We start from the raw sequence: 72,089 nt of genomic DNA, 5'->3' as shown, positions 1-72,089 counted from the left end.
CCAGGTGGAACCTCGAAGGCTTGTTATTCAAGGCTGGAAAGGGGATGAAGGTATGGAGATCAACTAAGGTAGGGAGATCAACATTGATGGGTTTAGTCAATGTTCCAACTAGCAGAAATCAGGAAATCAGTGAGATCCGCAAGAGTCGAAGGCTTTTTCTAAGGCAGGCTGGCTCTCTGCCGTGCTTCACACTTCCTGCCATGTGGAGGTGGCCCTGAGCTCATAGGTGTTGATTGAAGACAGAAGGACCTCAGGAGCCTGCAGGTGTCTCTAAGGGAGAAAATGGTCCATTTTACCTCTTGCATTGTTTTATCTCACCAGTAGAAATATCTCAGTGTTGACTGAGAGCAAATTGAGTAAGGAGGAGATGCAATCTTTTTATTTCCAACCCAGATGATGATAACGAGCTTCACCACATTCTAATTACTGATTTCTGCCTAGAGGAACATCTCGGCTTTTCCAATTAACAATAATTTAATATGTTATTGCTTATCCTTTGTTCTTTTTCTTTGAGCTCATCCAATTACTGCATACTGCTTTTGTTTTCGTAGTGCTAAACACTAACTTTATTATTTTTTCTTATGAGATTTTTTCTTAGATCTTGTCCTAATTATAAAGTATTTCCAGTTGTATTTAAAATCATGGTTAAATGCTTCATTTGGGGGGTATATAACAAAAGAGTGGATGAAGTATCAGCTTTTTGTTACTGGGGAAATAATGCAAGTAACAAAAAAAAGTTTTGAAATTTTTAAACAGCCCATTTTTATCTATTTAAACTATTATCAGCTCAAGGTATATGCAATTTAAACTAAATTGTATCTTCTTTGCAAATCAATGTCTTCGGAAGCAACCCCCTTGTTTGATTGTATAATCAGTCCAGGAGTCATTCTGCACTTTCTAGCCTTTCACACAGTGTGGGGCTCAAACCATCCTAGGAACACAGTGGTTTTGTGGTATTCCTAAAATATTTTAGAAGGAAACCAACCACGGGCACAAGATTTCCCCAGATGCTACTCTACCAATTTTTATTGAGTAGTAACTATCTGCTAGGCATTGTAATTAGTGTCTTCCAAACAGTGCTTGCAGGCTATACCTCATAATTAACTGTGTCACAATGTTTTACAGTTCAATGCAACTATAAACTTCCTGAAGACAGAAAACATATCATGCCTTTGGTTTCCCCTATAATAGCAAGCAAAAAAAAAAAAAAAAATAGGGTCAGTGTGGGTTTCCAAAAGTAAATGGATTGATATGTTTAAGTGACATTTCTCATTCAATGCACTGGCTGCATTTGTGCTACATGAATCTGTCCGAGTACAAAATCCAATAAAATTAATCTTTTTAACCCAGTCGATCATCTACAACTGCACTGAGACCATGCTTTGTCCCTTCTGTGGGCTCTTAGATAGGCTTACTGATCTGTTGATGGGAGAAAAATAGAAGTGTAAATTAGACACATTTCTAACAGTTTTTCCAGTCTCTATTAAAAAGTTCCATAGCCTTGTGGCCAAAGGACAATTTTCATGACCACTCTAGTAAGAGAACTCATCATCTTTATTTCACTGACTTCATTTATAGCATTTCTAGTCTAATAGAAGAAATGATGTAACTTCTGAACCATTTATTAGTAGAAGAATACACTTTTAATCAGATTGTATACTTTGAAAAATGTTAAACATATTGGAATATCCCAATTACCCTTCCCAAGGGATTGGGCAGTTTGCCCCACTGCAATAAATCTTTGCCTTGTACAAATAAATTATTAGCAGTATGGCTGTGAACACTGTCATCCCATTCAAATATGCTAAAAAGCTCTTCGGTTGATTTGTGCTTCTGTAAGAGAATGTGTTGTAAATGTTGATCTAACTACAGCTGTGAGAATGTGGAATAGACAGAGGGTAGTAGAATAAATTTTGAACTTAAAATAGGAAGAACCGGTGCTAGGCCTAACCCCATCATTACTGGGTAACACTGGGCAAGTCATTGTACCTCTCTCAGGCTTTGACTTGTCCCCTGTAAAATGAGGATAATGCTGCCTGCCCTCCCACCTCTCAAGGCTGTGAGGATTTACAAGCTTTGTAAGCAGCGGAGCACAGTACAAATTTAAGGGATGATAGCCATGGCACAACAAACAAATTCCTTTACCTTGAGCTTTTCTTTATGAACAGAGCATAAATTTTCCTGGGAGAAATTCTAGTTTCTAAATAAATAAAACTTACAGCTCTACTGACTAAAATGTGTTCTTCTTTTCTTTTTTCTTTTTATTGAAGAAGTGTTGATTTACAATGTTGTGTTGTTAGTTTCAGGTGTACAGAAAGTGATTCCGTTATATATATGTATTCTTTTTCAGATTCTTTTCCATTATAGGTTATTACAGAATACTGAGTATAGTTCCCTGTGCTCTACAGTAGGTCCTTGTTGGTTATCTATTTTATATACAGTAGTGTGTATATGTTAATCCCAAACTCCTAATTTATCTCTCCCCTGCCCTTTCCCCTTTGGTAACCATAAGTTTGTTTTCTATGTCAGTGGGTCTTTTTCTGAAAAATGTGTTCTTTGCATGGAAACATTGTCCAGCTGTCTCTAGAAATGTGTCTCTACCCCCTCTCTCTGACTTAGCTACCTTATTTCCAACTACTGCTCTCACCATGCAAATCCTCTCCATTCTTTCAGGCCCATTTAAAGCCTAGGTCTTCAGTGTTGATTCCACACCACATTGATTTCTTCCTACAATGAGCTCCCAGAGATCTTATTATGGTCTAAACCACGTGATTAATGCCAGGTCCTCTAGCAATCCTTCCCTGACCACCTCTACCAGGTCTAGGTTATGGGCCCTTTCTCTGTGTTCCCAGAGGCCCCTGGGCAAACCTCTTTTCTAGCACCTGTCACACTTCACGTTTTAAAGAGCATTATGCAATATATCTGACATGAAATTGAACAAAATGATATTTTGATTATTTATTTACTCATCATGCAGCTTAAGAAATAATGGCATCATCAATATGCTGAAGCCTCCTAGGCACCCCTCCCAAACTGCGTCACCCTCCCTAACTCTCAGAGGTGGCTACTTCTTTGAACTGATGTCCATTATTCCGTGCAATTCTATATCACTTAACGACAGCTAGATGTAGAACTATACACCATATAGTATTATTTGGCATATTTTAAAAACCTTGTATGGAATTATACTGGAATGATCTTTCTGTGATGTTTGTTTCTGCTCAATATTGTTTGTGAGATCTCTCCATGTTGTATCCTTGAGTAGACAACAACGTAGTCATCAGTTCTTCTAATTGGTAGACTATTTTTTCAAAAAATATTTTAAGATAATTATGCTATGAACTTCCTTAAACTTGTTTTTTGCTGCATGTGTATCTATTTTTCTGTAGAGCATATACATAGAAGTGAAACTGTTGAGTCATAAGGTATATATGAGGTAAGCTTTAATAAATATTGACAAATCACGCTCGAAAGTGGTTGTGTGAATTCACACTCCCATCAGAATTGTATGGGATTTGCCCTCAGTCTACATACTCTCCAACACTTCGTGTGGTTAGACTTGTAAAATCTGATGGATTTTGTGCCACTCCAGATCCACACTTCATTCTTTTCTATCCTGCAGCGTGATCCAGGGGGTGGAACTCTATGCGTGACCGCAAAGGGTTCCCTTGTCTTTGACTTCTATTTGGTTTCACATGGGGAACATCAGAAGGAAATTGAATGGAAGGTAGAATTTTCATTCCTTCAGTCCTCTCTCTGGGAGTCATCACATCACGAGCCAGAATTATACCTTCATAGCTTCTATTGAAGTGACATTTTCCTTACTGATTTGTAGGATTTCTTTACATATTCTGGATACTAATCCTGCTTTCAGTTATGTACACTGCAAATATTTTCTCCCAATGTGTGGTATGTCTTTTTACTTAAAAAATATTTTTGGGCTAATTTTTTTTACAGTGGTTCTATTTATCAAGTTGTTCCCTTTATAGTATATGTTTTCCTTGTCTTCTTAAAAAACTATTTCTCTACTCTAAAGTCATTAAGATATTGTCCTAAATTTTCTTCTAGAAGATTAATAAAAGTTTTGCTTTTCACATTAGACTTTTAAGCCACCTAGAACTGATTTTTGTATATACTATGGAACAGAAATGCACATTTACTTAATTTTCATGTGGGTAGCCAATTTTTCTAGAACAAAGTATTGAACTGCTATTCTTTTCCTACTATGAAACATTTCATGTTTCTGTTTCATGCTACCTTTCTCTTTATCACTCCAGGTTTAGTATATGTGCTGACAAAGTGAGCATTCCCATTTCACTTTATTATCTGGTTCTGTGACTATCTCCCTGTAATAATTTTCTATTGCTGCTATAACAAATTACCACAAACTTGAAGCTTTAAAACAACACAGATGTATTCTCTGAACTGTACGTTCTGGAAGCCAGAAGAAGTCTAAAATCAATTTCACTAGGCTGAAACCAAGGTGTCAGCAGGGCCAAGCTCCCTCTGGAGGTTCTAGGGGACAATCCATTTCCTTTCCTTTTCCAGCCTTTAGAGGCCTTCTGAATTCCATAAATTCATTGGCTCATGACCCCTTCCTTCATGTTTCAAAGCCCAATAACTTCAAATATCTCTCTCTCTGCTGAGCTTGTCACATCGTCTTCTCTGTTCTGTAGTAGAATCTGCCTCTGCCTCCCTCTTGTAAGGACGTTTGTAGTTATATTCAGGGCCCATCTGGACAAACCAAGATAATCTCCCCATCTCAAGATTCTTAATCACATCTGCAAAGCCCCTGTTACTATATAAGGTAACATTCACAGGTTCCACGGATTAGGACCTGGATATCTCTGGGGGCCATTATTCAGCCAATCACACTCTCCATGAATCCTATGAGCTTCTTGAAGGCCTATACCCTTATTGGTCTTTAAACTCCTAGTGCATCAAAAGTAGCAAACGTTCAGCACACATTTTCTGAATAAATAAAATTTTGTTTCATCTCCATACTTTTATTGTAAACTCCTTCAAGGAAGACTTTGTATCTTTAGCTTCTTTCATACCTTCCAATGTGTCTACAATAGCACAGATCTCTAATAAATTCAATACTCTTCTGAGGCAATATGATAGAGTAGAAACAGATCTAGAATCCAGTCCTGGTTGTATCACTTATAAACAAGGAATTTTAAGGCAAATTCATTTTTCCTTCTCTGGAATTCTCTTTCTTCATTGATAAAATAAGATGAGGAAAGAGTAAGCCTAGATGGTGAGGGCCCAAGCCCCCCACTTCTAATTCATTCAGAGCATTTCTGCTTTTATCTGTTTTATATAACTACTGAACATTTTTATACAAAATTTTGTTTGAAAAAATAAAAGGTTCTCTTCCTTTAAACCCTTTTGAAAATTACTGTCCTCATCACAGTCTACCATGGGAATACTGAAACTCAGGTGTACTCTTTGTCTCCTGGATTTATTTTCTGAAACCACTGCCTTGAAACCATTGTGTTGAAAAGACCACTAGGACAACTTGTGCCCTCGTCCTGGTGGTTGCTAACGTCGTCTCTTGTCTTAACATACAGATCCAACTGTGTAAGCTCTAAGATACCAAATGAATATGTGATCAGACACATATTTCCTACAGGAAAACCAAGATCTAAATCTGCTACACAGACTGATCGAATTGCAAACCACAGCGATCACTTGGGGAGAAGGGATAGAGGAACACCGAGTCAATCGATAGGCCAGGGAATTTACTGTATTCAGTGTAGGGGGGTATACAAAATGCTCCTTGAAAGTGAGAATGGTGTCTTATTCATATTCATCCGCACACATTTATACTGAACAGATGACACAGTATCTGCCCCCAAGGGACTTATATCTTAGTATCTTGCATCCTATGCACAACTTTAATCTACCTCCATCAGTAAGACTGCTAAGCTGATTAGATTGACTGTAGGCCAATATTTGCAGTTACTCGGATATGACTTACATTGTTTCTCTCTAAACTTCATCACAGAGCCCCTAGAGCACACTGCCATATATCCCAGAGATGCTCAATAAAATTACTGATAAGGAAGATCTTAGTTTTGTTGTTTTGGGGTTTTTTTGTTTTTGTTTTTGTTTTGCGGTACACGGGCCTCTCACTGCTGTGGCCTTTCCCGTTGCGGAGCACAGGCTCCCGACGCACAGGCTCAGCGGCCATGGCTCACAGGCCCAGCCGCTCCGCGCACGGCATGTGGGATCTTCCCGGACAGGGGCACGAACCCGTATCCCCTGCATCGGCAGGTGGACTCTCAACCACTGCGCCACCAGGAAAGCCCGATCTTAGTTTTTTTTCATGTATTTCCATAGCTTTTCTGAAAAATAAAATAAAATCCCAGCCTCATTTTGTTATATGAGAAAGGATCATGTTTATATATTCTGATAACTTACTATCTGTGTGACCTTAATCAGTCCCTTTCTACCCCTGTGCATCATTTTTTCCCATCGGAAAAAATAAAATGAGAATATTCAGACTAAATGATCTCTGAATTCCTCTTCAGACTCAAGGCTTTACTATCTATTATTACAGGAGTAAATGTATCATTTTAACCCACTGAATTGGTTTTCTTAGCTGTCTGCACCATTCAATAACTATTTATTTAATGCTTACTAGGTGCAAGAATTTCACTCAGAAAGAAAAAAGAGCAGCAGGAAAGTGTTGATTCTGTTGGTGACTGATAATATTATTCATTGGCACAAATTGTGGGGTTTCTGAATTTTGTTTTCAAGTCAACCAAGAGTAACCATGGCAAAATAGGTTAAGTTGACTATTGCCCTATGTTGAAGTGTCAAAGTCTTAAATTCCTCCTCTGCAGCAAAGGTAGGGAAATAAGAAACATGCCACTCTTTTCTGAAGCTCAATTAGTTAAAATTAATGCAGGAAGCTGGGTTATTTCAATCGACGTTTCAGAAATTCTGTGACAGATCATTTAAGGGTGGAAGTGCGATCCAACTACTACTGACAAAATTAGATTACTATTTTTTAACGCCCCGTTACAGCCATACAACTTAAAATCAATAGTCTGGGTTCTTGAGGAATGTGGTAATCAAGAAGAGATTAATATTGTAAGTTTTGTTATAAAAGTGAAGTCTGGTCAATTTTTTAAATGATTTAAATCAGGAAAGAATTTATATTTTAATTGCATCATAAATAGTATAAGAAAAGATGGATGGAAAAATCACATGATGTGTGAAAAAAAATGAAAAATAAACCAGGCATCATAAAAAAGAATTTTTTAAAAGGTAGAAAAATTTAGAAACACCACTCAAAAAAATCACTTGACATGTAAGTGAAATTAGTTACATTTGAACTGGTTATTTGTTTTTCTCTTGATTCTATCATTGTGTTATAGTGACTTTTTTCATTAGAAGATATATATTGGCAGTGTTTGTTAACAAGTTGCTTCCTAGATAAAGCTATTTATTTGAATATTTCTTATCAGTTTCTTAGTATGACATGTTAGGAGTGATGACACTCTGCATGCTTTTCATGCAAAGAATTTTCTGAACATTTCCTACACAGGTCAAGTCCCTAATCCTTCCTTAGCTCTTCTTTACTCTCAATTCAAACTTTACAGAGAAGACTCAAGAAGATCAAAGCCATCTTTGGTGAGTTTCCTTGAGGTCCTTCCCTTCTATTTCTGAAGTCCTCTCTCTGTTCACTTACTCCCTCATTTTCTTTTTGTATTTTAGAGAAAGAAACATCTCCCCACTATTTTAAGTCAAATTCATCCCTACAGTTTCTTTGATTCCATTACTCTCCACTGGTTCTTTCCTCCAAACATACTCATCTCTGCTCTTCTGTATTCACTTCCTGTACTTCCATCTCTAGCACTCATCTTTCATCTAGGCTCCAGATCTAACCTTACCAACTGCTAGGTGGACATTTTCAGGTAAATGTTCCTTAGACTCTGTAAACTCAATGCTATTTTATTTTATTTTATTTTCCGCTAATACTGGCTTAGAACTTGTGCTTTTTTTAAAAAATTGGAGTGTAGTTGCTTTACACTGCTGTGTACAGCAAAGTGAATCAGTTATACATATACATATATCCCCACTTTTTTGGATTCCCTTCCTGTTTAGGTCACCACAGAGCACTGAGTAGAGTTCCCTGTGCTATACAGTAGGTTCTTATTAGTTATCTACTTTATACATAGCATGAATAGTTACTATAATTGCTCTCATTTTGCAAATTGGTTAAAAATACCTGAGGTCACACAACCTAGAGGGGTGGGATAGGGAGGGTGGGAGGGAGACACAAGAGGGAGGGGATATGGGGATATATGTATACATATAGTTGATTCACTTTGTTATACAGCAGAAACTAACACACCATTGTAAAGCGATTATACTCCAATAAAGATGTTTAAAAAAAAACAAAAACTCAAGGCCAGTTCAGCTCCTCCATGAAGACTTTTTCATCCTTCTGTTTGAAATCATTCCTTCTTGCTTTGCAATCCCTTCAAGTTCCACTTGTTCCTACGAGGTTTTCGTTCCAGTTGCTATGTTCCTACAAATCCTGGCATAGCATAGGCGCCTGTTTGAAGTGAATTGAATCAATGCATAATTGGTACAATACACTGAGCTATGATTATGGTAATATGTTATACCATGAGAAATCAGTTTCTCTTAGTAAAAAATGATTATCAGTTGCTTATTCCATATGGTTTAACCTAATACTTAGCTCTCTAGTTGAATTTTCTACTATTAGTTCTTTTTTCTGGAAATGAATTTTTACAGTATAGATGGGTCGTGATTCAGTCTGAGTCCATGGTTCTCATAGTTAGAACAGAAAATGTCAGTTAGATCTTCTTATTTGTATTCCTGCCTTTTCAGCAGTCTCATTTTATTCCCTAGCTCATGTCACCTAAGTCACAGCACTAAGGTCATGTACACTCAAGGCTAACAGCTAAACACAGTGTATGGCTGGAAAAAGGTCAGCACAGGCACTTAATGGAAAGCAGTCATTCTGGCCAAAAATAGTATGGCCAAACACCCTGAGTCATTGGAAAAGTTTAATTTTGCTTCAGCTGATCTGGTTCCACCAAGAAGATCCTACCACATTTTTGCTGCACTTACAAATGAACTGAATTCAAATTCCCTTCTTTAAATTCATGGTGATCTGTTCATAGGAATTACTAAGACCTTTTCACACATGCAAATTGAATACACTTGTAACCTCTCTATAATTCCCTCTACTCTGAGGAGCCCACCAAGGTAAATGATTTCCCAGAAATAGGTGGCTTCTCAGGATGCCAGTCAGTACATTTGAGTTACACTTTGCATTTCCCCAACTATCAAATATGTTCTTTAGAAGTCAACAATCAGTGGAAAGGATATAGTTTTATTCTCCTATATTTAAAGTATTCTATTTTTATTATTCTGGTCAATTAATCTCTTTGATGGTTATAATCCATTTTTAACTATATCTCAGATGTTACATTGTTCTGGTCATTTTACATAGTAGCAAATTATGTTTTTGTTTTGTTTTGTTTTTTGGTTTTTGGTGTTTTTTTTGCGGTACGCGGGCCTCTCACTGTTGTGGCCTCGCCCGTTACGGAGCACAGGCTCCGGACGCGCAGGCTCAGCGGCCATGGCTCACAGGCGCAGCCACTCCGCGGCATGTGGGATCTTCCCAGACCGGGGCACAAACCCGTGTCCCCTGCATTGGCAGGCGAACTCTCAACCACTGCACCACCAGGGAAGCTCAGTAGCAAATTATGGAAAGGATAGAATGATTCTTTAAACTTGACTGGCTAATGTCCAATTAATTCTATACAAATGTTCAATACATTATAATTTGGAAATATATCGAGTTTTCTTATGTCATATATCCTTAAATACAATCAAGCATCTAATCATTGCCCCTTTGGAATCAATAAGGAAAGAAGTAGGTGCCTTGCCAGCTCAAATTCTGAAATAATTTCTAGGTTTAACCTATGTATCTGAGCCATCATGACACCCTTAAAAACTCTTTTCTCATTCATTGCCAAAGCTACCCGTGCACTGAAAAGAGGCTTAGTAAATTTCCCTAAGTTCTTCCTTCTACTCTCCATCATCCATTTTGCTCTGGTGCTACATTGCAGGTCCCTATCCCACTTCTTCACTCCTGGATTCTACCCATCTGCCCTACTGTCTTGTTTAGAATCCTTGTTTGAATTGTATGTTTTTCTGGCTTCAATTTGGATACTGTCATTCAGCACCCTATACACCACCAGCCAGATCCCTATGCCCTTGGGATTACAGCCCAGGTACAACACCCCAGGCTTCAGCTTGTCCAAGAACAAAGTTCAGACACTCTGCCTGATCTAATATTGACAATTCTGCAGCCACAAAACCAAACCCACATACCAAATGCTTTTGAAAGTTTTCAAAATCCAGGAGTCAAGGCCAATGCATTTTGATAACTATATTAAAGATGTTAAAAAAACAAAAAAAAGAACAAGGGAGAAAGGAGCCAATCAACAAACTGATTTGGAGTCAGTGGATGTAAGTTTGAGTCCCTGCTCAGCCATATACTATAGCTGATGACACTGGACAAGTTCATAGTTTCTAGGGGCTTCTCTTCCTCATCTGTAAAATAGGGTAACACCTTTCCTGCCAATTTCTTAGAGCTGTCGTAAGGACTAAACAAGGTAACAGAAGCGGAAATGCTTTTCAAGCAAAGGAAAATTATCCTTACTGAAATAAGGACAAATAAGTAACATTTTGAAAGGCATAAAGCCTTTGACACTTTACAAAGTGGCCAAGAAAATAATTATCTAAAACATAAAGGTATCCCAGCAAATTCTAGTTTCCTGTGGCTCCTGGAGCGTCCTAGAAAAGTTAATAATTCATGCTAACTGGCTCTTGCCATTTTTTTACTTACAATTTCTCCCATTACTCCAGCACTCTTGTTTATTACATGCAGAAATGGCTGCCTTTATATTTCATGTATTCTTTCCAATATCAAGACGAATACAGCACGGTGACATGAATAATAGCCAATCTGCCACAGCATACGCTACAGCTCATAACATGATTCAGTGATGCAGTTTTGGTCGTGCAATGTTCCTTGATTTGAAGTTCTGGAGGTCTATGGTTTCCCTCCATATTAACTTTGAGCATGTCCTGTCAGTATTCTAAAGCACGGTGGCTTTGGACTGAAGGGATGCTCTATTTTAAGGGACAAGGACTCTTAACATTTAGTATAGAACATTTAGTCCGTAGACTAATTCAATCCTTTTCTTAGTTTTCATGCCCTTGTTTATATCAGAAATAACTTCCACACCACAGCTTACATAAATATTGGCTTCACAAAATCTTCCATTGCTTTTCCTTAATTTTCTTTTCCTAAAGAGTAAGGCTCAGTTAGTAGAGCTACCACCAAAAGCGTTTTAATTGAATGAGCAGTCTATAAAGTAATCAGTGGTCATGCTGAGGGCAGTCCCATTTATGGCTTGTCTGCTTGCTTGTAATTTAAAAAAAAAAAAACAACAGCACTTTCTGGGAGATTCTTTCTTCAAGTCTCTGAGATATTCTCTTTGTTCTAGGACATCAACCATTTTCACATCCCCATACCTGTAAAGTCACGTATCTATAGAAGAGTCAATTCTCTATTTTTAGCGGTGCTAATGGTCAATTTTCACACAATAGAGCAACCTGACCAAACAGTGACCTGAAACAGCATGTTGAGACAGATGACATGCAGACTTTCTGTTACAATCCAAAATACTGGCTGTTAAAAGCTATATGTGGTAACAGTCAAATCCGGGCTGTTTAAAGATGGCAACCACAGCACAACTTTGGGAGAGTTATTTTCAGCTCAGCTTCAGATAGACATTGAATTCTTGCTCTGGGACAATGGAGCGAGCTCTTTTATGAGCCAAGGTTGACATTTCAACTGATTGATACATATTTCTTGAGCCCTTGCCATGGCTGTCAAAGTGACTGAATTGTTTGATTGAGTCAGAAGGCAAAAGCCAGGTTTTAAAGCACAAATTAAATTTATGAAGTGAAAAACTAAAATGAAAATGCCTGGGCGAACAAAGCTGAGATACCTTAAAAATTCCCCCAAACAGTGTGTCCAAAGAGCAGGCTGAAGGACAGCCAGCCACAGCAAGGGGCAGCGAGAGTCATGGTGCATATGGTCTCCAAAAGGGATGGGGAGATGTGGGCAGATCGCCAGGCATTCTGTCTGTTTTCTCCCGCAGCCACTGGCTCTCTTAGAGGGGAAAAATGGATACCTCTATTCTCTTTGGCAGGCAGGCATTAATCAACTGGTAAATATGAAATGCCTACCGTGTATAGTATTCTCTAGGTGCTGTAAGAAGGGGATACAAAGAAATATGTAATACGAGCTCCAGGCTCTAGCTGCTTAGTTAGGGAGTGAAGATACCTCTGCATAACAATCCTACACTAAAAGTTTGTGCCATGTGCCAAATGAGAGGTATACCTTATGAAGGTTATGGAAGTGTGTAGTTCTCCATCTGTTTGGACCATTTCCACCTTCCTTCCCTGACTTCACAAGCTAAGGCAAGTCCTTTCAGTGTAGGCTCTCCCAGAACCTCCACTTTCCTTCCTAGTCCTTTTTTGGAGTAACTCTGTGATTATTTTGTTTCTTGCCACCTCCTTCTATAACTGTAATTAACATGAAAGACCAGGGCATTTTCCTGCTCAACGTTTTCCTGTATCTTCAGTATTTAGCACATTGCTTAGTTTCCCTCTCATGTAATGTAGCATGTTTTTTGATATTTATTTTTAGTTAACTTTAGTTGAATATGATTTACATACAATAAGCTAAATTCATTCAACGTACAGGTTTTGATAGATGCATACAGCCACAACCAGGATACAGGCCATTTGCATCACCTCCAAAAGTTCTCTTGAGCCTCTTTGCAATCCACCACTACCTCTGATCCTGGCTGCAGGCAACCACTAATGCTTTTGTCCACACTTTTTAGAATTTCTACAAAATTTCATTTTCTAGAATTTCGAGAGTTTCATATACATGGAATTATACAGCATGTACCCTTGTATCAAGCTTCTTTCATTCAGCATAATGATTTTTTAAAATAAATTTATTTATTTATTTTTGGCTGCGTTGGGTCTTTGTTGCTGCGTGCAGGCTTTCTCTAGTTGCAGCGAGCAGGGGCGACTCTTCGTTGCGGTGTGCGGGCTTCTCATTGCGGTGACTTCTCTTGTGGAGCACAGGCTCTAGGTGCGTGGGCCTCAGTAGTTGCAGCACACAGGCTCAGTAGTTGCAGCTCACGGGCTCTAGAACACAGGCTCAGTAGTTGTGGCACACGGGCTTAGTTGTTCCGCAGCACGTGGGATCTTCCCGGACCAGGGATTGAACCTGTGTTCCCTGCATTGGCAGGCGGATTCTTAACCACTGTGCCAACAGGGAAGTCCCCAGCATAGTGATTTTGAGAATCCTTCATGTTATTGTGCTGCCACAATAATTTTTATGCATCTTACAACAGTATTTTCTGACAAAGAATGCATTTCTGTTTTATTATCATGTTTCCCTCATATATTATTTCAGTCATTTTATCATGGCAAATGAACAAGTGTGTTCCAAGTAGTGTGTGAAATTTTGTAGTTTGTTAATAAGTGAGAATCCTCAACAAAGGCTGCACATTTTCATCGTTAAATGAACTTGGGTAAAGTATTGGAACGAGGATCACATGATTTTATACATTTGAAACTCTGGAGTTAACTTTTTTTTTTGGCTCTTTGTCATGTCTATGAGATGGTCATTGTTTTCACCTTGTAATATAGCTAAGCGCTTGTACCAGGACTAGGAAATGTGTCAGATCTGCCAATTATTTGTCAATCATTTCTGCTTATGTTATTTATATAAGCCCCAAAGCTGAGTTTCCTTGAAGGAATATTTTTAAGTGACTTATCAATTTTTCAAAAAGTTTCTTTATTTCCAGCTAGATTTTTGAAAATCCACAAGTTGACTTTTCCGGGCTCACGGAAACTGTAATTAGTTGGAATCAGGAGAAAGTGAAAGGATGAGCAAGGGCATCACCTTAAGGCCCTTTGTGGGGTGGAATGCCCCGCTTTCCTTGGGACACCTTGCCTCCCTTATGCAGTAGATGGTCATGTAAATACCAAGGGAGGGTGCCAGTATATATGCATGTATTCAATGTCAATAGTTTTTTCTTTATTACTATTTGAGCTAAAATATATAAATAGAACATCCCTCATTTTGAAGACCATTGCTAGGCAGTGGAGAGTTATTGAGACTTGGTGAGCAGAGGAGTGACATAATAAAAACGGGTATTATCATTATATTAACTCAGTGCTACTATACAGAACGTGTTGCAAAGAGTAGTGACTGGTGGCAAGAGGAATAGTTAGAGGTTGTGTTTGTTTTTACTTCCATTTATTTATTTATTTTGGCTGCATAGGGTCTTTGTTGCTGTGCAGTCTTTCTCTAATTGCAGCGAGCAGGGGCTACTCTTCGTTGCGGTGCGCGGGCTTCTCATTGCGGTGGCTTCTCTTGTTGCCGAGCACGGGCTCTAGGGCGCATGGGCTTCAGTCGTTGTGGCATGCAGGCTCAGTAGTTGTCCCTTGTAATAGCAGGCAGATTCTTAACCACTGCACTACCAGGGAAGTCCCTTCCATTTATTTTTTAGTTAATATATTTAAGTAATATACACTCAAAGGACAATATATAAAGGAATAAAGAGGATAAAGTCCTCTTCCTCTCAACTTTCAGACCAACTCCTTAGCTAACTGTTAATAGTTTCTTGTGCATCATTCTGGATGGTTTCTATGTGGATGCAACATATGCACGCGTGCCTAGACTTGTCTATTTGCGTAAATGTGATTAACCGTTCACACTATTGTGAACATTGATTTTTCATTTAACAATATACCTTAGACATCTTCCCACACATGTAAACAGAGAACCACCTGATTCCTTTTCAGGGCTACTGAGTATTCCACTACATGGATATGCCATGGTTTGTAAACCAGCTCTCTTTTTTTCCCCTATTTTTATCCTTATTAGAAAAAACTCCAGTGGCCATATGTGTACATATGTCTTGCATAGGGTTATTTTTAGAAGCAAAATTTGCTGAGTAGAAGCACATATCGGTTCCTATTGTTGCATAACACACTGCTCAGTCAAACACTAGCTGTTTGTTCGTTCATGATTTCCTGGGTTGGCAGCTTGGACAGGGCTCAGGGGGCGTGGCTCATCTCTGCTCCCCACGATGCCAGATGGACCCACTCACGCATTTTCAGTCTGTTTGTGGGTTGTCTGCTCCTAGATGTCCCTCTCCCCTGTCAGGGGCCTCAGCATTAAGGACTGGGATGCCTGGACCCCTCTTTCTCACCTCATGATCTCTCTCTCCGTGTGGTGTCTCATCCTCAGAATTCGCCCGGGATGATTTACGAGGTTGTAGTGATACAAGCGAGTGAGAACAGAAGCTGAAAAGCTTCTTAAGGCCTAGAGTTGGAAGTCACACAATTTTTTTAATACATTTATTTATTTATTTATTTGTTTGTTTGTTTTTGGCTGCACTGGGTCTTCGTTGCTGTGCGCGGGCATTCTCTAGTTGCAGCGAGCAGGGGCTACTCTTCGTTGCGGTGCACGGGCTTCTCATTGCGGTGGCTTCTCTTATTGTGGAGCACGGGCTCTAGGTGCGTGGGCTTCAGTAGTTGTGGCACGCGGGCTCTAGAGCACAGGCTCAGTACTTGCGGTGCACGGGCTTAGTTGCTCCACGGCATGTGGGATCTTCCTGGACCAGAGCTCAAACCCATGTCCCCTGCATTGGCAGGCAGATTCTTAACCACTGCACCACTAGGGAAGTCCGGAAGTCACACAATATTAATTCTACCACATTCTATTGGTCAGAGAAAACTCATAGCATCCCAGACTAAAGGAGTGGGAAGATAAGTCACCTTTTGATGGAAGTTGCAACAATGTTACACGACAATGACAGCTGTGTATAGAGATGGAAAAAGATGTTTAACCATCATTGTAAACAATTTTTGTAAACAATGCTCCCCAAAGAATGTGGACATTTTAATTTTGATGTATCTTTTCAATTAGGAGAATATTGTAATATTCAGATCACTGTAGAATAATAATGCAAGAATGATACAAGACACATTGTAAAGGAACTCACTAACTGATTAGATATGAGGTGCTAGGCAAGAACAGAAGATTCTTTTAATGTTGTTCAGAACTAGGTCTCTAACGTCATTGACCAAGTTTAGAATATTAGGACTGGGGGAGACCATAGGACTAATTTGTTCCAACCCCATCTAATGTTGAGATTCCCTCTTCAAACACATTCCTAACGTACTTGAGCACCTCCATTTGTAGGCACATCTCTGTCTCCTAGGATAGCCCATTCCTTTTTTGAAGAGTCCTGCTAAATGGGTCTCTCCTGATTTGAGCCAAATATTGCTTCCCTCCTCAGTCCTGCTGTTAATCTGTAGAGGCCAGAGAATGATTGCATTCATCCTTTGCCATAAGGGCTTCAACAACTGAAGTTCACTACTGTGTCCTCCTTTAGTCTTTTCTTCTCTTGATTAAACTTGCCCAGGTCCTTCTCCCATTTCCCATATCACGTAACTTCCAGAATTGTCATCCTCTCTAAGGATAGCAGAATTTGGATATGTTCCTCATCGTCAATCTCTCTCAAACTACAGTGTCCAGAACAGAACACAGTTCACAAGGATGGCCTGACTAGCATATAACAAAGCAGACCAATTAACTCTTTTTCTTGGACATGTCATTTTGGTTAATAAAACCAAGGCTGCACTAGCTTTTTGGGAAGCTACATCTTATACTTTACTCATTTCTACTTTCAGTACTTTCAGTTTCTTTTTTTCCAAGTATACTCCTTTCAGTACTGTGCCAGGAGTCACTTGAAAAATCCTATCCTTCCAAGCCAGGAGCTTTTTGCTAATTTTCCATGGACAATCCTTTATTTTTAAAAAAAATAGGTTTAATAAACTCTCATTCATATTCCTACAGAGTGATATTACCAGTACTTGGCCATTCTTTTCCCAAATGATAATTTATGCATTGCACGCTTTACAAGGGAAGGGAACAAAACATGAGGTACTCTGCAAAAAATGCTATATCTTGCTTTCTGTCCTGAGGAAATACGTATGCTGGCTATTTTGTAATTTTTAAGTATAGAGGAAGCCCACTTCTCGCTGTCCCAAATGAGAACGGAAAACTCCGATTAGACGTTAAGACTAAGATGAAATAAACAGGTGATGCCAACGGAGCTTGGTTCTTCTGAGAGAGTGAAGAAGGGTGGGGTTTATACTTTTCAGCAAGAAACATTATAAATAGGATTGAAAAACCATTACAGGTCAAAACTAATTGCTCTTTAATATTATCTCTATTATCTTTTGTTGAAAAATTCTTTTTTTTTTTGAGTTCAAAATCTTTCACTTGCTCCCTTATGAAAATAATCAGTTGATCAATTCAGAGCCTGGAAAGGAGAAGTATTCCCTCATCTTTGACTAAGAATTCCCCTAAAATAAGAACAGGCTTTTTCTCAACATAAATATAAAGTTTTATATTTATTTATATATCTTAAAGATCACTCATAATCCTACCACCTGAAGCTAAACAGTCTAATATATTGGAGTAAGTTGTTCTAGTTATTTTTTTTCGCTCTGTGTGTGTGTGTGTGTGTGTGTGTGTGTGTGTGACAAACTCAGAAGTGTGTGCTACAGGCCAAGGGCAAAAAAACACGTTATCTCACATGTGCTTCTGACTGATTATTAGAGACTACTCATGGACTAAAGCGGATTCTAAGGCAAGGACACCGTGAGGATTAATAATGGCTGCCTTCTTTCCTTCATTCTTTCATCCTTTGTTTCTTTTTAAAAAAATTTTTTTTTGATTACAGAAAATTTCAAACATAAAACAGAATAAGCAAAATAATGGGAAACCCCATGTACCCATTACCTAGCTTCCACAACTATCAACATTCTGCCATTTTTGTTTCATCTATATCTCCCGCCCAATTCCCAAGCTACTTGATTATTACATTTGGTAAGAATGGCATATGTTAAAATGTACGTATTTCAACTGCACAATTTTGAAAAATGGATACATCCATGTAATCTACACCCATGTCCAGAGTTCCCTTTGCAATCAATCCTGCCCCTCCTCCATGGGCAACCAGAATTCTGACTCATCTAGAACTTCATATACATATCCAAATACATATACATAAACTTATACACAGACATAAACATATACATGTACATAAACATATACATATACAGTATGTTCTCTTTTGTGTCTGGGTTCTTCATTCAGCATAGTACCTGTGAGATCCATCCATGTGATTGTGTGTTTCAGAAGTTCGTTTTGGTTTTTGCTGAATGTATGAAGATACAATGGTTTGTTTATCCATTTTTCTGAGCTATTTCCAGTTTGGGCTCTTATGAATAAAAGTGATGTAAACATTCTGGTGCACATTGTGTGTGTGCTTGTGTGTGTGGGTGGGTAGATATAATTTTATTTTTCTTGAATAAATACCCAGAAGAAGAATGGCTGGGTCACAAAGCAGGAGTATGTTAGTTTTATAAGAAACGGTCAGACTTTTTTCCAAAGTGGTTGTAACCTTTTCCCACATCACCAACAATGTAGGAAAGTTCTAGTTGTTCTACATTCTCACACACATTACGTATTATCAACCATTCCAGAGAGTATGTTAGTGTTACATGCTGGTCCAGTCATTAGGATGACCTAACACCCACACTTCTAGGTTAAGGTCGCAATGTCTATGGTGTCACGAGGGCTGCTTCCTGACCAGCTAGCGGCTGCGTTATGGAGACAGAGTTGGCGGGAATAAGCACCGGTGACGGTGTCTTGGAAGGCTCAGGACAGCTGAACGATCAAGCTAGGTCTACAGAGCAAACCATCATGCTGGAAATAGAAGCTGTCAGAACTCTTGTGGGCTTAGGAAGCATACACCCTCCTGCCGCACGGAAACCAAGCCGCACTTCCCTGAGAGCCACGTGGACCACCGCGCGCACGAAAAGCGCTCTGCCCAGCACCTGAGCTTGTCCACGCAGGTTCTCCTCTCTGCCATTCTCTAATACATGAGCTCCAGCCACCAGCAACGGCAGGATTTGGAGGGCAGTGGCCGACAACTCGCAGCTCAGTCACCTCTTTGAAGATGACACCAATTCTCAGGTTCGTGAAATGTTGTATCGCAGGAAGGACAGCTGGTGCCTGGGCCCCAGCGCCCGGAAGGAGTCCCACATGGCCTCATCCAGCGCCAAAACCTCTCACGGCAGAAGAAGCCCTGTGCTGCTAACACCTGTCCAGGTTATTCAAGAATTTAAATCCGTGGGCGTGCTTGTGGCTCCTGTCACCTGTAATCCTACTAACTTGAAGGTGTGTGTGAGGCATCCAAGAAAAGATGATTCCACAGAGAGCTGGAGGGATAGAGGATGTGGTCAGTGGGGTGGGGGGGCTTGAATCAGGGGTTCCAGAGGAGCGGTTTCCAATGGTAACGGTGAGGGGAGTGACCCCGGCGGGGGGACTACCGGGTTGAGGTGGTGGGGAAAGAGGACTCCCTCATTGGCTCTGAGAAAGTAAGGGCTTGACACCAGGAAGTCGGCTGCGTGCATTGTAGGCACAGTTGACTTCCCAGAGTGATGGTGGTAGCTGAGGCGGAGCTGAACATGACTAGGCTACAGAAGGCTCCATTCGTAGTGGGCAAATGTCTACAGGTCAGAAGGGAACAGCAATGGGGACGGGGAGCAGAGGGCTGCACAGCAATTGGCATGAACTTGGGGCAGAGACTTACACAGGAAGATTGAGGAGTGATGGAAGAAATATTGGTTTGGCCAAAAAGTTTGTTTGGGTTTTTCTGTAACATCTATGGTCATGCTGATTTCATTGATTATTTATACCCTGCCTCATTCCCAAAAAAGGACTCGAAGCAGGGATTATTGGTTAGATAGTGCCATGATTCTTTCTGTGGAATATATCCTTCGGTCCTCTCTTGTGAAAACATAAATAGGAATATTACATATAAGCCACTCTCTGGCCTTAAGGCATGCAATTCAAGCAGTTCTTAATGATTATTAAATATTAATGAATGGATTTATTTCTTTTTCAAACTTTTTGCGTGCTGTCTGTCTTGCGGGGTTTTAGTTCCCTGACCAGGGATTGAACCTGGTCATGGTGGTGAAAGAGCCGAGTACTAACCACTGGACCGCCAGGGAACTCTCCATGAATAGATTTATTTGTTAATGTATTCCATTGTAAATACAATGATTAATCTCATTCTCAGATGAAACACCAATAAGTCTAATGATCTTATATTTGATAGAGCACCATAGAATTATCAGTAGTTGAATAACTGTTTTAATAAGTATATTCTACGTAAATTCTGTTCCAAGTGGTGAACTCAAAAGAAAATACATAGGAGGGGTGGGGGAAGGAAGCATTGGGAGTTTGGGGTTAGCGGAAGCCAACTATTATATAGAGACTGCATAAACAACGAGGTCCTACTGTATAGCCCAGGGAGCCATATACAATATCCTGTGATAAACCGTAATGGAAAAGAATATAAAAAAGAATGCATGTATATGTATAACTGAATCACTTTGCTGTTCAGCAGAAATTAACACAACATTGTAAATCAACTATACTTCAATTAAAGAAAAAGAAAATACAATTCTTAGAAACACTTTCATGCCCTGTATTAAGTTAAAAATAGCTGTCACATTACATGGTGTGGAAATCTGAGATTCATTTTTATGAACAGTAACTATTCACCCTCCCCTGTGAGTGTCAACATTTGAGGTTTTCACTTGACCATCGGATGCTCAAAGACAACCCTCTGCTGCTTCTGGGCCTTTTCATAGAGGGCTGGTAAGCGGCTGTCCAGATAACCTGAATAACAGAATTAGATGGGCTGGGTTCAAGATAGCAGTTCACCACTTACTGGCCATGTGATCTTGGACATCCATTTATTCCCTCTAAACATGTTTCCTCATCTGTAAAATGGGAATAATAAGAGCTCCGTCATCTTTGGGTTTTCACAAGGATTAAGGCAATGTTTGCCTGTAAACTGCAGTTTAGCACAGTGCCTAGCACAGAGTACCCTTAACGAGTAGCCACATGCAGCTTCTTCCATAAATACTAGACGTTTAGGCGTGCTTCCCTAAGGTGCAGCTGGGTCCAGTTCTCACATGATGACTGGATGCTTGGGCCACTGGCTCTGAAAACCATACCCTGCTAAACGTCGTGGAGAGACAAAGGAGTGCGATGAAGGTAAGTCAGAGTTAGAACAGAGAACTAGACGGTCCAGACACAGGTTTCCTCTTGTCTCCCCACTGCCTGGTGATCTACTCTCTCTCTCTGCTTTCCACCACTTGTCCAAGCAGAAGGACCCATCTTGGCCTTTGCCTGCTACACAGCAGTCTCCTGAGAATAAAAGAAATAGTATTAGGATTGGCTTTACAGCTTTTTGCAATATGTGCTTGTTATAGAGCCAAGAAACCTTTCTTGCCACATAATTTCATTAAACACCATACTCACAGATCACTCATTGTCCAGATGTTCACACCACAAACTTGTGATTCGTTATAGGCACCCATGAAGCCCTCCTAGCATTAGCCAAGCCCAACCCTTACTCTGCTCTTCGTTGCAGTTGACAAGCAGGCCTGTGCCCAATAACTGCCTGTGGAGATTCACCTTCAAGACTGCTACCACCACCCCATCCCAAAATGAAGTATCTGTTTGTCCAGGGCATTGGTTTCTCATATTATGGTGCCCTTCAGCCTACAGTGAATGCCTCTATGGTGGGTAATGCCAGGAAATTAATCATTATACTAAGAGCATAGCATGTTGGCTAAATAGCTAATTTTTTAAAACTGCTTTTTTGACCTATAGTTGTTGCTTGTAGCACAAAACATAATCTCCTGGATATGTCACTGAGCAACACAACAAAGGATATTAATGGTGTCAAGAAGCCATAGCTGGTGGGTAAACCATGTCAAGGTTAGCGATTCTCTGTGGCCAGGTCATCAGTCCTTACAGTCCATGAAGCGGCCAAGAAGTACTCCTGTAAGGAGGCAGGCTTCTGAGGTCTTTCAGACACCCTTTGATTTCTGTGGTGAAGCTTGGAAGCCGAGCATTTAGGAGCTCATGTTGGAAAGCCCTCTGGGGAGTCACATAGGTGTGGGAGAATCAGCAATACTACCATGCCTTTAAAGAATTATGTTTCAGGGCTTCCCTGGTGGCGCAGTGGTTGAGAGTCCGCCTGCCGATGCTAGGGGACGCGTGTTCGTGCCCCGGTCCGGGAAGATCCCACATGCCGCGGAGCGGCTGGACCCGTGAGCCATGGCCGCTGAGCCTGCGCGTCCGGAGCCTGTGCTCCGCAACGGGAGAGGCCGCAACAGTGAGAGGCCCGCGTACCGCAAAAAAAAAAAAAAAAAGAATTATGTTTCAGCTATGCTTGTGGTTTTTACAGGAAACCTGGAGACCATGACAAACATAGCATCTGGCCTAGAGCCTGCCTATTCATTTCCTAAATGGTATCTTGTGAGGAGGAGAACTTTTTAATTTTTATGAAATATAATTTTTCAATATTTAATCTTACTTTCTGTTAATATGGTGAATTATGTAGAATATTTTTACCTTATATTGCTAGGATAATTCCACTCAGTCATGAAGTATTTTATATTTTACATATTGCTAGATACAATTGCTAATACTTGATACAATATTTTTGGATTTGTGCTTCCCTTATTGGAATGCCTTTGACAAGTTTTAGTATCAGGGTTATTCTATTTTCTGAAAGACCTTGTGTAAAATTGTTATTATTTCTTTTTGAGATGTTCAATAGAATTTACCAGTGAAATAATTTGAGCCTGGGGTTTTGTTTGCATAGATGTTTCTAATAATAATTTCAATTACTTTGACACATATAAGGCTATTCAGATTTTCTATTTCATCTTGTATCAGTTTTGACCGTTTTGTTTTTCAAGTGCATTTTATCTCGTTTGTCTAATGTATTGGCATACTATTTCCCTTTTGACATCTGTAGAATCTATAGGGATATCTGCTCCTTCATTCCTAATACTGGTTGTTTGGTTTTATTCTCTCTCTCTCTTTTTTTTTTTTTGGTCTGTCTTGCTAGGGTTTCATTGATTTTATTAACCTCTTAAAAAAACCAACGTTTGACTTAGTACAATTTTTATGTTGTTTTTATATTTTTCATTTCATTGATGTCTGCTCTTATCTTGATAATTTCCTTTCTACTAACTTTGGATTCAGTTTGGTATTATTTTTTCTAGGATCATAAGATAGAAATGTAACAATTATTTTTACCCATTCTTTTTCTGTAATATAAGCATTTATTATGAATCAATTCCAAGCATGCTTTAGCTGCCAATAACAAAGTTTGCTATTTCGTATTTCCATTTTCTTTCCATTTGAAATATTATCTACCTTCCCTTTTGATTTATTTGTGCCATGAGTTATTTAGAAATATGTCGTTTTATTTCCAAATAATTAGGGCTTCTCTAGCTTTATTATTGTAATTGATATCTAATGTACTTTCATTGCAATCAGAAAAGTAAACTCTCAAAACAAACTTCTGAAATGTATTAAAACTTGATTTATGTCCTTGTATATGGTCTATGTTGGTGTACATTCCATACGTATGTAAAAAGAAAGGAGGATGTATATTCTGCAGTTGTTTGGTGTTGTATTTTATAAATGCCAGTTTGGTTAAAGTGGTTGATAGTGTTCTACAAATCTTCTGTATGCTTACTTATTTTCTGTCTAGCTCTATCAGTTATTGAGATGGGGTGTTTACCTCTGATTATGTTTGTGTGTTTATCTTTTTCTCTCTTTAATATAGACAAATTTGTTTCATTGACATTTTTGGCTGTGTTTTAGGCACACGTAGAGTTAGAATTTTTATGTCCTCCTAATGTATTGTTTATTATCATTAAGAAATGCCCCTCTTTCTCTCTAATAAAACTATTTATTTTGAACTGTATTTAGTATAGTCACTCTGGATTTCTTATAGTATTATTTATATATTATTTTCCATCTTTTAGCTTTCAACCTATTTGTGAATGTTCATTTAAAGTTCATTTTTTGTAGATATAGGTAGGTCCACCTGTTGTTTTGTCTGTTTAAACTATATTTTTTACATTTCGCCCCAGCTTTATTGAGATATTATTGTCATATAATGTACATAAGTTCAAGGTTTACAACATGATTTGATACACATATATATTACAAAATTATTACCACCATAAGGTAACACCTCCATCCCCTCATATAACTACCACTTCTTTTCTGTGGGGAGAATATTTAAGATCTACTCTCTTAACAATTTTCAAATATATAATACAGTATTGTTAATTATAGTCACCATGCTGTGTATCAGATCTCCAGAACTTAGTCATATTTTATTTAGTTGGGAGTTTGTACATTTGACCAACATCTCTCCATTTTCCCTACCCCCCAGCCCCTGCAAACACCACTCTACTCTCTATGAGTTCAGCTTTTTCAGATTCTGCATATAAGTAAGAATATACAGTATTTGTCTTTCTCTGTCTGACTTATTTAATGTAGCATAATGCCCTCAAGATTCATCCATGTTGTCGCAAAGAGCAGGATTTCCTTCTTTTTTGTGGCCGAATAATATTCTAGTGTGTGTGTGTGTGTGTTATTTTCCTTATCAATTCATCCATCAGTGGACATTTAGGTTGTTTCCATGTCTTAGCTATTGTGAATAATGCTGCAATGAATGTGGTATGGATATTTCTTTGAGACAGTGTTTTCATTTCCTTCAGATGTACACCCAGAAGTGTGATTGCTGAATCACATCGTATTTCTATTTTTAGTTTTCTGAGGAACCTCCATACCATACCAATTTCCATTCCCACCAACAGTGCAAGAGGGTTCCCTTTCCTCCACACCCTCATCACACTTATCTCTTGTCTTTTTGACAACAGCCATTCTGACTGGTGTGAGGTGACATCTCATTGTGGGTTTGATTTGCATTTCCCTGATGATTAGTGATGTTGAGCAACTTTTCATGTACCAGTTGGCCATTCATATATCTTTAGAAAAACATCTATTCAAGTCCTTTGCCCATTTTTGAATCAGATTGGTTAGGTTTTTGGTTTTGGGTTTTTGCTTTTTTTTTTTTGCTATTGAATTGTATGAGTCCGTTGCATATTTTAGATATTAACCCCCATCAGAGAGATGGCTTGCAAATATTTTCTCCCATTCTATAGGTTGCCTTTTTATTTTTCTGATTTCTTTTGTTGTACAGAGCTCTTTAGTTTGATATCATCCCACTTGTTCATTTTTGCATTTGTTGCTTGCACTTTTGGTGTCATATCTAAAAAATCTTTGCCAAGACCAATGTTAAGGAGCCTTTAAGCCTCATTAAAGTGTCCTTTACTCAAGATTTACTGTATCTCCTCTGCTATGGTGCTATCTTCCTGACAACTCTACCGTATGCCCTTTGTGAGATGAAGTTTTTCACTCTGGCTGGTGAGAACACAGAATACTCCCATCCCTATGGGAGCTTTGGAAATTGTTCAGCCTAATGGTTTACAGTGATTCTATTTCCTGTGCCTGGTAGTTTCCTCTCATGCATGCACAGGAGTAATAAGCCTAAGACTCAAGGGAACACTTCTGCAGACCTCTGGAGTTTTCCCTCTGCAGCTTTCTCCTCTCTGGTACTCTGTCCCATGATTACCAGCTGCTTAGGCCTCCCTGAATCTTGTTCTTTGACTTTTCAAATTCAGGCCGTGTTTGGGTTCCCCCTCACTCTGCGCTGTAGCTTGAAAACACCTCCCAGCAATAAGTTGGGGCAACTGGGGGGAGCACCTCATTTATTTCTTTTCTCTTTATGATAATAGTCCTGTGCTTCCTGTTGTCCAGCCTGAAAACAATTGATTCATTTATTTATCCAGTTTTATAGTTGCTTAAGCCAGGAGAGTAAATCTGATCCTGATCACTCTACTGTGGATGACTGTAGAACTCTGTGACAAATTTCATGGCTTCTTATTTCGTGTTGATCTTTTTTTTTAATTTTTTTTTTTTGCGGTACACAGACCTCTCACTGTTGTGGCCTCTCCCACTGCAGAGCACAGGCTCAGCGGCCATGGCTCACGGGCCCAGCCGCTCCACGGCACGTGGGATCCTCCCAGACCGGGGCACGAACCCATGTCCCCTGCAACGGCAGGCGGACTCTCAACCACTGCACCACCAGGGAAGCCCTCGTGTTGATCTTTTAAAGCTTTTCTTTTCTTTCTTTAAGTACAGCAAGCGTAGCTCTTTTATATTTGATTACACATTGTTCCAATTTCCCAGGTCTTTGTGGATTATGATTTTTCTATTGTTGTATAACAAGTTACTACAAATTTAGTCACTTAAATCAACAACCAATTACCAGCTCACAGTTCTGCCTGTCAGAAATTCAGGCAGAATTCTTTGCTTGGGGTTTCACACATCTAAAATTCAGGATTTGGGCTGGCTGCGTGCTCATGTGTAGCTGAGAGTCTTCTTCCAAGCTGACATTGTTGTGACAGAATTAAATTTCTTGCAGTTGTAGGACTGAGTTCGCAGTTTCCGTGTTGACTGTCAGCTGGGGGGCGCTCTTGTTCCCAGATACTGTCTGCATCCCCTGCCACGTGGCCTTCTCCATCTTCAGAGCCAGCAACAGAGATTCTCCCTTGTGCCAAATCCCTCTCATGCTTCAAATCTCTTCATCAGAAAGAGTCCAGTAAATTATCCTCTGTAGGCCTGATTAAGTCAGGCCCACTGAGGATAATCTCCTTATCTTAAAGTCAGCTGATTTGAGACCTTAATTATGTCTGCAAAATCCCACTACAGCAGCACCTAGATTAATGTTTGATTGAATAACTAGGGCAGGAATCTTGGGGACTTAGAATTTTGCCTACCGCATTTGGTATGTTTCTATTGCCTATAGTTTCACTTGATTCTTGCTCATGGTGTCCTGTTTCCTAATGTATCTAGTTCTAGTTGCCTGTTTACTTGATATTTTATTAGAAGCTTTATTAACAGGAATTATATGAGGCCTAGAATGATAGCTTCCTCCTCCAGAGGACTTTTTGTTTGCTTACAGGAGGGGCCTGTGGGCATTACTTTTCCAGGAACACCTTAATACAAATTTAAGGTGTGTGTTTGTCCAGACCACCCAAGACCATTCGTGGTCTGGTTTACTTCTGGTTCACCTCTACCCTGAGGATATAACCCTTTGGTGTGGCAACTTAAGAGTGGCTGGTAATTTATTCAGTCTTTTCCCCGCTACGAGGACCCTGGGATTTGATCACTGTCCTCCTCATGCCAGGATGTTGCCCAAAATGCAGGGCTGCTTTTTCAGGTCAGTTTCACAGTTGTTTCTCTCACAGTGGAAAATACACTCAGAGCCAATGTGGCTCTGAGTGTTGGGATTCCCTCTTCGTTCTCCTCCTAGATTTTGGTTATTTCTCTAGTTCTTTTGTGCTTTAATAATATGTTTTATATTGCATCTAACTTGTTTTAGATGTACTCTATAGAAGATTATTCTGATTGTCTAGCTGCCAGTTTTAGAAGTGGATGCTATCTCCATTGTTTTCTAGTTTTAATGTTATTTTTAAGGAACTTGATGCCATTTTGATTCCTGTTCCCTTGTATGTGACCAGTTATTTTTTTCTCCATGGAACATTTTAGGACCCAGCTCTGGTTTTGTATAATTTCATGATGATGTGCCTAGTATGGGTAATTTTTCCCTTTGTGCTGAGCACTTAGTGGGTTCTTTTGATCTGGAAACTCATATCCTTCAGTTCCAGGAAGTTGTCTAATATACTTTGTAATTTCCTTGTCTATGATTTTACTATTCTCCCTTTCTAAAACTTTAAGTAATTGGATGTTTGGCTTCTTGTAATGATCCTCTAGTTTTCTTGTCTTTATTCCCTTGTATTCCCTTTATTCCCCTTTTCTCTTTTTCTTCTATTTCACTGAGATTTGCTCAAATTTATCTTCCAATCTTTCATTAAATTTTCACATCAGCAATTACATATTTAATTTCTGAGAGCTCTACCTTGTTTTCAGAATATTCCTTTAAAATACCATCCTGTTTGGGGCTTCCCTGTTGGCGCAGTGGTTGAGAGTCCGTCTGCCTATGCAGGGGACACGGTTTCGTGCCCCAGTCCATGAAGATCCCATGTGCCGTGGAGCGGCTGGCCCCGTGAGCCATGGCCGCTGAGCCTGCGCGTCCGGAGCCTGTGCTCCGCAACGGGAGAGGCCACAACAGTAAGAGGCCGCAAAAACAAACAAACAAACAAAAAAAACCATCCTGTTTATGCTCAGTGATGGGATTTTCTCTGATTATCAGGGGATATAAATTACAATGTCATTTAAAGTTTTCTTTTATTCAATGCATTATCTCTATTTCCTCCAAGTTCTTTACTTTTATTCATTCTGAACTCTGTTGTTAATAGTCTTTGCTTGAATGTGTAGTGATTATTTGCTATCCATTCATATTTATTAGTGAGTTACTAAAAATCTCACTGGAATTTCTACATTTGGGGACCAAGACTTTCTGTATGTGAAATGACCATGAATCAGGAACCTGACTCTTGGTGGGAGACAGCTAAGTGTATGTGTGTGTGTGTGTGTGTGTGTGTAGCATTTTGTTTAGGCCAGTTTTCACAAAGAGGATTTCTCTGATCTCTAATCTTTGGGGCCCCTGTTTTGGGAGCCAACAGAGAAAACAGGGCTGTGGACTCTCAATGTTCAATATGAAAACTTGTAACTAATTCCCTTATTTTCAGTATAGAACCTTACTTCAGGCCTCATCAGTTCAATCTGGTATCCTCCAGTCCAAAATCCCTCCTGTCATTTCACTCTTTTGTCTTTTCTCTATATATCTGCTTCGTTCTTGTAGTGACAAAGTGACTTTCTCTGAAATCTCTTAGATTTCCCTCTTCCATATCATTTACTTGCATGAGGCTGTGGTATATCATGGTGGCAACTCCCAGCCAGCATTCTATTATATTTTTTTTCAATCATATAAGTGTTCCAGTGTATCGATGTTTCAAATTCAAGTTCTTAGGAAAAAGAATCAAATTAACCCAACTTAGACCAGGGGTTCCATTTTGGTCGTATCAGCTGCAAGGGGGGAAAGCAGGTCATCTACAGCTTATAGAAACCTTTTAAAACTTCTATATAGCAGAAAAACATCATAAACAAAATTAAAAGGCAAAGTACAAGCTGGGAAAAAATTTGCAATCCATATAAGAGACAAAGGGTTAATAGATGCATAGATGAGGAGACAATACATACGAATAGAACTAAAATAAACACCTGATAGCAGAAAAATGGGTAAAGGGCTTGAAAATGCCATTCACACTAGTGACAAGTAAATATATGGGAAAACATTCAACACCAAACAGTAATAAAAGCAATAAAATTTAAACAGAAAAGTTTTTACCTATGACATAAAAAGGAATAATGATATTCAGGATTAATGGTAGCCCATGTAAGTAGTCACCCTCAGACACTGCTGATAAATTTGTAAATTGAAATTGGTATAATCTTTCTTGAGGCTTTTTGGTATCATATCTAAAAGGAATTAAAAGGAAGCATTCCTGGAGCGCTTGGTGTGCTGGGCACTTGGGCAGAGGCTGGGGGTTGGCTGCAGGGAGCTGGGGGGCGTGGGATGCTGACAGTATGCAGCTCTGAGGCCCGGTATGGAGCCCCAGGGACCTGAGGTGAGGTACCCAACCAACCACGATGGGGCACCAGTGCCGAGGCTCTCAGTGGGCTTTAGACCACCCTTCCCTTTGCTGAGAGTGCTCCTGGGGAGTCTGAGGACCTCACAGTCAAGGCCTTGCCCTTAGGATCTGCTAAGCCAAAGGTCCCATTGACTGCATCAATCATCATGGCAGGCACTTCACCTGGATTATCACATTTAACCCTCACAAATCCATGGAGTGAGTGCTACTATTACCCTGGGTCTTGCAGAAGATGTCAATATTACTTTTGAAGATCAACAAGAGATAATTTTGCATGGACTGACTAGAAGAACAGAGCTAAAGGAAGAAATAGAAGTGATAAAGCAACAATTCCAAAAGCTAGAAGATGCTTGTGATGACATCACGCTGCCAGATGACTACTTAATGACACCTTATCCAATTGGTGATGCTTTCACTAGCCGTTTTCAAGAAGAAACACCATAAATGGTAGAAGAAAAATTTGCAAGAGGAAAATGACATCTTAGAATTCATAGTGGAATCAAATCAGCAAGTGTGAGCAGATTGGAAAGTTCAATTACATGCCAAAATTAGGATCAATATAAACCTCAAAGCTGATGAGCATTAAAAGTTCTATACCTTTTTTTTTGGCCATGCCACATGGCATACAGGATCTTACTTCCCCAACCAGGGCCCGAATCTGGGCCCCTTGCAGTAGAAGCATAGAGTCCTAACCACTGGACCACCAGGGAATTCCCAATATACTTTAAATTTTTTATTTAATACATCCAAATATTGTTTAAAATGAAAAAATAAGCATTTCTTTTGACCCAGCAATTTCACTTCTAAAGACTGCATCCTAAGAAAAATAAACATAGATGTATATTAAAAGCGACACGTGTTCAACAGAATATTACTGACAATAGAGAAAAACAGTAAACAACCTTAATGTCCAACAATAGGAGACCGGTTAAAGATATGTATGGCACATGCATGCAATGGAATAATGGAATATAATATGTATACTGTATATAATACTGGAATATATTTATTCACTATGTACATACATATTTATTAACATTCATGTTCTGAACATATTTAATGACATGAATTATGTCATTTTAAACCTAAAAGCAAGTTACAAAATTTTATATATCTAACATGCTCTTATTTTTGTAAAAAATAGAATAATGCATAAAAACGAAAGGCTACACATTCTCAAGCTAATAATAGTTATCTCTGGGTAGTGACATTAGGAGTCATTTTACTTTTTTCTTTGTAGTTTTTTTAATTTTCAGAAATTCCACAGTGAACACATATCCCTTCTGTAAATATGAAAAACAAGTAAATGTTATTTTATGTATTAAATAAAGAGATCTTGTATTGTGGAACAATTTATTGGTTACTTCAAAGCACAGGCGGTCTTACAATAGGCAAACGCTTGTCCAATTTTCAGGTCTGTACAGACCTGGAATTTCTGTGCTAAAGGGCAAGTAGTAAATAAGAGATAATATGCCTTCCTGTCTTCTTGCGGGGAGGCCAGGCTACCCTGTTACATGGGGAAATGGGGAGGCGGCTGCTGATGGGGAACTGATCATTTTTTCAGTGCTCAATCAGTCTCTCTCTCTGTTTTTGTTTTTTGTTTTTTTTGGCCACGCCGCATGGCATGCAGGATCTTAGTTCCCCCACCAGGGATTGAACCCGTGCCCCCTACATTGGGAGAGTGGAGTCTTAACCACTGGACCAACAGGGAAGTCACTCAATCAATCTTATAATTGGTAGAAATTCTTTCCAGAGTCTGTCAGTAGGTTGTCTCTCAATCTTACTTTTCACTGCTGCTGAGTTTTCATCTTTTTATGTGCATTTTAGAGGGAAATTGTATGAGACTGCAATAGATATGCTAGCCTGAAATCCTTTTAAAACTAAATGTATAGGAAGAATTCTCTCTCTTGATCTACAACTTTCTTGTCATATATGTGATGGTACCTTAAGTGGGCCTTTTTTCTTTTATAATATTGCTTCACAGAGACCAGTAATTCCTCCCACTTCATCATCACTCTAGGAAACTGGGCATGGATTCCTGACATATTGGGGGGAATTGTCTTGTTTTTTGTATTTATCCCGGATCTCTGAAACAGAGGACCTGTAACCCACTCCCAGATGCAGAAGAAAGGAATGCGACAGGCAGGGACTGGGTTCTGGGAACAACGAGCTTTGTCATTTCCAAAGATCACCTCTGGGGGCTGAGGCTGCTTTGGCTCTGGTTTTCTGAATCGTGACTCTGAGATCTTTTCTGAAACGGGAACATTATTAGGAGCCCAAGTTGAAGGCCCTGGAATCAGTTCTGCTCTCTTGGTCCGCAGGAAATCCAGACATCTTGTAGTTGTTAACGTGTTTGGGGTAAAATCACCCTGAAAGTTTGATTACACCTATATAGAAATTAAAGTGGCTGCAAGAAAAAAAATAACTGTACACAGATCCCACTTCTGGCATATCATGTGTTGATAAAACCACTCTTCGAAATTTTTTGCTAAAGTGGTAATAAAATGGATGGACAAAATGGCTAGTTACATGCGGCTTTTATAGAGATTGGGAAGCGAGGCTTTCTTAGAAGGTCACTGCAATTTTCTCCTAATATAATTTGCTTTGACCTGTCAAAATAAAACTTCTTTTGAATTACATATTTGCTTTTAATCCTAATACCTTATGTGTGCTCTCCTGCAAATGTATCATTAAGTTATACAGTTTTAAGTTTGAAATGGAGCGAATTGAAAAAATGTAAAAATTATCTTTCGAAAATAATGATGTAGCTCTAGAGAGGAGTTGCGATTCAGTTTTGTGTGTGTCTTTGATTTATTCTCACCCAAATTCACAAACCTGAAAAATCCTGAAAGCCAGTCTCAGATTTTTTTTTTAGATTGAAGAAAGTTTGGATATCATCTAAACCTAATTCCTAATTTTATAGAAGAGAAAACTAGGATTCTCTAAGATTAAATATGTAAACCTAGGATCATACAGCAGAGTCTTAAAATCACGCTTTCCAGCATATTTATGAGATAATGAAATGAACGATACGCAGCCTGCAGAGGACACCACTGCAAAATCCCCTGATAACGAAGTCCTGTACTCATTTGTGGAGCAAATATTTTCTTTCTGCGAAGAAAGAAGAATCAGAGCATCTACTGCTTCTGCTATCCCTTAGCTATAAATTGAGCTCAGAATTTTTTTCAAAAGCCTATTTGGTAATTGCATAAAATCACAATTAGGGATGAGTCACTCTACACGCAAGCAAATTTTTATTGAGATTAATTTATGCTAATCAAGGTGAATGGGCTGACCATAAGCAATGGTATTAGCTAATGTAGATACATGGTCAAATTATCAGAGTGGTGGTGCTTTTACTAATAAGACAGTTTTTAATGAAACAGGCTCCCTCAACCCCTGCGCTACCGCTATAGACCTGTCAGTCCTTTACACCCCCTAAGGCCTATTCTTCCTAAGCTTTGACGTTAGCTAGCAGAAACTAAAAACGATTTCATAATTCTTTCACAAAAATCTTTCTGGCATTTAGTGTCTCGTTAGGCACCTAAGCAGTAGATAAATCTCAGCTTCATGGAATCCAACTGCCTCTGTCTCTAATGGAGATAAAACTAAAGAAAAGACCATCGATTTCTGACACCATCATGATTTCCTGCAAAATTATGTGAATATATTATTGTCCTTCTGATACGGACCCCTCTAGTGGTTGCCTTGTGGACTTTTAGAGAATAGCTACTAATAGACTTCCCTGGGAATGCACTGGTTGTCTAATGATGCTTCATTTTTCCATATAGTCCCTCCTTTTCAGAATGTGTTTATTGCCCCCAATTCTACAAGCACTGCCACCCCCATCTCCTTACCCATCTCTCAGCCTAAAAATGCTGCAGTGACTTCAAACCAGTACACAGTTTCATTTGATTTCATCTTGAATACATGTATGCATACCTGAAATATTTAAGAGGCCAGTTTGGATTAATGAAAATTTGATATTTCTGAATGTTTTAGATGACTAGCAATAAAAAAATTGTGTATGTAGAATGCTTTTATGCTTCTAGAAGAATTTCAAACCCATTGTTTCATGTGATCTCAGAACCTCACTGAGAAGTTCACAGCACAGTTATTAGCACCCTCATTTTCCATGTGAGGATCCAGAGGCTGAGAGGCTGAATGATTTTTACCAGCTTATTCACCGAGTAAGTCTTGTAGTAGAAACTGACACCTACATACCTTAACTCCTACCTAAATGACTTTTTCTCTACATGCAGCTAAAATGTTTCACTTTTTAGGCAATCTCATTGGTATTGGTGTTAGGCAATTTGCACCAAAGAATTGAACGATATTATTTAAATGAACTTTACCATAACTAATAACTGAGTATTTCTAAAGTGTTTGAAAAGAGTTCATGAAAATTGTTATTACAAAACTATTCCTGAGATACTTGGAATTCTAAATAGAAAAAGCAAGAAGTCAGAGGATTCTAGGTAGAAGGGGAGAAAACAGTCCATCATTTTCTGATCCAAAGTTGGCTTTTTAAAAATGACAGCATGAGGTTAACCGGATTGCCATTCCCATTTAGCACACGGAAACGATTGTTTCTAGCGGTGAGTGCAAATCCATGAACGTTGAAGAATAAGACATTTTCACTCTTTCGTAAGACATTGTGTGTCCTCTTTACTTCTCTCTCACTTTACTGTAAGTCTTGGACCTAGCAAGTTGGCTCTATTTGGAAGCTTTTCTTTTCTGATTCTTTGAACTCCAGGGAAACACATCCTGTGCACTGCAGCTGGTACTACTGGGCTTAGAACCTCCTCCTCGTCTCATATTTATTAGTCATATCTCTCACTCCTTACCTTTATCGTGCTACCTTTCAAGGGGGTGGCAGTATAGTGTACTTATTAAAAACATAGGTTTAGGGGTTAGATCGCATGAGGTTTGATCTTATTACTTACTGCCCTCATCAGTTTCTAGACATATGACCTTGGATTTCTTACTCAGGGTCACTGATTCCTTTTCTGTAAAATGGTGTTCACATATTAATCTGCAGGTGTCTGGATGAAGCTCTCACATAGCAGGTGTATGGCTGAGACAATGCAGGGATGAGTCCTAAAAGTAGCTCAAATTGATCATTAAGCCAGACTGTTTAGACTGAGGAAGGCTGTGTCACTTGGTTGCTATAGCAACCGAATTATAGATAGGTAGGTAAATAGGCAGATAGATAGATAGATGGAAAATAGACAGATAGACATAGATATTGATAGACAAAATCTACATTCCACCATGGCTAATTAATTATGCTACCATCCAAGTATAGAAGTTTCTGCCATATATATGTGTTTTTCAAAGAGTTTCTGCAGTTCATTCAACTTGAATTCTTCTGGGACGCTAGTTAGGATATTTAGGTTGCAAGTAACAGAATACCTGACTTAAAAAATAACTTAAAATATAGGGATTTATTATCTCACTTAATAAAACTCCACAGTTAGACTTTCCCTGGGGTCTGTAATGGCAGGACTCCCACTTGATTTCTCTGTAATTATTTTGGCTTCCCCCTCATGGTTGCAAGATAGCTGCCACAGCTCAATATATCACTTTGTCAGAGGACTCATCAAAAAGTGAGAAGAGGACACTTTCTCCTACTGCATCCTCTGCTCTTCTTCAGGAAGGAAACCTTTCACAGAAGTACAAAATTCTCACCCTGAAAGAGTTCCCCTTACATTTTTTTAGACAAAACTGGATCACATGCTCAACCCTAAACCAATCACTGGCAAGAGAGCAATGGGGTTACCATGCTTGGTTTAGATTGGAGAGGTACCCGCCTTCTCTGGGCACTTTGCTACCTATCCTGAACAAAATCAGAGTCTGTTAGCAAGGTGGCAGTGGAGCATGGCTGTTCTATAGGTAATAACCAGCAGTATCTGCCATGGGTATGCAGAGACTGGTATCTGGCAATAGATTTCTGTCTGATGTAACCTTACACAAAGATCAACCTTCCCTGTGTCATAATACTAAAAAGGAAAGCCCATGAGATTTACTAAAAAGTGATGCTAATTATGGACCACTGCTTTGTGTTTTTTCTTTCTTTTTTGATATAGAAGTGAAATTTGATATACAAAACCACATAGGCTAAAGCTGAAGTTGGGAAGGAGGGTAATCTGGAATATTAACAATTCATAGAACTTTTCAAGATCGGAAGGAACATTAGAAAATATCTATATTTATAACTCAGAATCCTTTGCCCAGTGTTTGTTTTCAATAGAGCATCCATGTCAAATAATTTTTCCCCTCTTCTTGAACACTTTCAATGATGGGCATCTCACTACCTCATGATGCAGTCCAGTGCTCTTTTAAACAAGTCTATTAAATATTTCAAGTTTATGCTGACCCCCAAATCTATCATCTTCAGCCATTCATCCTAGTACTTGAATCCAGCGCCATACAGAACTGATCTAATCTCTCTTCTAAGTTCTACACATCCAGAAATTGCTTGGTTCTTCTTCCATGTAACAACGCTGCAAATATTTGAAGAAAGCTATTGTGTGCTTTTATGTCTCCTCTTCATGAAGTTATTTGTCCCCAGATCCTGCATGGTTTCATAGCCCATCACCATCCTGGTCCCTTGCTTGTAGCCTTTGCTCATCTTAAAGGAGGCAGCCAGAGAAGGATAACAAGCGCAGAGGGGGGCTTATCTCCTTCATTCGAGATACTAAATATCTATTAAGGCAGTCCAAGTGGGCACTACATTTATATTTAAACTGTGGACTTATACTAAAATAGATACTTAGTATACCTAAGTCTTTTTTTATGTGCAAATTTTCAGCCTATCACCTGTGTCCTGTAAAGGTACTATATTTATTATTTGCGGTATTTTAAAGGGAGGGGTGTAATTTGAGTAAAAGATGTTAAATTGATTTGCTTAAATTCATCTCATCAGATTAAGATTTCTCTTCTTACAAATCTTATGCCTTTTTTCCCCTTTTTTAAAAGCATCTTTATTAGAGTATAATTGCTTTACAATGTTGTGTTAGTTTCTTCTGTATAACAAAGTGAATCAGCTATATGCATATGTAGAGCCCCATATCTCTTCCCTCTTGCGTCTCCCTTCCACCCTCCTATCGCACCCCTCTAGGTAGTCACAAAGCCCCGAGCTGATCTCCCTGTGCTGTGCTGCTGCTTCCCACCAGCTATCTATTTTACATTTTGCAGTGTATATATGCCAATGTTACTCTCTCACTTCGTCCCAGCTTACCCTTCCCCCTCCCCATGTCCTCAAGTCCATTCTCTACATCTGTGTTTTTATTCCTGTCCTGCCCCTAGGCTCATCAGAACCTTTTTTTTTTTTTAGATTCCATATGTATGTGTTAGCATACAGCATTTATTTTTCTCTCTCTGTCTTACTTCACTCTGTATGACAGACTCTAGGTCCATCCACCTAACTACAAATAACTCAATTTCATTTCTTTTTATGGCTGAGTAATATGTCATTGTATATATGTGCCACATCTTCTTTATCCATTCATCTGTTGATGGACACTTAGGTTGTTTCCATGTCCTGGCTATTGTAAATAGTGCTGCAATGAACACTGGAGTACATGTGTCCTTTTGAATTATGGCTTCCTCAGGGTATATGCCCAGGAGTGGGATTGCTGGGTCATATGGTAGTTCTAGTTTTAGTTTTTTAAGGAACCTCCATACTGTTCTCCATAGTGGCTGTATCAATAGACATTCCCACCAACAGGGCAAGTGGGTTCCCTTTTCTCCACATCCTCTCCAGCATTTATTGTTTGTAGATTTTTTGATGATGGCCATTCTGACCTGTGTGAGGTGATACCTCATTGTAGTTTTGATTTGCATTTCTCTAATGATTAGTGATGTTGAGCATCTTTTCATGTGTTTGTTGGCAATCTGTATATCTTCTTTGGAGAAATGTCTTTTTAGGTCTCCTGCCTATTTTTGGATTGGGTTGTTTGTTTTTTCTATATTGAGCTGCATGAGCTGCTTGTATATTTTGAAGATTAACCCTTTGTCAGTTACTTCATTTACAAATATTTTCTCCCATTCTGAGGGTTGTCTTTTCATCTTGTTTATGGTTTCCTTTGCTGTGCAAAAGCTTTTAAGTTTCATTAGGTCCCATTTGTTTATTTTTGTTTTTATTTCCATTTCTCTAGGAGGTGGGTCAAAAAGGATCTCGCTGTAATTTATGTCATAGAGTGTTCTGCATGTGTTTTCCTCTAAGAGTTTTATAGTGTCTGGCCTTACATTTAAGTCTTTAATCCATTTGAAGTTTATTTTTGCGTATGGTGTTAGGAAGTGTTCTAATTTCATTCTTTTACATGTAGCTGTCCAGTTTTCCCAGCACTACATATTGAAGAGAGTTTCTTTTCTCCATTGTATTTCCTTGCCTCCTTTGTCATAGATTAGTTGACCATAGGTGCGTGGGTTTATCTCTAGGCTTTCTATCCTGTTCCATTGATCTATATTTTTGTTTTTGTGCCAGTACCACAACTGTCTTGATTACTGTAGCTTTGTAGTATAGTCTGAAGTCTGGGAGCCTGATTCTTCCAGCTCCGTTTTTCTTTCTCAAGATTGCTTTGGTTCTTCAGGGTCTTTTGTGTTTCCATACAAATTGTGAAAGTTTTTGTTCTAGTTCTGTGAAAAATGCCAGTGATAGTTTGATAGGGATTGCATTGAATCTGTAGATTGCTTTGGATAGTATAGTCATTTTCACAATGTTCATTCTTCCAATCCAAGAACATGGTATATCTCTCCATCTGTTTGTGTCATCTTTAATTTCTTTCATCAGTGTCTTACAGTTTTCTGAGTACAGGTCTTTTACCTCCTTACATAGGTTTATTCCTAGGTACTTTATTTTTGTTACAATGGTAAATGGGAGCGTTTCCTTAATTTCTCTTTCAGATTTTTCATCATTAGTGTATAGGAATGCCAGAGATTTCTGTGCATTAATTTTGTATCCTGCTACTCTACCAAATTCATTGATTAGCTCTAGTAGTTTTCTGGTAGCATCTTTAGGATTCTATGTACAGTATTATGTCATCCACAAACTGTGACAGTTTTACTTCTTTTCCAATTTGGATTCCTTTTATTTCTTTTTCTTCTCTGATTACTGTGGCTAAAACTTCCAAAACTATGTTGAATAATAGTGGTGAGAGTGGGCAACCTTGTCTTGTTCCTGATCTTAGTAGAAATGGTTTCAGTTTTTCACCATTGAGAATGATGTTGGCTGTGGGTTTGTCATGTATGGCCTTTATTATGTTGAGGTAAGTTCCCTCTATGCCCACTTTCTGGAGAGTTTTTATGAAAAATGAGTGTTGAAGTTTGTCAAAAGCTTTTTCTGCATCTAGTAAGATTATCATATAGATTTTATCCTTCAATTTGTTAATATGGTGTATCACATTGATTGATTTGCATATAATGAAGAATCCTTGCAGTCCTGGGATAAAACCCACTTGATCATGGTGTATGATCCTTTTTTTTTTTGTATGATCCTTTTTATGTGCTGTTGGATTCTGTTTGTTAGTATTTTGTTGAGGATTTTTGCATCTATGTTCATCAGAGATATTGGCCTGTAGTTTTCTCTTTTTTTTGTGACACCTTTGTCTTGTTTTGGTATCAGGATGATGGTGGCCTCGCAGAATGAGTTTGGGAGTTTTCCTCCCTCTGCTATATTTTGGAAGAGTTTGAGAAGGACAGATGTTAGCTCTTCTCTAAATGTTTGATAGAATTCGCCTGTGAAGCCAGCTGGTCCTGGGCTTTTGTTTGTTGGAAGATTTTTAATCACAGTTTTAATTTCAGTGCTTGTGATTGGTCTGTTTATATTTTCTATTTCTTCGTGGTTCAGTCCCAGAAGGTTGTGCATTTCTAAGAATTTGTCCATTTCTTCTAGATTGTCCATTTTATTGGCATATAGTTGCTTGTAGTAATCTCTCATGATCCTTTGTATTTCTGCAGTGTCAGTTGTTACTTCTTTTTCATTTCTAATTCTGTTGATTTGAGTCTTTTCCCTTTTTTTCTTGATGAGTCTGGTTAATGGTTTATCAATTTTGTTTGCCTTCTCAAAGACAGCTTTTAGTATTATTGATCTTTGCTATTGTTTCCTTCATTTCTTTTTATTTCTGATCTGGTCTTTATTGTTTCTTTCTTTCTGCTAACTTTGGGGTTTTTTTGTTCTTTCTCTAATTGCTTTAGTTGTAAGGTTAGGTTGATTATTTGAGATTTTTCTTATTTCTTGAGGTAGGATTGTATTGCTATAAACTTCCCTCTTAGAACTGTTTTTGCTGCATCCCATAGATTTTGGGTCATCGTGTTTTCATTGTCATTTGTTTCTAGGTAGTTTTTGATTTCTTCAGTGATCTCTTGGTTATTTAGTAGCATATTGGTTAGCCTCCATGTGTCTGTATTTTTTACAGTTTTCTTTCTGTAATTGATACCTAGTCTCATAGCGTTGTGGTCAGAAAAGATACTTGATACGATTTCAATTTTCTTAAACTTACCAAGGCTTGACTTGTGACCCAAGATATGGTCTATCCTGGAGAATGTTCCTTGAGCACTTGAGGAGAAAGTGTCTTCTGTTTTTTCTGGATGGAATGTCCTATAAATATCAATTAAGTCAATCATGTTTAATGTGTCATTTAAAGCTTGTGTTTCCTTATGTATTTTCATTTTGGATGATCTCTCCATTGGTGAAAGTGAGGAGTTAAAGTCCCCTACCATTATTATGTTGCTGTCAATTTCCCCTTTTATGGCTGTTAGCATTTGCCTTATGTATTGAGGTGGTCTGATGTTGGGTGCATAAATATTTACAATTGTTGTATCTCCTTCTTGGATTGATCCCTTGATCATTATGTAGTGTCCTTCTTTGTCTCTTGTAATAGTATTTATTTTGAACTCCATTTTGTCTGATATGAGGATTGCTACTCCAGCTTTCTTTTGGTTTCCATTTGCATGGAATATCTTTTTCCATCCCCTCACTTTCAGTCTGTATGTGTCCCTAGGTCTGAAGTGGGTCTCTTGTAGACACCATATTGTGGGTCTTGCTTTTGTATCCATTCAGTGAGTCTGTGTCTTTTGGTTGGAGCATTTAATCCATTTACATTTAAGATAATTAATGATATGTATGTTCCTCTTACCATTTTCTTAATTGTTTTGGGTTTGTGTTTGTAGGTCTTTTCCTTCTCTCATGTTTCCTGCCTAGAGAAGTTCCTTTGGCATTTGTTGTAAAGCTGTTTTGGTGGTGCTGAATTCTCTTAACTTTTGCTTATCTCTAAAGGTTTTAATTTCTCCATCGAATCCAAATGAGATCCTTGCTGGGTAATCTTGATTGTCCGTTTTTCCCTTTCATCACCTTAAATATGTCCTGCCACTCCCTTCTGGCTTGCAGAGTTTCTGCTGACAAATCAACTGTTAACATTATGGGGATTCCCTTGTATATTATGTGTTGCTTTTCCCTTGCTGCTTTTAATATTTTTTCTTTGTATTTAATTTTTGATAGTTTGATTAATATTTGTCTCAGCATGTTTCTCTTTGGGTTTATCCTGTGTGATACTCTCTGTGCTTCCTGGACTTGGTTGACTATTTCCCTTCCCATGTTAGGGAAGTTTTCCACTATAATCTCTTCAAATATTTTCTCAGACCCTTTCTTTTTCTCTTCTTCTTCTGGGACCCCTATAATTCGAATGTTGGTGTGTTTAATGTTGTCCCAGCGGTTTCTGACACTGTCCTCAATTCTTTTTATTCCTTTTCCTTTATTCTGCTCCCTGGCAGTTATTTCCACTATTTTATCTTCCAGGTCACTTATCCGGTCTACTGCCTCAGTTATTCTGCTATTGATTCCTTCTAGAGTATTTTTAATTTTATTTATTGTGTTGTTCATCACTGTTTGTTTGCTCTTTAGTTCTTCTAGATCCTTGTTAAATGTTTCTTGCTTTTTCTCCATCTGTTTCTGACATTTTGGATCATCTCTACTATCATTACTCAGAATTCTTTTTCAGTAGGTTGCCTATTTCATCTTGATTTATTTGGTCTTGTAGGTTTTTACCTTGCTCCTTCATCTGTAACATATTTATTTGGTGGTGGTGCTGTATTCCTGTCTTACTGGTTGTTTGGCCTGAGACATCCAGCACTGGAGTTTGCAGGCAGTTGGATAGAGCTGGGTCTTGGTGCTGAGATGAGGACCTCTGGGAAGCCTCACTCTGATTAATGTTCCCTGGGGTCTGAGGTTCTCTGTTAGTCCAGCGGTTTGGACTTGGAGCTCTCACCATGGGAGCTCAGGCCTGATATCTGGCCTGGGACCCAGGATCTTGCAAGCTTTGTGGTGTGGTGAAAAAAGAAAGAAAGGAAGAAAAAAGGAGCAGTACAATATCAAAGAATAAAAAACAAAATAAAATTAGAAAGATAAAAAATATATTAGGAAAAATAAAACTGTAATTGAAACAACTGGTTGCTGGGGGTTCCTCCCATCTCCTTAGGTGTCCGTGGTCTCCCAGCAGTGCCTGGTAGGTGCCCTAGTTGTGCAGAGATGCGAATTCCATGTCCTCCTAGTATGCCATCTTGACTCTGACCCCCCTCGTGTGTTTCTCAGTTCTTTCATGTATTCACTTTTTTATTTCTTTATTATTTTTATTTAGGGGGCTCAATTTTCTTTTCCTATGGTGAAGAAATCATTTCTTGTGTTCATTGTGGTTGTCAAGGCCAATGAGCGCCAGATCAAACAGGCTGTGAAGATGCTCTACAACCTTGATGTGGCCAAGGTCAACACTGGATCAGGCTGTGTCCTAATGCTGGGCAGCAAGCCACAGCTCCCAGTTGAGACAGGAAGTAAGGGGCATGGCACAACCATTAAAAGAATGACACAGCCCAGCCATTGAAGATACGACAAAACTCCTTATGCCTTTTTAAATGCAGCTGAGTTGTGGTAACTGTTGAAGTTCTGTAAGAAAAGGGGCTTTCAAATTTGTTTAGGTTGGGGATCTCAGTCCTGGCTACATAATATCATCTGGAAAATGGAAAACAAAACAAAACAAATCAAAACAAATATCACAAATAAAACCCTTGATGTTCAGGCCCAACCCTACACCAATTTAACCAGAACCTCTGGAGATGGGCCTGGGCATCACCAGTTTTTGGAAAACTTTCCAGATAATTCTTATGAATAACCAGGATTGAAAATAATTGCTTTATAGTGACACAAGGCCAGAAGTTCTGGATACATTAGGAAATGGGTCTCTAATTTTAATATTATAGCCTAGTATCTTAGAAACAAGATAGTCTTCTCAGGTTCAGATGTTTTTCCAAATTTTTTAAATATTTTGGACAAAAGTTAGAAACCCCTTACATTTATTCACGTACAGTAGTTCCCCCTTGTCCATGAGAGGTACGTTCCAAGACCCCCAGTGGATGCCTGAAACCACGCATAGTACTGAACCCTATATAGACTATGCTTTTTCCTATACTAACAGGCGGGTAGCATATAGTGGGTGGATAAGCCACGCAAAGGGATGAATTACTGGCCCAGAGCAAGCAGGAGCACGGGAAATTTTATCACACTGTTCAGATGGCACTCAATTTAAAACTTATGAATTGCTTATTTCTGGAATTTTCCATTTAATATTTTTGGACCATAGTTGACCTGGGTAACTGAAGCCATGAAAAAGGAAGCCACAGATAAGGAGGGGGGTAATCCTTTGTAAATATATAATCCCTTTTCCTCTCTAATATAACTACTAGCATTTTTGTATGTTTTCTTACAGTTTCCCATGAATCTCTTTTTTATAGTTTGAATCATACTGATATTAAGCCAAAATATTTTCAAGTATTATTCTTTATACTTATCTTTTTAATGAATGTATAATATCCTAATGAAAGGATGTATCATACTTTCTTTACCCATTTCCCTGCTGTCAGACATTTAAGATGGCTGTTTTAGGTAATGCTATATGGAGTACTTTCATCCACATAACGTTTACTATATTTTGAAAATTTTCCCAAGCATAAGTCCCAGAAGTGGAAGTAATTAGTCAAAAGGCATAAATATTTTACTACATATTTTATAATTGCTTTCCAAGAGATCTCTAAAATTTGCAATAAAAGTTTTTACGTATGATAATACTGGTTCTGCCACACTGTAGTCAACATTAGGACTAACTTAATATTTTACAACTTAATAAGCAAAAATGACTTTACATTGTTTTTTTCAAATTGACTTTCCTTGATCATCCACATAATTAAATGTGTGCCTCCTTGTAAATATTTTCCCACTCTACTATTTTCTTTGTTATATTGGAGTAAAGGGGTAAGATTGAGGGGGAAATAATAATAATAATATTTTTTAAGTGACCATGGGGCTTCCCTGGTAGCGCGGTGGTTGAGAGTCCACCTGCCGATGCAGGGGACACGGGTTCGTGCCCCGGTCCGGGGAGATCCCACATGCCGCGAAGCGGCTGGGCCCGTGTGCCAATTTTGGCATGTTATATTTTTCCAGAAATTAAGTCAACTTGTGTAAGTTTTAAAATGCTATTTCTTAGTGAATGTTTCTCCTAGTACGTATCCAATGGATAGATCCAATTTTCCTCATGCATTTTTTTCACTGGTGGTTTCAAGATTTTACATTTTATTCTTATTGCTGTCAGATGTCTCTAGATTCACATAGATATAAGCCTAGACTGATAAGAAGTGTTTAAGAGCTGGGTTTCCCAATGCTGAAGGGATGCATGGTTCCTGGACTCTGTGAACGTTGAGACTATGTAGCATTCTTGCATACAAAGTTAGGAGTTGTCAGGCATTTTCACAGGGGTACTTGTGTAGTAGTTGCAAGGGACTGATCTCTAGGCATCACAGCTTTCCAAGGGACAGTGGATATCCTGGTGGCTGAATTTCTCTCAGAAGAATTGTAGGCTGTGAGCAGGAGAACTGACAGTATCTGAATGTATCATATAGCTGCATAGGTTTCACTTGATTTTTTAAAAAATAAAGAAATGCACTGTTACTTTCACGCAAGTGCCATGGAGCAAATTCATATGATGTTATTGATGTGTGTGTATGTGTATATATATATATATTTATATTTATATATTTATATTTATGTGTGTAATAGATAGATGATAGATAGACCTATTTCTTCCATCTATAGGTTCCCATTGTATTAATAGCCTGTATCAGTTTATTCATTACTTACATTTTTATATTCTCCTCTTACCTGCCCAGCTGGGTTGTAAGTACCTCAGTCACTAACATTTACTCCTTTTTCTGCCACTGATTACAGCCTTAAGCCTTTCCTTCTCTGATTGTGAGTCATCTGTATATTGGGCATTCTCATGGTCATCTGTATAATGTAGAAGGAGTGTAGAAGCTCCATGTAGTGTCTTCCAAGTCTAATGTCCTAGAATTACAAAGCTATCTTTGATGAAGAGCAGGTGTTCAAAAACTCATGTTGATTTCATTATCACTTTGTGGCAGGGGAAGCTGATGTGAAAGATCGTTAGCATCCTTTTCATGCAAATGTCATGTTTCTCACTGTAAGCTGGGAATCATAGAAATATATAGGCTTCCACACTGATAGCAATCCATGCCACTGAGCTGAGGAACTCAGAGAATGAAACTAATCCTCAGATCTGAAAGTCCATTGGTCATTGAACATTCTCCACAAAGCACTGTGTTCAGTGCTATAGGTTGTACAATATATTAGTCAGAATAGGCTTGTTATGCTGCAGAAACAAACAACCCCAAAATATGAGAGCGTCAAAATGACAAAAATATGGTTTTTCATTCATGCTACGTGTCCATCACATGTTGGCTGGGGAAAATCTTCTGCATCTCATCCTCACTCACAGGCTAAGGAAAGCTCTACCTCTGTGCTTCCATAATTTCTGAGCCAAAAAATGAGAATGTGGTGGATCATATCTTAGTTCTAAAGCCTTCACTTGGAAGTGACAAGCGCACTTTCCACTCACATTTAATTGACCAACAAATGATGAGGCTGGACTTAACTTCAAGGGCACAGGGAAGTGTCACCTACCTCCTACCATTTCTGGAAGGAGAATCAGAAATATTTGGTGAATAGCTATAATGACTACCATGTTTGATGATTAATATGAGATAATATATACCTTTGAGGAACTCTAAGTTTATGACTCATACCCACAAAAAACTACAAAACAAGGCAGATTGTAATAAATGCCAAAAGAGAAATGAAATCAAGTATTGTGGGGCTTTAGTGGAGAAAAAGATCTATTTGGCCATGGTGGTCTAAAAGCACACCATTCCTTTCTGTAAAGGTACCTCTTTTACTTCAAGTTTGTGGGACCAAACTCATCTTTATGGGAATCATGTCCACTATCTAGATGTGGTCTTCAGATACCTCACACTATATATAAGCACAAGATTTCCAGTAGTACTGCAGAGGAAAGGTAAAAATAAATGTGAGATGGAGTCAGAAGCTCCATCAGCCATTGGGCTTGATCTATGATTTAGCTTAGGAGAGAGAATAAATTTTTGGTTCATGTATGCAAGTCAGCTCAACTGCTGTTACTGTGATCATCTATTTCAAACTTTCTTCCAAATGTGCAGACTCATATCTGAAATGTTTCCCACCAACACTGGCAAAGTGAAAGTGAATCTCATAGTAAACTTTTCAGGATGGTAGTTAGACCTTGGGCATTGAAACTGATTACACTTGGAAGCTTTCTATTTGCAGTACAAGTTCACTGAATTACTGCTCAATTCCTTTTAATCATGCTCTGAGCACTTCTCAGTGGATTTGAATTGAGGCATGTTTTATTTATTCATTTATCATTGATGGAGCTATTAGAATGCCAATTCCAAGCCTCATTATATATGTAGCTTCTTAGATGGTTTTGCTTTTGTATCTGTGGATTTCTAATTCTTTCATTATTTTGTAACCCTTGATAATTCTTAGCTGACCACCCAGCCAATTCCTGTTCTCCAGTTCTGACTGAGGCCAGGTTACTTAGTTCAAATTACACTGACTGGACATTAGTGGACCCAGATATCACAGCTCACAAATCCTAATCCCAGTTCCAGTGTTTGTCTCAATAGTGTGAGCTCTAAATGCCAAAGTTCCTCCATGACACCCTCAAATGCATATTCTTCTCCGTATTATTTGTCTGTGTATATGGTCCTCACAGATAGATCCTGCAAAGAAAACTTCCTGGGAATTTCTGTGGCAATTCTATTTAGCTGTGGTAAAGTTTATATTTATTAGATCTTTATGTAATTTAGGGAGAAGGATGCACAGTCTAAAAGCTTAAAGGAGCATTTTGACAACAGCTGAAAGAAATCAGAGTTACTTTGTACTGGCAACGGTTTAATTGTTCGCAAATGTATGAACTGTCTTTCTACCATAGTTTAATTGTTATAAAAGATTGCATATCACTAATTTAGTTTCATTGTCTCTCTTCATTCTTAGGTGGTGACCTTCCTTCTTTTACCGAGAAAATAGAAGCAATCAGAAAAGAATTTACACATCCTCCCACTGCCAAATCCACTAACCCCACTACATTGTACACAAACACAGTGCCTCATCCTTTTTTCCTATATAACAGCAACCCTTCCGCCTCAGTCCAGGATCCCTACACAAGGATTATAATTAGCGTCCCTCTCCACTGCATCATTGTATGCTGATGAGAATGATCTATGACAAACAGAAAAAAAAACATGCTGTAAAATCTCTCCATTAAAAAGGAAACCCTTCTGAGACATCCTCCCCACTCCTCCACCCCCGAACTTGTTATCTTTTGCCATGTAACAAAGTCTCCTAACCTTGGTAGCTGAAAACAATATGGATTATCTCACAGTTCATGTGGATCAGGAAGTTGGGAGCAAATGAGTTGGTGGCTTTAGCTCAGGTTCTCTCCGGAGGCTGTCATCAAGCTGTTGGCCAGGACTGCAGTCCCAACTCTACTGGAGCTGAAGGGTTCACGCCCATGCTCAATTCCCAGGTTGTTGGTGGGCCTCGATTTCCCGTGGGCTATTGGACGGAGGTCCCTAGTTCCTGGCCACACCACCTGGTCTTCTCCATAGAGAAAGAATGGCAGCTTGCTTCCCCCGTGCCAGTGTTCAGAGAGATAGAGAGAGAAGCTACAGTCTTTATGTAAATTAATCTCCCAGAAGTGACACCCTATAACTTCTGACGCATTCTATTCTTAGGAGTGAGTCACTAAATTCAGCCAGAACTCCAGGGGAGAGGATTACACAGGGGCGTGAATACCAGGAGCCAGGGAATCATGGGAGAGCAGTTTAGAGACCGACTACCATACTCCCCTAGGTATTGCCATAGTCCTCTGCTTCCCTTTCTAGCTCAACTCAAAGGAGTATCCAATACTTACTGTCTTTATTTTCTCACCTCCCACACCTGTATGGTTTTTACCCCCTCCACCCCATTGAAACAACTTTCACCTTGTCAAATCTAATGATCCATTTTCATTCTTTATATTAAGGATTTATCAACAATATTTGGCCCAATTAATTAGTGTCTCCTTCTTGAAACAGTCTCTTCATTTGGTTTTTAGAATTCCTTAGTCCCTTGGTTCTCCTGACACCCCACTGGCTTTTCCATGTCAACCTCCTTTGTTAGTTTCCCCCCTCTTTTATCTAATCTCTAAATCCTATCTCATCTTATCACCTAGATTATTTCATCCAGATTTACATCTCATAAGCATCTAAATCTTAAAATGTCCCAAACAAGACCCTTGATTTCAACCCACAAAATTAATTTCCCCAGTGTTCCCCATCTCGCTGAAGAGCACCTCCAAAAGCCAGATTGCATAAGTAGAGATCTTAAGTGCCTTCATGGCTTATCTCCTCTTCGGACACGGATTCAGTGTTTCAGCAAATTCAGTGTACTCCACCTTCAAATACATCCCAAACTAAACCCCTGCTCTCACCACTAGCATTTTGGTGTGACATACCGAAACTTAAGAGATGGACTTAAGCAGTGCTTAAAGGGAAATTTATAGCTGTAAATGCGGAGTGCTTATCTCTTTATTGATATTCTCTATTTGGTGATACATGGGTCTCCTGGTGTCCTTTTGTTCTTCATCCACACTTTGCTTTAGCTCTTGAGCATATTGAAGATAGTTGATTTAAACTGTGCTAAAGTGCAACATCTGTGCTTCTTCAGGGCCAGTTTCTCTTGACTACTTCTCTTGCTGTTTGTGGGCCATACTTCTTGCTTCTTTGCATGTCTCACATTTCTTTGGTTGAAAATTGGACATTTTACATAATATAATGTGTCAATGCTGGAAATCAAATTCCTCCTCTTCCTTAGGATTTGCTATTTCTGCTGTTGTTGTTTGCTGGTTTAGTCACCTTCCTGAGCTAATTCTCTAAAGTCTGTGGGGTTGTTTATTTTTGTTTGTTTGTTTGTTTGTTTTTGGCCATGCACTTTATGGCATGCTGGATCATGCGGGATCTTAGTTCCCTGACCAGGGATCGAACCTGTGCCCCTGCAGTGGAAGCACAGAGTCCTAACCACTGGACCACCAGGGAATTCCCAGTCTGTGTTTTATAAGGAAATCATTTGTTGTGTGTGACCACTGAAGTCTCTGCTCAGTTGATAGTCTAATTGTTGGACTAATGATTAGACAGAGATTTCTTAAACGCTTGCATTGTGAGCCCAGGGGCTCTGTTCTCATGCTCGGCACGCTGTCCACACTTAAGCAGATAGTTTCCAATTCTAGTCTTCCTGCTTGTGAAGAGCCTTAAGTTCAGCTCAAGGTGAGAGCTTAGGACCTTCTCATGTCTTCCCTGAGCATTCGCACAGCCCTGGGGATGCATGCAGCCCTACCCATGTGCTTAGCCTTCTAGATTTCCAGGAATATATTGGAGCTTTCCAAAGCCCTCTATGGACATCTTGCTCCCAAGCTTTCCTTTTAAGCTTTTTGGTTAGCCTCTTGTTTGCCCCAGCTGTTAAACACATCTTCAAATAGCTATGATTTTAAACAACTGCTGTAATTGTTTTCAACAAAGACCTTCAAGAAAAGGTAGTTAGCATTGGCTGAGTTCTGAGTCAGCTCAGATAAAGATAAGCTTTGGGGGTTTGTATCTACCAGGGAGCCACCAGGTAAAATAATGATGAGAATGGGGCTTTCACAGAGCTCCAATGCCACTCTGTCCCCTCCAGTGGCTGCCAGAATTTTTTGGCTACTGTGGAGAAGAGGGGCTTAGGAATAGGGCTAATTGAAATGCCACAAAGCTCGCTGTCCTTACCAAGATTCAACTACTTTTCTTGAACAGATGCTCCCAGATTGTTCTCAGCCTTTGGTTAATTTTCAGAGTTCTGAAAAAGTTGATTCTGATAATGACAATCTTTTCATCGCTTTTATGGAGGAGAGCATTTTCAAAGTTTTCTTACTCCATCATTCCCACTGATGGCACCTAATTGCTGTTATTTTGACTAGAACATTCCTTCTCTCAATTTTTGCATAGTTGGCTACCTCACTTTGGTCAGGTCTTTGATAATGTTGTAACTCCTCAGAGTTACATCCACTCTTCCTGAAATACCCACCATCACCTTACCCTGATATATTGTCCTGATAGTATCTGGTATTGTGCTATATAGTGATCGTTCGCCCTGTAGAATGTCACTCTATAAGGATGAGAACTTTGTAAATTTTGTTTACAGCTTTAACTCCCTCATGTAGCACCATCTTTGGTACATAGTATAAGCTCCACAATTATTTGTTGAATCAGTCAATAAATTGGACTATTTAATTTATTATTCCCCATAATAAAATATCTGGCTTAATGACATCTGTTTTTAATAAAATAATATTCATGGTTTTGTATGAATATTAATGTAGTATATACTAATTAAAGTATGGAAAATGTAGAAACGTAACCATAGATGCTCTTGTGAACATTTTGGTATATATCAAATCAATTTGTTTTGTAGAACCGGATTGTTTTTACCTGAACACATTTCTGTATGTGGATGAACCATAATTTATTTAACCTTGATGGACATTTAAGTTGTCTCTAATATTTTTTTGTTAAACTGTGGTGAACAGCTTTGTAAAATTTTTTCATTTTTATGGCTATTTCCTAAGATTAAAAGCCTACAATTAAATTTTCTGATCATGGAATATATAGAATGTTAAGTCATTTTTATACGTATTACTAAATTTCTCTCAAGAAATGATTTTATTAACTTTTACTAACTTATACCCTCATTAACAGTGTCGTAGTTTTCCTATTCCCTGAAAGCATTAACTTTACTTTTATATTTCCTTTATGAATTCTTAGGCCAATAAAAAATGATGTCTTATCTTAATGTTCATTAAGATAAATACTAATGAGGCTGTGCAGTTTTATATGTTTATTGAAAATCTTTAATTTTACAATTATTCACACTTTGACTTTTAAAATTTTTTATTGTTCAATTTTCCCTTATTGATAAGGGAGCACTCTATTAAGCAAATAATTCTTTATTGAACATATAAGCTCTTTGTTAGTTTCTCCTTTCTATTTTTATGTAAATTTTAATGCTTTTATTTCTAGTGCAGCCAAATGTCACAATTTTATTTATGTAAACACTAAACATTATTTGTTGTGTTTAATAATTGATATTTTCTATTTCCTTGCTACAGTGAATAGGACTTTTGTCCTTTATATTTTTAAGTGATTATATTGGTATGTAAAAAGGGTATTGATATTTATTTAATTTTAATAAACCCTCTTTTATATTCTAGATAGTGTTATTTGTGATGTCTCTTTAAGGAAAGCTAAGAAAATATAAAAGTACTTACTCATATGGAAAATAAGCAGCAAAGCCTACCCCATTATTTATGGCTTGACGTCCTAGGCAGATTCTTAAGCTATAATACTCAAAGTGAAACCAAGCATGTGGTTAAAATGTAATACAGAGGGTATTTACCTAACTGTCCATGTGCTTTTCTGAAGATTGCAAGTTCCTCTTGCTCCAAAATTTATAGAACCAACTGCAGTAGCTCTGGATTGAAAATTCTCACCGCCCAAATCTGCAGCTACTCCATCCCTGGCCAAAAAAATAAAGCTCACATTCTTATCTTGCAAAAATACAATCACTATATCCTCTCACTAATGATTTGTCCATTGCAGTTCCTTTCCTTTCTAATATTTTACCCCATCCCTGTTCTATTTTTTCTGCCTCATTTCTCTCTATTTTTCATTAACTTTCACTTCTTTCAAGCTCTTACTCATTTTTCCTCTGTTGCTCTTAAAACAGATCCTCTTTTATTTTTCTTAACAATTTATCAGTTTTTTTCTCTTTTTTATTTCAATTTTAATTACAATGTCACTTGAAAATAATGATTTACTCATCCCTTCTTTCAACACATATTTATTCAGTACCTACTCTAGGCCAGACATGGTTCCTCACACTGGGGATATGGCCCCAGCTACAAAACAAGACACACAATAACTCTACACTCACAGCAGAAACAAGATAATGATCAAACCAAACCTTCTACAGTATATCAGTTGGTGATGTGTTATGAAAAAAATCAGCAGAGAAAGAGGATATTGAGTGATGATGGCAAAGAGAGGTTACAATTTTAGGTAGGGTGGTTCAGGAAGGATGCTCTGATAAAGTGACATTTGAGAAGAGACTTCAAAGAAGGTAGAGAGGGACTTCCCTGGTGGCGCAGTGATTAAGAATCCGCCTGCCAATGCAGGGGACACAGGTTCGAACCCTGGTCTGGGAAGACCCCACATGCCGTGGAGCAACTAAGCCCGTGCGCCACAACTACTGAGCCTGTGCTCTGGAGCCTGGAAGCCACAGCTACTGAGCCTGCGTGCCACAACTACTGAAACCCACGCACCTAGAGCCCATGCTCTGCAACAAGAGAAGCCCCTGCAATGAGAAGCCTGCGCACCCCAATGAAGAGTAGCCCCCGCTTGCCACAATTAGAGGAAGCTTGTGTGCAGCAACGAAGACCCAATGCAGCCAAAAAAAATTGTTTTAATAAATAAATAAATTTATAAAAAAAAAAAGAAAGAAAGAAGGTAGGGAGTCAGCCATGCAAAGATCTTGATCTGGGTAAGCAGTGTTCCAGATAGAACAGCTTGTGAAAAGTGCCGCTCTAAATCAGAGATGAGTCTGAAAAGTAAGGAGGCCAGTGTACCTTGTGCAGAGTGAACAAGGGGGAGAGAGTTAAGAGATGAGGTCAGAGAAGAGGTAAGGATGGTAATGTGTATAACCTTGTAATGTGGTTATAATGTGTATAACCTTGTAGACTTTTACCAAAGTGTTTAACAGGTTTCAGAAGTCACATGTTCCATTTTGGGGGCTATTCATTTTGATGTGTATCACTTTGGCTGATGAACAGAAAGGATATTTTGGTCATTTTTTTCAGTTATGCCAAGGCTCAGAAATTACATCTATAATAATAAATTACTCGAGTTGATAATATTTGACTTAGAACATTTCTCTCAAAACTATGTCTGGGCTTCCCTGGTGGCGCAGTTGTTGAGAGTCCGCCTGCCGATGCTGGGGACGCAAGTTCGTGCCCCGATCCGGGAGGATCCCACATGCCGCAGAGCGGCTGGGCCCATGAGCAATGGCCGCTGAGCCTGCGCGTCCGGAGCCTGTGCTCCGCAACGGGAGAGGCCACAACAGTGAGAGGCCCGCGTACCGCAAATAAATAAATAAATAAATAAATAAATAAATAAATAAACTATGTCTGACATTTCCCCAAATCCATTCTATGAATGTGGAATACCAATCACTATTACACGAAAAAAGGGAATTCTATGGTCAAATGAATTTGGGGAACTATGGACTTAAAAATTAAATTTGTGTGGTTTCTTTGCCATACAAATTCTCAGAATTTTAAAATATATTGAATCTGCTTTACTGAACCACCAAAACAGACACATACCTGCAGCATTTCATAAACTTCTTTGATCAAACAAACAAAAAAAACATTTTTCTGATGGAGAATGTCTTGGAACTTGCTGAAGCAAAAAATATTTTGGAAAGTTGTCTTCCAAACAAGCTCCATTATTTTCCATAAGCCTCAATAATCTGAGGCCAATCTGATTTTTCCTCCTCTGCAAATTCACTATATTTTCCTGCATGCTTGCTTTCTTGACTATAAAAATTAAAAGTTTTTGCCTGATTTTTTTCCCCATATCTTCAAAGAAAAGTCTTTCAGTTTGCAGATCCAGATCTTTACTTCTTCAGAAACATTTTCCTTCTTGAATCTTGCTTATTTTCGTTTCTCATCTTGTTCTGGTTCCTTGTACAAGAGCATGAATTGTCTGCATTTGCCTGATCCCTCATACCTACCCTTCCTTCCCTTTGCATAATCATCTTTTTAACTGGCAGAACCTCGATACCGTTGTAGTGTTGTTCTGATTGTTGTCACTTCTTCTAAAGATTCTAATTCTCTTGGTGAATTATGATTTTCCTTATATGTTTTCATTATTTCATCCAATTCCTTTTGATTTTTTCATTCTCTTAGCCAAAGACTTTCCATAAGTTTCTTTTCTTATACTCTCATATTTAATTTCTTATTTTATACTGTCCATTTTTAATAATACCCATTAAAAATGTTTCCTTAAATGTACTTTTCTTTTCTTCCATAAATTCTTTTTTTTCTATTTAAAAAAAATTTTTTGCCCACGTCATACAACATGTGGGATCTTAGTTCCTGACCAGGGATTGAACCCATGCCCCAGACCACCAGGGAAGTCCCCATTAATTATCGTTTAAAATATGCCCTTTCTCTTGAAAGAGGAGAGGTTGTCCATGATCACTATTTCCCCATTTGCAATGTGTGACTGACACAGGGGATGTGACATCCCAAAGACATTCATAATACCCTTTACCTTGTCTTTCTTCCTAGACTTCCTTGCAGCTGAGTGTGGCCACGTGACACAGTTTCCAGACAATGAAATTCAAGCAAATGTGTGTCTAGGGGAGTAGGGCTTGCTGAAAACTTTTTATATGGAGCATACTAAGTTGGCATGTCCCATTGACACTTTGTGTCTTCCTGCCTGAAATTCAGATGTGAGGCTTGGAGATCAAACAGCCACCTTGCAACCAGAAGGTGAAAAGCCACACACTAAGCAGATAGAAAGAGCTTAGATTTTTTATGACATCCCTGAGTATATATCACTAAAATAAATAGACTCATCTTTTTAGACACTGCTAGTCTGTTTCCTGATACACACAGACAAATGTGAGTGGATTTTCCTTTTATACATTTACTTTTTACCAGTTTGCTATGCAAGGGGACAGGCTGTTATATATTCAAAAACACTGTGTGATGGAGGAGAGTACGAAGAAGGAGTTGGTGCTTTGGGAAGTCCCAGAAAGAGATTTCCATCTCACTGTGATATCTTCCTTCTGTTTCGTAAAGACATTGAGCAATGGGACAGCTTTATATATTCAGATGCCTTTTAGATTAGCCTCCATTCCAGTTCTTTGATGGCTCTGTCTGGCCTTCTTCCCAGGGCTGTTGTCAGAAATGCAGCCATCTGTACAGCTGACTATCTGCTCCTGGTAGCTCTGTGCCTCCTGGAGCTTTCCAGGGTAGTTGTCGATATTATGGCACTTTATTGGCAAAGGGGTCTCAAGGAGGCTTGTTTCACATCTGCCCTATGTTTCTTCCTTGCCTGCAGCCCTTGTCCTTCCAAATGAGGTGGTCACTGTGATACCGAGCAGGACCCTGTGGGGCTCCTGGGCACAAAAGCCTTTCTGTGTCCCACGTTTCTTGATTACAGGAACTAGGCTTCATTCAGCCTCCATGACCTTCCCTGAGTTCCAAAGGGCAGGTTCAAGCAGTTGCTAATTAGGGAAGGGAGGGGATGCGGAGACAAGAGAGGAGCAGTTCAGAAACAATAGTGCATTTCTGCAGTGTCAGTTGTTACTTCTCTTTTTTCATTTCTAATTCTGTTCACTTGAGTCTCCTCCCTTTTTTTTTGATGAGTCTGGCTAGTGGTTTGTCAATTTTATCTTCTCAAAGAACCAGCTTTTAATTTTATTGATTTTTGCTTTCATTTCCTTCATTTCTTTTTCATTTATTTCTGATCTGATCTTTATTATTTCTTTCCTTCTGCTAACTTTGGGGTTTTTTCTTCTTCTTTCTCTAATTGCTTTAGGTGTGAGGTTAGGTTGTTTATTTGAGATTTTTCTTGTTTCTTGAGGTAGGATTGTATTGCTATAAACTTCCCTCTTAGAACTGCTTTTGCTGCATCTCATAGGTTTTGGGTCATCATGTTTTCATTGTCATTTGTTTCTAGGTATTTTTGGACAACTACATGTAAAAGAAAGAAATTAGAACACTTCTTAACACCATAGACAAAGTAAACTAACGCAACATTGTAAAGCAATTATACTCCAATAAAGATGTTAAAAAAAAAAAGAAACAATAGTGCAATCTTGGGGCAGGGTCCTGGTTCCCCCCAAGTGATATACATAGCAATATCTTTGAACTGTTTTGCAGATACTGAAATCTCCACCAGGTGGGAGAAATTAACGGTATGCTCCCCACAAGCACGTCGACCCCAGACCAGTTGGAACCAGAAAGTTGATGATGCTGACGCCTACTTACCTCACCACGAACCGGTCAGAAGAAAGTCCATGAGCTGATCACAACCTCTTTGAACCATTTCTATAAAACTCCTCACTCTCCCCTCCATGTTGGGACACACAGTTTTGAGGGCATTAGCCCACTGTTGCCCCCTTTGCCTGGCAAAGCAATAAAACTGTTCTTTTCTACTTCACCCAAAACTCTGTCTCCAAGATTTAATTCAGTGTTGGGGTACAGAGGCCAGATTCAGCTTCCACTGTTGCCTTTTTCCATGATGGACTCTCCATATGACCATAAGTCTCTGATGCCTTTTCAGAAGAGAGTTAGGACCAGGATTAGCACTTTTCTTCAATATGCTGACATGTTCATAATATTTAGAAGAAATTTCTTAAAATTTCAAGTAGGTGAATAGCACCCTTACCTGGTCTCCAGTGATGAAATAGATCCCCTGCCACCCTTTTAACTCCTTTGTTTATTCCACAGGTGGATACTCGGGAAGAAGTAGACACTTTTATTCAAATCCCATCTTAGGCAGAGTTCCCAAAGTTTAGTTTAAACTTATGAACACACATAAACATTCAGAAAGGAAATTAAATTTCTCAGTTCCAAATATAAATGTCCTGCTACATGACATTTGCCACTTAATCTAATGCACCTCAGTCCAATCAGTAAGGTACAGTCTGAAGTGCACTGGTCTGGGACCGGGAGGGTCACATAACGAAGTTTGTGACCAAGGTAAAGGGATTTAATTTTCAATTTCTCCTTTTTCTCATCTGTAAAAAAAAATGTTTGGATTAGAGTGAAGTTCTCAACCAAACTATACAGAAGTATAGGAAACTATGCAATATCTGTACTGTGAACCTCAGGAATGAACAAATAGGATACAAGGCAGAAGAGCGGAAGAGGGTATGTTTTCAAGGCATGAAATAGAAGGTACTAAATTAACGTTCCTTCCAACTCTGATATTCTGCTACAGCATGTGTTTTAGTGTGTGACAAGACATTTCTTGGAATTACCACAGTCTCATCAAAAATGGGTTCCACATTCCCAAGTGGGAGAAGTGTATATATGTATTTACACACACATACCATAGTGGTTGTTTATTTTTATATTTTTAGAAAGTTTATGCCTTTGTACAGTTCTCAAATTTTCTACCCAGCCATATATTACATATTTTATAATTAAAAAAAGAAAATGATCATTCTCTCCCCATAATGACATACTCATTTGGTAGGGGGTTGTCCAACAAAAACCAATAGACTACATAATATGTCCCTGTCAGTTTCCAAAAGGGATCATACAGCAGCAGCAGCAATAATGATGATAGAAAACATTAAACCCTTATTTGAGCCCCTTTTTTGTTTTATACCTCTATTTTTGTGTTATATAATACAGTGAAACTTTCTTATTTACCATCTGCTAGGCCCTGTTCTAAGCTCTTTAATTTAATCTTCATAAGAAACCTATAAAAAAGGCACTATTATGATCCCTATTTAATAGATAAAGAAACCTGGGGATATGGAGTTCTACAATAACAGAATGACACACCAGCACATGAAATAGCAATGGGGGATCACATTAACACAAAGAACTCTGCCAAGGTGAAGTCCACTTCTCTGTCAGCAGAGCATTAAGGAAGTGCTTCCTCTCTTTGTTCCCTAGAGCTGTGGGTCTCAATTGTATTGACCTGACACATAAGTTTTGAGAGATGTGAGACATATTTTGTTACTAATACTAGTTCAAAGACCAAAGTTTGCTAATTATGTACTTTTTATTTTATTTTTACTTTTGCTGTGCCATTCAGCTTGCGGGATCTTAGTTCCCCAACCAGGGACTGAACCTGGGCCCGGGCAGTGAAAGCGCAGTCTTAACCACTGGACCTCCAGGAAATTCCCAATTATGTACTTTTTAAAGCTAAAAAAATTGTGTACAATTTAGTGGGTTTTATTATATTCACAAAGTTGTACAAACAACACCACTAATTCCAGAATATTTCAACACCTCGGAAGGAAATCCCATACCCATTAAAAGTCGTTCCTCAATCTTCCTTCCCCCAGCTCACGGTAACTGCTAATCTACTTTCTGCTCTATCAGTTTGCCTACTCTGGACATTCCATATAAGTGGACTTGTACAAATATGTGTCCTTCTTTTTTTTTTTTTTTTGCGGTACGCGGGCCTCTCACTGTTGTGACCTCTCCCGTTGCGGAGCACAGGCTCTGGACGCGCAGGCTCAGCGGCCATGGCTCACAGGCCCAGCTGCTCCGCGGCATGTGGGATCTTCCCGGACCGGGGCACGAACCCGTGTCCCCTGCATCGGCAGGCGGACTCTCAACCACTGTGCCACCAGGGAAGCCCCTATGTGTCCTTTTTTGTCTGCCTTCTTTCTCTTAGCATCTTTTCAAGGTTCATTCACGTTGTAGATATGTCTGTACTTTGTTCCCGTATGGCTAATAATATTCCATCATATAGATACACCACATTTTGTTTATCCAGTCATCAGTTGGTAGACATTTGTGTTGTTTCCACTTTTTAGTTATAGTGAATAATGCTGCTGTGAATATTCATGTACAAGTTTTTGTAAGCTACTATATGTAAAATAGATAACCAACAAGGACCTACTGTATAGCGCAGGGAACTATATTCAATATAGTTGAATATAGTTGTAATAACCTATAATGGACAAGAATCTGAAAAAGTTTTATATATATAACTGAAAAAGTCATATATATATATATATATATATAAAACTAAATCACTCTACTGTACACCTGAAACATTATAAATCAACTATACTTAAAAAAAAAAAGTTTTTGTGTATATACCTAGGAATGGAATTGCTGTGTCATATGGTAACTTTATGTTTAGGTTTCTGAGGAATTGCCAGACTTTTTTCCAAAGTGGCTGCACCAGTTTACATTCCCACCATTGGTGTATGAAGATAGCAGTTTCATCACATCCTCACTAATATGTGTTATTGTCTTTTTAAAAAAATGTAGCCATTTTACTGGGTGTGTTTACTGCAATTTCATTGTGGTTGTGATTTGAATTATCTAAATTACTAGCAATGCTGAGCATCATTTCATGTACTTACTGGCCATTTTAATGTAGTCTTCAGAGAAATAACTATTCAAATCACTTAACCATTTTTAAGTGGGTTATTGTCTTTTTATCGTCAAGTTGTAAGAGTTATTTATGTGTTCTGGTTAATTTCTAGAGTTCTCAAAAAGTTGATTTAGAATTTTTGCCAGTGCTCTCATGGCTTTTATGAAGGAAAATATTTTCATAGGCCCTAGCTCCAACATTCCCAAAGGCCTTCCCTAATTAGATACATTTTTAAAATAAATTTATTTATTTATTATTTTTGGCTGTGTTGGGTCTTTGTTGCTGCATGTGGGTTTTCTCTAGCTGCGGCGAGCAGGGGCTACTCTTCGTTGCGGTGTGCGGGCTTCTCATTGTAGTGGCTTATCTTGTGGCAGAGCATGGGCTCTAGGCATGCAGGCTTCAGTAGTTGTGGCTTGCGGGCTGTAGAGTGCAGGCTCAGTAGTTGTGGCTCACGGGCCTAGTTGCTCCATGGCATGTGGGATCTTCCTGGACCAGGGCTCGAACCCATGTCCCCTGCATTGGCAGGCAGATTCTTAACCACTGTGCCACTAGGGAAGTCCCACTAATTATATACTTTTAATAACCAATCACTGGAAGATAATTTGCAAGCTATATAACTGCCAAAGGATTCATACCTAGAATACATAACAAACTCATAAAACTGTATGGTAACTTTTTAAAACTCCAATAGAAAATAGATAAAAGTCATGAACAGACATTTCAAAAAATAGGATATAATAAAATGGAAAATTAAAACATGAAAAGAATGTTCAATATCATTAGCCACTAAGGAAAATGCAATTAAAATCATAATGATATATGTTATGCACCTGTCAGAATGGTTAAAATAAAATAGAATATTGACAACGGCAAATGCTGGTGAAGACGCAGAGAGTTTGGATCACCGTATGTTTATGGTGGAACCTATAATAATACAGCCATGTGGAATGTAGTGTGTCAGTTTCTTTTAAAACTAATTATCAGGGGCTTCCCTGGTGGCGCACTGGTTGAGAGTCCGCCTGCCGATGCAGGGGACGCGGGTTCGTGCCCTGGTCCGGGAAGATCCCACATGCCGCGGAGCGGCTGGGCCCTTGAGCCATGGCCGCTGAGCCTGCGCGTCCGGAGCCTGTGCTCCGCGATGGGAGAGGCCACAGCAGTGAGAGGCTCGCGTACCAGAAAAAAAAAAAAAAAAAGAAAAAACAAAAACAAAACTAATTATCATATGACCCAGCAATCACACTCATGCATTTAGCCCAGAGAAACAAAAACTAATGTCCACACAAAATCCTGTATGTGAATGTTCATAGTAACTTTATTTGTAATAGCTGAAAACTGGAAGCAACACAAGTGTAGTTCAGCAGGTTGATAATTAAACCAACCGTGGCACATCCATACTCAGAAATACTATGCAACAATAAAAAGGAATGCACTATTGATACATGTAACAACGTGAATGAACCTCAAGGGAATTTGGCTCAGTGGGAAAAACCAATCTCAAAGTGTTACATTATGTATGATGGCATTTATGTAACATTTTTTTAATGTAACATTCTTGAAATAACAAAATTATAGAAGTGGGGAACAGATTAGTGGTTGCCAGCTTTTATGGATGGGAAGGATGAGAGGGAAATGGATGTGACTATAAAAGAACAATACATGGGATCTTAGTGGTGGTAGTTACACGAATCCATACATGTGATAAAATTACATGGATCTTCACACACACGAGTGCATTGTAAAACTGATGAAATCTGAATAAGCTCTGTAGATTGTACCCATGTCAATTTCCTTGTTTTGATATTGTAGGATAGCTCCCATTGGGGGAAGGAGGTAAAGAGCACACAAAGTTCTCTGTACTCTATGCATCTTCCATGAATCTATAATTATTTCAAGATGAAAATATAAAGAAATCAACCAGAGAAGACTTGCGCTTAGTCCTACAGTTGTAATGTTGCCCTCTACATTCTGATAGCTTCCCTAAAGTGCAGAGAAGAGGTGAGAGGAGTCAGAGCTAGTAATCAGGAAATTGAAAGGAACCACAATAGATCCATGTGAGTGAATACCATGGCAGAAAGAAAGGTTCAGAAACTCCACCTTCTGTTATCAGAGAGTAAAGTACAAGGATAATGTAATAATGGGGGAGAGTTGTGAGAGTATAAGTTTGCTTATTTATGTGTCTTTGTTGTTAAAATTTTACCCTGTAAATGTTTTAATAGTGGATTTCAAAATGACAGTCTCTCAACCTCACTAAGGGTAGTTTTAGATCTAGGGCATTTTCCCACTATATTTCTATTTTATACTGTGGGAACAATTCTGGTTCTGAGAAAATGTAAAATCTTTGATGTGTTCTCACACTAGCAATGCCAGGGAAGAAGAGGCAGATGAGTTTTCCTTAAAAAACCCAAGGGACTGAACTGACTCTAGTTCCATAATTGGTGGCAGAAACTCTGTTATTTGCTATGATATTGCTAACATCAGAACGTGGTCCTCGAACACTTTCTAAAGAGTATACCTAGCATTCTAGTCAATAGGGTAATTTAATTGTAGACATCCTATCTTCCTCATTAGATTATATTCTTTTCCAGGACAAGGATCATATTTATTTCATCCCCATATCCTGAGCGCCTACGTAAGGCCTGGACCTTAGTAAGAACCCAATACGTTTTTGATAAATAAAGATTGAGTGTAGCAGATGAGGTCATCGTTCTTGGAAAATGTTTCTTTTGTGGTCCCCAGTCTTGATAGTAAGGGTAGCATATTTCATTCTCTTTACCATTTCTGTGAGTTTTACTTTCAGTGTTTGAGGTCCAAATATGGTCCAGTGATAGAATAGTTCTAGATCCAGGGCCAAGGTAATGTATGAATAGACTGGAAATTGCCTACGTACTATGTTTTGAGGGAAGGACTTCACACCCAGTTACCCAGAAAGCCTTTATCTTGGTCCATTCTGGTTGCTATAACAAAATACCACAGACTGGTATTTTCCTGGTAAAAAACAGGAATTTATTTCTCACAGTTCTGGAGGCTGCAAGTCTGAGATCAGGGTGCGAGCACTGTCGGGTGAGGGCCCCTCTTCTAGGGTGCAGATTTCTCGTTGTGTCCTCCTATGGAGGAAGGGGTGATGGATCTCTGTGTGGTGGCTTCTATAAAACACTAATCTCATTCAATAGGCGTCCACCCTCGTGACCTAAGCCTCTCCCAAAGGCCCCGCCTCCTAATACTATTACACTGAGAATTGAGTTCAACATATGAAATTTAGGAGGGACGTGTTCAGACCATAGCAGCCCTCAGTAGACTCCTAGACTGGGTTAACTGGAGTATCCTTAAACATTGACTCTAAAACCCTCATCTTCCAAATAAAAAACCTGAGAGAGGAGAAGTGACTCATTGTAGATCATCAAGCAGGTGAGGGAGATGGCTAGAACTGGAGTGTCTATCTCCAAAATTCTAATAAAATAATGAAAACCACACTCAGCTTCTTTCTCCAATGATAGGCATTTCTTTAAGAAACAATGAGCTGGAATGGTCTGGAGCATGGACTGACGGATGCAGTGTGGGATTAGACACGTATAAAATACAAACAGGAAACTTGTCAGTATTTCCTAATGCACATTTTGAAAATAACTTCCTTGTTGTCATTAGAGCAAGAGAACAAAAGAATGAATGCCTAAAGTGTGCTCCCTACAGAAGTGTCTAGGAACACAACCAAGAGAAAATTCCTGTTCGGCATCCTTGGTCATGTCGCAGAGGACTTGAAGTTCTGATGGTCAGACTGGTCAATGACATGGTCAATGCCGAGTAGAAAGTGACAGCACAGTGAAGGGATCTAAGGTGGCTCTGGGAGCTTTAACCATCAACAGATGCAAGAATACTTTGAAAAGGTGGGACTTATTGGTTAAATAATCAAAGTTTATGCTGAAATGATTATTGAAAAGTGAGAACATTTAATGTAGTGTGGTTACTAAATAATAGGAATGGTTTTTTCCTTCTGACCTGAGAAAATTTTTTGTAGCTACACCTTGTAATATCTGGAAAGGCTGAATTTTATGGATTTAGAAAAACATTGTTGAAAGGCTCAAATAACTACCAGATAGCACCTTTATTTATAAAGGCTACCAGGAGAGGAGGTGAGAGAGTTGGAGGAAGACCACACGTGGAAGAGCCTCCAAGGGCCAAATCCAGAGGTTTAGAATTGATCAGACATTGTCTAATAAGGAAATAATATGGCCTAAAGGATTTTTAGGACGTTTATCTAGCTGGGATAGGAAGGGGAGATAGTGGGAGACAAGAGCATTAATTCAGGTGGAATGTTCCAGAGAAGGTGGCTGTAAGAATGGTTAAAAAATAGAAAACAAAAAGCAAATAAATATTTGGCAACCCTCAATGATTAGCCATGGGAGATGAAGAGGCAATGCAAAGAACTTGTTTTTCTGAGCTTGAAGCTGGTAAGAATGGTCTTACTCCTGATTTGGGCCAGCTTGTGGGAAAGCCTAGTGAGTTCAATTCGTTATTGATGTGGAGAAATAGCTAAGCTTTAGGGGAATGTCTACATGGGCTTGGGGCATGAATTAGACTTAGCCAGATATTACGATTTGGAGATTCATTAGTCAGCAATGATTTGTGAAAACAGGAGATCAGGTGAGCACTTGGAGTGGATGGAAAGGTAGAAGATTAAAGTGCAAGCCTGTGGGACAGCTTCAGCTACCCAGATAAGGACCTAGAATGTTTAAAAGCTACCTGGGAAAGAAGAACAAAGTGGAAGGAATTATTACCAGACTTCAAGACCTACTACAGAGTTACAGTAATTTAGACAGAATCAATAACTATACCAGTAGGACTGAATAGAGAGTCTGGAAATAGACTCACACATACGTGGTTATTTGATTTCTGTCAAAGACACCACAGCAGCCTAATGTGGAAAGAAAAGTCTTTTCAGCCAGTGGGGCTGGATATCCATATTTAAAAATTAACCTCAACTAGGACCTTACACCATACACAAAAATTAATTTGAGCTGGATCATAGTTGTAAATTTAGAAGCTAAGGATAAGACACAAAAATCAATAATAAAAAAAGGAAATTTATAAATTAGATTTTATCAAAATTAAGATTTCTGCTCACTAAAAGACACCATTAAGACAATCAATACAAAGGCCATAAACTGGAAAAGAATATTCACAAATCATATATCTGACAAAGAACTGGTATCTGGGTTATATAAAGAATTCCTACAGATCAATAATAAAAAGACAATGCGATATACATGGGCAAATCAGGGGAGCACACACGTCACACAGGAGGATACATGAATGGCCAATAAGCACATGAAAACGTGCTTGACATCACTAATCATCAGGGAAATGCAGATTAAAGCCAAATGTGATACCTCTACACACATACCAGAATGGCTAAAATTAACAAGACTGGATACACCAAATGTTGACAAGGATTTGGAGCAACTGGAACTTTTATACACTGCTGGTAGGAGTGTAAAAGAAAGTACTACTTTGGCAAAAGTTCTGACAGGCTCATAAAATGAACCATACACCTACTCTAGGACACAGAAAATCCACTCCTTGGTATTTACCTAAGAGAAATGAGAGTCCATGTCCACAAAAACCTGTGTAAAACTGTTTATAGCAGCTCTCTTCCAAGCAGCCCAAATTTGGAAACAGCCCAGGTGTTGTCAACTGGAAATGGGTAAGCAAACTGTGGCTATAGTCATATTTTGTAATACTACTTATCAGTAAAAAGGGATGAAAGACACACGACAACATGGATGGATCTCAGAAACATTTTCCTGAGCAAAAGAAGTCTTACAGGGCTTCCCTGGTGGCGCAGTGGTTGAGAGTCCGCCTGCCACCGATGCAGGGGATACGGGTTCGTGTCCCGGTTCGGGAAGATCCCACATGCCGCAGAGCGGCTGGGCCCATGAGCCATGGCCGCTGAGCCTGCGCGTCCGGAGCCTGTGCTCTGCAACGGGAGAGGCCACAACAGCGAGAGGCCCGCGTACCGCAAAAAAAAAAAAAAAAAAAAAGTCTTACACAAAGAGCACATATGTATGACAATATTTGTAATAAGTTCTAAAACAAAAACAAGTCATCTAAGGTGAAAAAAAATCAGACCACTGGTTGCCTGTGGGTGGTGGATGCATACTGACTGGGAAGTGGCACAAGAAAACTTGCTGTGGTGCTGGAAACACTCTCTATTACAGGGGTTTGCTTTCCATGGTGTATGCGTTTGTCAAACCAAACTAATTGGTACACTTAAGAAGTTTGTACATTATATGAAAATTTTAGCTCTCCTTCCCAAAGAAGTATACAAATAGTGTGTGTGTGTGTGTGTGTGTGTGTGTGTGTGTGTGTATGCGGGCATGCGTAGGTGCATGTATGTGGTGGTGTATGGAGAGGGAGGGAGAGAGGTTATTTTAAATAAATGTGTAAATCTGAAAATTCCAAATAAACTGTATTCAAAGGAAAAATCATTAAAATGTACATTTTAGATGGAAGGAATTTGCTTGAAGAAAGTTTTCCTTTCATTATCTTGCTGCTGCTTTTCTTTCTCTATATGATTGTACTGGTCAAACAACCCATATTGCTTGACAAATTCTTTTCAGAGCAGGCAAAGAACAGATTGTTCAGTAGAGAAGGGGGAATTAGTAAGACCCATCCACTCCAGTCTAATAAGCAAGGCTGTGAATCATACTTTGCTCAGACAATTATCTTTGATTTTTGTCTACTGAAGAGAGTAATTTACTCATCAGGTTTTTACAAAACATATAGAGCAACTAGGTTTCTCAAAGACAGGCCAATAATCCAGACTTAGGTGGCTCACAGCCTCTTTCTGGCAGTGAGACATAATGGAATGAAGCACTGCGGGGAGGTTATTCTTCTCTGGAGCATCACTTGCGTAGCAGGGGCTCTGCCTCCTATCGTCCAGCTACACTGGGCTAACTGATGTTTTCTGGACACTCAATGCTATTTAATGACTCTATGCTTTGCTTATATTGTTTTCTGTCCTAGAGCCACCTACACTACCTTTCTAGCTCATCTTTTAAGACTCAACTCAAAGATCAACTCCTCTTTGCAACTTTTTCAGTTTCCCTAATCAATTTCTTCCTCCACTGTGTTCTCCCGACACCTCGGTTATACGTTTTACAGTGTTTATACTAACTGACTAAATTTGACAGTTGCATGTCTACTATTCTAGACTGAGCGTCTCTGGAAAGTAGAACCTGTGTATTTGGTTCCTAGCACAGTTTAGTCACATGATATATTACTTGATGCAGGTGACTCCAAGGAGATTTGAAGACCTCCTGACTGAAACCTCCGAGAGCAGGTAGCAGGACTCTTTATTCACTGCCCTGGCCGCTACACACACACACGCACACACACCATAGGGCAGTGTTTTGTGTGGATTTGGCATACAGTATGTTGGTGAACGTAATGATGGTGTACTTTGAAATGTCCCTAAGACCCAGGAAACTCAAATGTTGTGCAAGCTGTTTTGTTCAGCTGTTTTATATTCAAGGGAAAACTGTAGTACAGCCAGCCTTTGAGAACTAATTGAACCTAGTTTTGCAACTTTTAAAGAAGAAAAGAACACTTGGGTTGTGACCATCCAGTTTGTACCAGGGTATTAGTGATGGAGAGGTTTACATATACGAAGAATGTAAAGCTGAGCAATTATTTCCAGTTGGAATTCCACTTTATTAATTCCAGTAAGGAAGGGAAATTTCCACGTTGCTAAAACCCCAGAATCTCTCTTTTTCTGCAAGACTGACTCAGTCTCAATCCGTTTGTCCTTGCGTGAATGCTTTCTCCACGGCTCAGCTACGTGCTGCGCTGCACTGACAGCTTATAAGGTGATAAACGACCTGAGCAACTGACTCCAGGAAGCCAAGCTTTTACTCATTCATCGCCCTTGTACATTTCTCTTACTTTAAGCATTAACTTTACAGAATCAAAAACAAATTATTTTAAGAGTGCACACAATTATTTAGAGTACAGAATGTTGCAGGCGTGCTCATTTGTTGTGAGGACACACCTGGGCAATCCTCCTTAGTGAACAGAAGTGTCATAGCTTCAGAAGCCATCTTACTTTATTCTTCCTGGTATTTTTTGAAGTATGGCTGACATATAATATTCTGTTAGTTTCAGGTGTACAACATAGCGATTGATATTTTTATCCATTATAAAATGATCACTATAAGTCTAGTTACTATCTGGCCCCGCACACAATTATTAAAGTATTATTGGCTATATTCTTTGTGCTGTACATCATATCCCCGTGACTTGTTTATTTTATAAGTGGAAGTTTGTACCTCTTAATCCCCTCACCCCCCCTCCCCTCTGGTAACCACCAGTTTGCTCTTGGTACCTATGAGTCCGTTTCTGTTTTGTCTTGCTTTTTTTGTTTTGTTTTTTCCGCGTTGTCACAAATGGCAAGATTTCATTCTTTTTCATGGCTAGTATTCCACTGTATATTTATATACCACATCTTCTCTATCCATTCATCTATCAGTGGGCACTTAGGTGGCTTCCATATCTTGGCTATTGTCAATAATGCTGCATTAAACTTAGGGGAGCACATATCTTTTTTAGGTTATCTTATTCACATTCTTTTTTTTTCAGTTGAAGTATAGTTGATTTACAATGTGTTAGTTTCAAGAGTACAGCATAGTGATTCAGTTATACATACATATATATATTCTTTTTCAGATTCTTTAAAATTAATGTTTTTGTTTTCTTTGAGTAAATATCGAGAGGTGGAATTGTTGGATCATATGGTAGCTCTATTTTTGACTTTTTGAGGAACCTCCATACTGTTCTCCATAGTGGCTGCACCAATTTACATTCCCACCAACAGTGTAGGAGGATTCCCTTTTCTCCACGGCCTCACAACTCTTATTATTTCTTGTCTTTTTTTTTTTTTTTTGCAGTACGCAGGCCTCTCACTGTTGTGGCCTCTCCCGTTGCGGAGCACAGGCTCCGGACACGCAGGCTCAGCGGCCATGGCTCACAGGCCCAGCTGCTCCGCGGCATGTGGGATCTTCCCAGACCGGGGCACGAACCCGTGTCCCCTGCATCGGCAGGTGGACTCTCAACCACTGTGCCACCAGGGAAGCCCTCTTGTCTTTTTGATAATAGCCATTCTGACAGGTGTGAGGTTAGGTATCTCACTGTGGTTTTAATTTGCATTTCCCTGATGACTAGCGATGTTGAGCATCTTTTCATGTACCTGTTGGCCATCTCTATGTCTTGAGTCCTGGCTTTTGAAACTTAGCTGTCCCAGCCTCCCTACTGAATAGACATACGTCATCTTCCCAGAGGAACAGAGCATCTCTGAGAACTTTCGGGGGCACATCTATGTGTGTGTGTATGTGTGAAGCGACTGATGAGAGACAGAGAGGCAGAGTGTGTGAAACAAAAATTAACAGGAAAGGAAATATTGGGTTGACATTTGGTAAATTAGTTTAGAATCCTAATACTGAAAACCATCCATTCCTGCATAATGACAGAATTGCAGCTGTTACAAACCTCTTCGAGAATGCCCACATAGAAAATGAAACATTCCCCTAAGGATGCCATGTACTTTTCTGTATTTATTATTAGAGTAACTGTGATGAAGAAAATACCATGTACTCATGTGATATTAGCAAAAGGGCTGACTGATTTGGCATAGATTATTGTTCTCTGTGCAACAAATTCAAACTAACCCTTAAAGAGCAGTACAATGCTTAGCGATTAAAGAGGTCCAGGATGTGACGATCCATGAAAGAATAGCACTCAAATGCTATTTCTCTGTCTGGATTTTTCTCCTTTTTCTTTTTTTTCCCATTTAGAGCTAAAGAGCAGCCCAGAATTTGAGGCACATTCTGTTGTGTGTACATGCTTGTAGCATTCCCATTCACTAGGGGGGAAAGAGTGTACCCAAGGTGACAGAACAAGCTAGCACGGCGGCCGGGTGTCTTCATTCCAGGATAGCTAAACACACATGGAAGTCAAACCATGGGACCACATGTTGGCATATAGAGTAATGGAAAGTATGAAAAGTTGTCATTGTCAATAAGGTTAATAATTTGGGGCACAAGTGGCCTACCCTAGCTACAGTTCTCCACTATGAACATTGTGGTACATGGCTCTTTTTGAATTATGGTTTTCTCAGGGTATATGCCCAGTAGTTGGGATTGCTGGGTCCTATGGTAGTTCTATTTTTAGTTTTTTAAGGAACCTCCATACTGTTCTCCATTCCACTTGGGTTTTCAATTGGAAATGGTCATCCATTATGCCTCTGCCATATCCCTGTAGAGATTTTGGTACTGTAGTGGGATGCTGCTATAATCAAGACCTAAAATGTGGAAATGGCTTTGACCAGAGGTTGGAAGAAGTTTGAGAAGCATGATAGGAAAAGCCTAGATTGCCTTGAAAAGACTGTTCGTAGGAATACAGTCGTGCCAGTGAAGGCACATTTCAATTTAACCTGTGAATGACACACCTCAGCTAAATGAGGCTTCTAAGGCACATGTGGATGACAGTTATTCAAAACGGTTATCAGCCCTGATTCCACCACCCCTTCTATGCAGATTGGTTACAACCAGACGGTGCAGATGAAAAGGTGATCCTACTGGATATTCATTTTCCCCCATGTGTTCACTTGGACAATGGGTGCTTGGAAAATTCGGAAACATGTAGCTGGCTCCTTTGAAAAGTTCTTCGGTGAAATTGACTGACTGGCTTAGGACTGGGACGGTGTGCTGCGGAGGGAGGTGAGGGCAAGGGCTACAGGTCACTTCTCCCCTCAATCCTTTAAGGATTCCATGGCAATGAGTACGTGTTCTCTCCAGGTACAAGCACAGGTCCTGGAGGAAAATGCTGGCATTTGTTTTTCTTTTAAATAACTGCAAGTAGCTTGAAGAAAGTCGCTGCCGTGGTTGTTGTTTTCCTTATTGGTCTCCTAGGCTCAATACAACGCAAGGATTGGATATACACTCACAGAGAGTGTGACGACGTGAGATTGACTGGGCGCCACAGAGCAGTGGGCTCAGACTGTGGTGGGAGCCCAATCCAGCATGTTCCCAGGCCTGGCCTAAAACCACAGATGGTCCTGGCACTGCCAAAGGCCTGAGGATCACCGTTCTCTGGCAGGGTTAGTATGTGCTCTGTGAAACTATGGCTTCATGGCCAAATAAGTCTGTTCATCCCAGCAGCTCCCAAAGTTAAGCAGGCTTCCTTAACAGAAGACTTTCTAGAATTCAATGTGCTAATGCTCATTTTCAATCCTGAAAGAGAGTGTGCGGGCCAGTGGTTCTCAAAGTGTGGTTCCCCAGGACCAGAGGCCTCAGCATCACCTGGGAACGTAAACATCCAAACACTTGAGCCCACCCCAGACCTACTGAATCAGAAACGCTGGAGGTGGAGTCCACCAATCTGTGTCTTACAAGCCCTCCAGGTGTTTCTGATGTGGACAAAGGTCTGAGAGCCAATAGTCCTTGTGATGTTTTTCCAAAAATATTTCATCACATGTGCGGCAGGGCTAATATTTTCAACCATGAGAAATGATACTGAAGTGTGTGTGTGTGTGTAATGAAGATGTGTGAAAGTATCACTGTTTGTAGGGAGGTATTTTGGAGGACGATTTAATTATTGATATTTAAACACCACCTTCTGTTAGAAACAACTTGCGGCAGCTCGTTGAGAATGCTGTGACTAAAGGATTATTCCTGGGCATTTTGGCCCCTTCTTATTTATGCCAGGCCTCCCCAAGACACCAAGGTTCTGACTTGTTTATGACTAGCAGACCTATGCTATTCCTGAACAATGAAAAAGCAAGAGCCACAAGCAAACTAATCAATAACCAAACCTTAAAGCCCTTGGAGCAAGAGTTAGACGATAGGGCTTCCCTGGTGGCGCAGTGGTTGAGAGTCCGTCTGCCGAAGCAGGGGACACGGGTTCGTGCCCCGGTCCGGGAAGATCCCACATGCCATAGAGCGGCTGGGCCCGTGAGCCATGGCCACTGGGCCTGCGCGTCCGGAGCCTGTGCTCCGCAACGGGAGAGGCCACAACAGTGAGAGGCCCGCGTACCGCAAAAAAAAAAAAAAAAAAAAAGAGTGAGACAATGGACAATGCCACTACTTTTCTCTACGGACTGAAAATGAGTGAGACTGAATAGGGGGCAGGGTTGAGCAAGTCTACTTATGGTATATGGTACCCAGGCTCCTGTCCAAGCTGGGCAGGCAGCCTCTTTCATGCAAGCTGGACCTTAGAGCGCTGGCAGGATGAAGGCTTAAGACGGGATCACAAGGTGACCGAGCTGGGCTGGACTAGGAGATCCTGCTGAACCTGGCCCAGACATCTTAGGAATGCGCAGCCTCCCCTCTGTGCGAAAGCGTGCTGCCTGGGGCCCGGGTAACTTTATTTGATGGATGCCCTGAAAAGTGCCAGTCAATTATGTTTCACCTGTTCCTCCACTCTTACTTACCTACATCGACTACTCTGAAAGCGTCATAACCAGGCAATGGCAGCTTTGGGGAGCTAGTGAAAAGTCATCAACATTGAAAACGTTTATGGTTACACAAATGTATGCCTTTGTCAACTCAACAAACATACACTAAAGGTACGCGCACTTCATTGTAAGT

General features: G+C 39.2%; 1 non-coding gene and 1 pseudogene across 1 annotated transcript; one reads left to right on the top strand and one right to left on the bottom strand.

Moving 5' to 3' along the window:
• The first annotated feature begins 19,219 nt into the window (after window positions 1-19,219).
• On the top strand, window positions 19,220-30,394 carry LOC112404079 (prefoldin subunit 4 pseudogene; annotated as a pseudogene).
• An 18,857-nt stretch (window positions 30,395-49,251) lies between these two features.
• On the bottom strand, window positions 49,252-49,323 carry TRNAG-UCC (transfer RNA glycine (anticodon UCC)). The gene has a single exon. It is a non-coding gene; the product is annotated as a tRNA-Gly (tRNA).
• Window positions 49,324-72,089: the final 22,766 nt, after the last annotated feature.

Source organism: Neophocaena asiaeorientalis, unplaced genomic scaffold (genome assembly GCF_003031525.2).
Source record: "Neophocaena asiaeorientalis asiaeorientalis breed wild unplaced genomic scaffold, Neophocaena_asiaeorientalis_V1.1 scaffold961, whole genome shotgun sequence".
NCBI lineage: Eukaryota > Metazoa > Chordata > Mammalia > Artiodactyla > Phocoenidae > Neophocaena > Neophocaena asiaeorientalis.
This window is presented reverse-complemented; position numbering and strand designations above follow the sequence as displayed.